Raw genomic sequence first — 62,014 nt, forward strand, 5'->3', positions numbered from 1 at the left:
ACACTTTTACATGTTGTTTGAACATTAATGTGTGTTGGCAGTGTATGTACAAATCTACCCTATAATAATAAAAATCCATGCAGTGTTTTTTAATTAATCCGTAAAAATAACATCCTCTTTTTTAAATCGAGCCATTCTCAGAGCCGCTCCCACGATAGTTGATTGACATGAGCGTCTTACCTCAGTCGGACCTCCATTGTTTCGATGCCGGAGCAGGGATGTAAGTTAGACAAGAATATCTCTGACTGAGCAATTGAGGTGTTTGGTTACTGGATGTAATAATGAACATAGTGGTCGTCATTTACTCCCAACATCTGAGCAGCTGAAGATGCAGTGGATTACATTAGTTTGCGATGTGAATGTGACTCCTGGTGTACATAAATGCGTCTATATTCACGCAAAACATTTGTGATCCAGCTTCACCTACAGCAGAAGTGAGTATAAGGGTTTTTTTATGAATCTCTGCAATCACCTTTCCTAATAACGTGCTAGTTAGCAAGTTTAGTGGCGAAATGCGCTAAATGCAGCTAAAAGTAAACAATCTGTCAGAGCAGCACGTCAATCCACAGAGAGTAGAGAGGGGCGTGACGAGCAGAGTTCATTTGCATTTAAAGGAACAATCCCTCAGAATGGGATGATTTTTGCAGAGCTCATTTTGACAAGATAAAAAGGGTGTTGTTTTACACAACCATTGAGAATATTTAACCAAAGTATATTATAGACTTTTCATTAAGACCTTAGAATCATATCAACTTGTGGAAAATGGGCATCCGATGACTCCTTTAAGACTGGTTTTGTGGTCCAGGGTCACATATTTCTGTCAATTTCTGTCAAAAACAAAAGAATAAAAAACACAAAGTGCTGCATTTTGTTTTGAAAACAGCTGCCGAAAAGCTAAAATTAAGGTATAATTTTATAACGTTTTAATGCTGACTTTCGTTTTGAAAATGATTTTTCTCTGGGTGAGCATTTTTGTTTAAAGATCACATTTGACTAGAAATCATAATTTTAAACCAATTTATATGCACTACATATTTAATATTGCAGGAATATTAAATTCGGTTGTATCCTGTTGACTCCTATTTTTAAAGATTAGAATTCGCATATATCTGTGCACATCTTAAGTTTAATTTTACCTCATATATGACATTCCTGCACAGAATTAAAAGTGTGTTTATATAGGACAGATGTGCTTTTCCTCATATGGGGACCCCAAGGGCTGTTTCCGTGCATACAAAATGTTCTTAGACTACCATAAGGAGAAAATAAACCAATCTTTAGTTTTAAAAATCTTATTTGTTTTGCTTTGAGAGCTGATTACATCCTAAGACTATAAACCCCATTCCCATTTAATTGCTTATTTTGCAAAACAGTTTTGTTTAATTTGATACTGCATCAGCTTGTAGACAATATAGTCTGAAGTTGCATGTAAAATGCTATCTGGACTGTTAAAAGACATTTGTCAGTTTTGCAAGTCTCAAATTTATTTTAAGTGAGCCCTATGGTCTCCTCATTGCTGTTTGTGTAAACAAGCATGCTGGCCTCGTGACCAAGCTAAGCCTGTTCTTATCACATTGCTTTGGAGATTTCCTGTTAGTAGTGCCCACCAAAAAAAGTTCAGCATGCCTGATGAATTCTAACTGCAAAGCACCTCAGCACTGCAGATTTCTAGAGCAAGAAATCTAAAGCCTTCACTGAAGAATACAAGCTCTGAAAATTTCCACACGATAAAAATGAGACAAAGACACGGACAAAATTCAACATTTCAAGCAAAAAATATTGTAAAACCAAAACTGAGACAAAAAGGTGAACAAAGAGATTTTCAAGAGTAATGTAGCCAGTAGGGGTGTAAGAAAATATCGATACACGTATTGATTCTCAAAAACGGAATATCGATATTTAAAAAAAAAAAATCATACAAGATTCATGACAGTTGCTTCGTTTTGAACTTATATACTGACCGCTAGATTGCAGTCTTCTTATCTCTGAACTTAAACAGTGACAGGAAATACTAGCATATGGGCACGCCGCTAATGTTAGCGTTAATGCAGGGTATTAAAACATATATGGTCTGTTTATAAAAGCTTACATTCTATACATTTAATAACTAAAGAATCTTGCAAGCACTTATTTTCCCCCTTTACTTGTACTGCACAAAAAGTGATTCAATAACATTGAATGGTTTGCATATGGTGGTGTGTTCTTAATTACAGCTTTCCTAAAATTATGTCCTATTCATAAAATAAGAAATATCCCAATATATCGCTTTGTTTACAATATCGCAATGGAACATATCATATCGCAACCCCTGTATCGTGATACGTATCGTATCGCCAGATTCTTGGCAATACACAGCCCTAGTAGCCAGACATGTATTTCCATGCATATTTATGTGGTTTGCATGATAGTCTAACAAAGGGAACAGCATCACTGGGTCATCACTCAATTGCAACCATGTTTTTGTTGAAAACATTTAAAGCAATTAAAGAATCAATTTCTAAGTTATAAGATGTAACCTAATGTTCATGTTATTGCACAGCATTATTTTTTTTTTAAAAAAAAGCTAGGTGGTTATATATATATATCTTCTGTCTCTTTCTATTAATGTTTAACACACACACACACAAACTATCCCCTGAGGATAGAGACATGAATGTTTATGATGTATATGTCAAAAAAAATGTATATGCTGCAGGGCATGCTGTATTCACACCGCATGTGCTGTTTTAATGACTACATCACTGATACAAATCAAGGGCTCAAAAGCCCTGCAAAAATGTCATCTTTTAAACCCTTCTACTTTTATCTTGAGGCCTTTGTAATTGTCATTGATCACACAGAATTGTGTGACACTAGGAATAATATTTGAAATTCATAAGTCCAGTTGTATGCCTTGGAATCCCTACTAATGCTTTAGGGGAAAGGTACATTGTAGCTTTGTTCAGAAGGCTTCTTTGTTCATGCCCATTGCTGAGTCCACTTTCATCTGCTGTCTACTATCCATTATTAAACTGAATATGAAAACATTAAGGTTGAAATACATTTAATAAATAGGTTTAGCTTAGTTCAACTGTATTAATAAACCACACTCTTAAAAATAAAGGTGGTTAAAAGGTTCTTTACAGCAAGAACCATTCTGGGTTCCACAAAGAACCATTCAGTCAGTGTTTCTTTAAAGAACCATCTCTACCTTTTTGTAATCTGAAGAACCTTCTTTCGCTACAAAGAACCTTTTGTGAAACAGAACAGTTCTTCAGATGTTAAAGGTTCATTATGGAACCACTTAGACAAAAATGGTTCTTCTATGGCATTGTGAAACACCTTTATTTGTGAACATGAACAACAAAACCAGTCATAAGTAGCATGGGTATATTTGTAGCAATAGCCAGAAAGACCCACTGTATGGGTCAGAATTATCGATTTTTCAAAAATCAGTAGGATATGTAGTAAAGGTAATGTTCCATGAAGATATTTCGTAAATTGTAGAATTTGTAAATTGTAAAAATATTTTTGATTAGTAATATGCATTGCTAAGAACTTAATTTGGACAACTTCTAGAGCGATTTTCTCACTATTTTAATTTTTTGGCATCCTAAGATTCCAGATTTTCAATTAGTTGTATCTCGGCCAAATATTGTTCAATCCTAACAAACCATACATAGATGGAAACTTTATTTATTCAGATTTATTCAAAAAATTTACCCTTATGACTGTTTTTTTGGTCCAGGGTCACATTTATTTTAAGCTGTGAGTTAAAAAAAAAAAAATACAGTTATCTTTGTAGCTGATATAGGGAATGTAGAATTTTAAAGAAACTGTTCACCCAAAATTAGCTGGAAATTTACTCACCCTCAGGCTATTGAAGATGTAAATGAGTTGGAACAGATTTAAAGAAATTTTAGTATTACTTGTTCACCAATGATGATGAACTGCTCATGTTCAAACACCTGGGCAAAACATCAATAATCCACAAGCAATCTACATGACTCAAGTCCATTAATTAACATCTTATGAAATGAAAAGGTGTTTGTAACAAAAAAATCCATTATTAAGGTTTAAATGCAAACCATTGCTTCTGGCTAAAAATGAGTCCTCTATCCATAATATTGCTTTCTCCAGTGCAAAAAAAAATGTTTTGCCTGAATCAGGAGAGAAGTATGCACAGATCAAGCACCAATTACAAGCATAAACAGTCTAAAACAGTTCTGAACAAACATGTTGGTGATTTTTACAAAACATGTTCTGTGTTTATTACAAAAACACAGCTTTTCACTTTCTAAGAAGGCAATGATGGACTGAAGTTGTGTGAATTGCTGTTTTTATCAGCTGTTTGGAATTTCAAGACTGACGGCACCCATTCATTGCAAAGGATCTACTGGTGAGCAAGCTAGTCTATATGTGTGCTAAACATCTTGGATGGCCTGCATTTCCAAATTTTCATTTTTGGGTGAACTTTACCTTTAAGACTCCAGGTCAAAATGGTTTACCTTCTCTGACTTTTCACTTCATGAGTGAGCTCAGTCGTTTATCTGCTAATCTTTTCTGCACTGCTACTTGGTTCCTTTCTCTACCTTGGGTGATAAGAAACCATGGGCAGGAGAAACTGAATTCAGATGTTTTCATTTGCCAGGCTGATGTTGAAAGGGTGCTTCCCAGCTTGAGGGAACCTAAAATCCTCAACTTTCATCTCAAAGATTCTGTGTTATTTCAGGTTTTTTATGATGCAGAAGATTTACAATGTTCCTCTGTGTTGAATTATAATAAATAGTGACTACTATGGAAAATTATTGCACGTTGTTTTATTAGTGTTCTACAACAATGACATGTTTTAAAAATAAATAAAAAATCATATGAATTGAAATATGACACCAAATCTAAATGACTCCAAGACACTGATAAATAAATATGTAAGTAAAACATTATTTGGCATGCCACAGACAAACATCAATATCAATATACAGTTTGGACACTGTAAGCAAACATCGAACATTATGGCATAATTACATTAATAACATTCACACAGTTCACGCAAACATACATGAAATCTTTTAAAAACATCTCATGACCATCTTTAGTCAGATTTAGAATTTGAGACACAGGAGCTCATAAATGTCCGTTTCAAAACAGCGGACCAATCAGAAGAGGCTGGGGGTGGGGCTAACGTCACAAGCTGGGTGATTATTTTATATCTTTACATTTTCAAAACAAATTTTAATTTTGCTATTCAGCTGTTTGTGTTGTTTTTGCCAGTACTTGTACTATAAAAGCGCTTCGAGACTGCAAATTAATAAAGCATATTTTTATGTGTCCAACTTTGAAATTGAAAGCTATTGCAATAATATAGTCTTTAATTTCAATAACACAAACAAACAAACAAAACCATATGCACTGATACATCTGAAAAACAAACAGCATTCATTCAGAGGACTGTATGGAAATGTATTGCCTGCCTCTTTCATGTAATAACACAATACTGACAAGTACAAAGATACGCCAAGACTGCAGATTGCCACAACATAAAGATATACGAACAGCAACAAAGAACGTGAAAACACAAACAATACATTCTAACATATGCATTCCGATAGAGGTAACGACTGTAGGATTTATGCTTTAGTTAGACAACAGGTTAGATTAAAGGTATACATTTATTCAGTCTACAAAGGGCACACTCGACTATCCTGGAGTTGCTTTGGACCTCCATTCCCGCTTTGCTCTGACTCTTCCTCTTCATCCTCACTCTTCTCCATGTTGCACATAGACATGGGCACACGAGCAGCAATGGTGGACATCTCTCCGATGTGGCTCTCTGCTGTGGCCCCTTTGTCTGATGTCTGGTTCAGATTGGTGGAGTCCAGATTGCCGACATTTCCTTTAAACATCTGGATCAGACATTTCCTGAACTGAGAGAAAGAATATTAGATTCAGTGTGAATGAGGATCACGGTTGTTCCACTGAGTTTCCATACAATACATACAAATAGAAAACACAATTGTAATTGTGCTCGTTATGAACTCAAAACACAAAAGAAAAGCTTAATTTCCAGTTTCTGTGCCACCATATAGAGATATGTTTTCAGTAGTTAGACCTTTGCACAACCTTTGCATTGAAACGAGGAAAAGGTCATTAAGCAAGATGTATTCTATGTAAAAACAAGGATATTTTAACCTTAATTAAAGCAGATAAGGTCACGAGAAGTAAATATATTCATTTCCTTAAGGTTTTGGTTGCACTGGATGAAAATGAGGTACCCTGGGTAATTATAATACTAGCTACTCTCTCTGTCAAATTTGTAATGCTGAGAAACACTATGGTCTGTATACATTTACAGAACAATACAAGCAGAATGTACAAAGACAAACTGCACTGATCTATGGAAGCCGGTTTTCGAAACTGAATAAAAAACTGAATAAAAAATAAAAAAAGCTAATTGCAACTTTTTATCTCACAATTCTGACTCTTTTTCTCCGAATTATGAGATATAAACTGGCAATTCTGAGAGATGAAGTCAGAATTATATCTCAAAATTCTGATTTTATAACTTGCAATTCTGAGAAAAAAGTCAGAACTGTGAGTCTGTATCTCGCAATTCTGATATAATTCGTAACTACGAGTTTATATCACAATTCTGAGAAAAAATGTCAGAATTGCGAGTTTGTATCACGCAATTCTGAGAAGAAAGTTAGAATTGTGAGTTTATATCTCGCAATTCTGACTTTATAACTCGCAATTGTGAGTTTATATCATGCAATTCTGAGAAAAAAGTCAGAACTGTGAGTCTATATCTCGCAATTCTGATATAACTCGTAACTGCGAGTTTATATCACAATTCTGAGAAAAAATGTCAGAATTGCGAGTTTGTATCACGCAATTCTGAGAAAAAAGTTAGAATTGTGAGTTTATATCTCGCAATTCTGACTTTATAACTCGCGATTGTGAGTTTATATCATGCAATTCTGAGAAAAAAAGTCAGAATTGTGAGTCTATATCTCGCAATTTTCACTTCATAACTCTCAATTGCAAGTTTATATTACAATTCTAAAAAAAAGTCAGAATTGCGAGTTTATATCATGCAGTTCTAAGAAAAAAAGTCAAAATTGTGAGTTTATATCACAATTCTGACTTCATAAATCGCAAGTGCGAGTTTATGTCAATTCTGAGAAAAAAAGTCTGAATTTGCGAGTTTGTATCACGCAATTCTGAGAAAAAAGTTAGAATTGTGAGTTTATATCTCGCAATTCTGACTTTATGACTCGCAATTGTGAGTTTATATCATGCAATTCTGAGAAAAAAGTCAGAATTGTGAGTCTATATCGCAATTCTTTATAATTGCAAATTTGTATCACAATTCTGAAAAAAAGTCTGAATTGTGAGTTTATATCTTGCAATTCTGACTTTAGGACTCGCAATTGTGAGTTTATATCATGCAATTCTGAGAATAAAGTCAGAATTGTGAGTCTATATCGCAATTCTTTATAACTGCAAGTTTGTATCACAATTCTGAGAAAAAGTCTGAATTGTGAGTTTATATCTTGCAATTCTGACTTTATAACTCACAATTCTGAGAAAGAAAAATCAGAATTGCATGATACAAGAGATAAAAAGTTGCAATAACTTTTTTTTTATCCAGTGGCAAAAACAGACAGAAATAGATCTAAAATGGAAAGTCACAAAAACGTTTAACTCCTTTTAAAATAACATGAGCTTTAAAATTTTTTTAAATTTAGTGCATGATAACACTTTACAATTAGACTTATTTTGTTAATATTAATTGATTGTTAGATTTTTTTTTTTTTTTTTTTTTTTTTTTGCATTGCAATGTTTATGTAAATTAACATTAATGCATTATAAACAAATACACACAATAGTATATTCAAAAAATTAACATTAACATGGATTAATAAATGCTGAAAAAATATTGTTTGTTGTTAGTTCATGTTACCCTAATGTAAGTAAACTGAGCAGTACATTATACATTCTACAAAGGCAACTGAAAAAAAAAACAGTAAAATCTAGCAGTATATGTTCTATTTCAGATTTATAAAATCTATATATGATCCATTTCAGAAAAGACTGACACTCAACTTTTGCATTTCTACTGAATACACCAAATAACCGCAAACTTAAATTGAAACATCTATATACACAGCTCATATATGACATATATGATTTTTTGTAGGATTCTCCATTTACTCAAGAGCTCTTTGAATATCCAAATACAACGCAGCATTACCGATGCCATATGGTTAAAGAAACCATCCCTACTCTCACTCTCGAGTGTTTGTTCTCGTGTCTCTGTAATGTAGTCTGTCTCTCTCTCTCACATCAGAGAAATTTGCGATCCTGTGACCCTTGACCTGAATTTATTCTGGGAACAGCTGGGAAGGAACTGGGTTAGTTCTGGAAGATGTGCACAGCTCAAGGGGTCCAGCAGCCTCCGCTCCAAACCACCTGGGACCCACATCCTAGGGGTGGTCACATGACTACAAAAGATCACTGCTTCGCCCTTTACATTAAGCGACACGCTACAGGGACACCGAGGAGAAATTGTGCAGACTGTATCACTCATAATTCGTAACTCCTCTGAGAATACAGAATATCTTTAAAATGGAAATAGTCAGAGGTTTGAACCATTGTTTGCGACGATACAGCAATTGAAGCAATTGAATTGGAGGACCTAAGACCTCCCCTTAGGAAAGCTAAAGGCACTCAAACATTTCTTGAGGTGGATTTATAAAGAAAATGTATAAATACATTTTTCATTGGGTATATATAGACCACACTATTTCAGTGAGTTTAAATATGAATATTTAATACATTATTGAACTAAGAAAAAATGAAATCTTCTCAACCAAAACTGTCAGAGTAAAGAGCATCAGATGTCTGTGATTTAGCCCTGACATATGATAGAAGAAAAAAAGTGTAGAAGTTCAGACCACCTGCTCATGCAATGGCTCTAGTACAGCATACTGAATTCTGACAAGAAGCTATAATAACCATTTTCCACAGTGCAATAATCAATCATTATTACTTATGTGTTTACAATGCTGCGCATTGGCCAGTTTGCTACGTTATATATGCCATGCAAGATTCACTCCTTGATGCTTTTCTGTCTTACACTGATTGATGGCATAAAAACACTACAAATCGATTCTTATTAAATAAAATATACAACCCTTTCATCAGATTTTTTTTCTCAGTACGGCACCCTAAACCAATAAGTATTTTCTTATATATATAAAATGTGTAAGTGATCTGAAAATGTCAGATAAGGATGACAAATGGCAAAGATGTACCTGCTTATTCATGAAGACATAGATGATGGGATTGTACACAGCCGCAGTCTTTGAGAAGAAGGCTGGTATTGAGCCCAGGCGAGGATCAATATAAATTGTGGGACAGGCTGTGACAATAATTGAGAACGCTGCATAAGGCGTCCATCCAACCATGAACGCAACTATCATTACAATGACCATCCTCGCCACCTCTCGGTCAGGCTTACGCGCATTCCCCAGCCTTCCGTGAGTGTTCGATACCTATCACACATATTAGAGTTCTAAGGTTAAATACAGGCCAAGAGTAAGTTAACATTCAATGTTGATGTACAACAGACAACCAAACAGAATCTCAAAAGCTCCATTTATATCTAAAGAGCTATTATAACTCAAGTGAAGGTAAGTGTAAAAGATAAGTATATATTACCAACCTTTCTGAGCTTCTGCATAAGTTTACTATAGGAGATAATGATCACACCAAGAGGAAGGATAAAACACGTAACGAAAAAAGGTGATGATGTAGGTGTGGTCGTAGTAATCAGTTGAGTACCTTTAAAAAAACAGAGACTTTAGACATCCTCAATCTTACCTTCATGTCATATTTATAGTTGAACGCACATGTATCACCACAAAATTTGAATTATGAGTGGGAAACTCTCAACTTTTGGTTGGTGTGAGAGGGAGAAAAATTAGTTGGGGGCATGTCAGTGAGAAAGCAAGATGGCCGCAATGCAAGATTAACCAAAACCAAAAAAAAAAATTGTCAACTGGTAGCAGTGTTGCCAAGTCTTACCAAGAATTGGGCTACTTTAACACTATTTATGCAGATTATTTATGTCCGCGGACTGAAGCTGCCCCGAAAACCTGGAATGCGAATTTTACCAGAGGAAGCCCACCAAAACACTTATATTTTACCCTCCAAAACATTTTTTACTGGGGGACACAATTATGCAATTAAGCTTGTTTTGAGTTGCAATTGGGGGGGGTTTTGTTGTGAAAACCTGGCAACCCTGAGCAATAGAGATTTTGGACTATGGTTTTGCATGGTCAAGAAAACATATCGTTTGCACACATTTTTAAGCACTGTGGTTTAAAAACAAGTGATTTTAAGCTGTTTAAATGCAATAAGCAGCAAAAGAGTACTCATTACGGTGTTCATAAAATGCGGGAATACTGAACAAGTTATTTTTGTCGCTTTATATCCCTTGAAGTATTCTCGTAAAAACAGTACTTTAGGTCTTAAAGGGGTCATCGGATTCCCATTTTCCACAAGTTGATACGATTCTTTAGGGTCTTAATGAAAAGTCTACAACATGCTTTGGTTAAAATTTCTCAATGGTAGCATAAATAACACCTTTTTTACCTTGCCAAAATCAGCTCTGCAAAAATCATCCTGTTCTGACTGAGGTAGCTTTAAATGTTAATGAGCTCTCTTCTCTTTGAGGAGTGACGAGCCTGTTTACTTTAGCTGCATTTAGCTGCTAAACTTGCTAACTAGCACATTATTAGGAAAGGCGATCGCAAAGATTAATAAAAAAAAAAAAACCCTTATACTGCTGTAAGTGAAACTGGATCACGAATGATTTGCGCAAACATAGACAGATATATGTAATTTGGATCTGGAGGCGCATTCCATTCACAAACAAATGTAAATTTATATTCTCTATTCATTTTAACCAATTTAAAAAATAGATGCAGCTTTCTGACACGACTTTCTTATTTTAATAGTCCGTTTGAGGCGGTTTCTATGGTGTTATTTTAATGACAAATGTCCAAAGCGTATTATTGTAATGTGAGGGTGCATCAAAATGTGGACTCTCTTCACTCTCACTCAAAATAGACATGCATGTACATGCTTAGAAACATAAATCATCGCATTTGACGACGGATGTAAATTAATGTTTACATAGCATAACAGAAGTAATGTATCGTTCTCATACGTGTCCCGCATTGTGCCACAAAATCTCATCTACGGTCCTGCAACAGATCTATTGCCAGGTGGTCACCCTAGTCTTAAGTGAAAGCAAACAGCTGAGAAAGAAAATACACCTCTAACAGGATATTGAATCTGGGTAGCGCTTAAAGTGACAGCAGTCTAACATTTCTGCTATCTGTCATTTATCTTAATCAAACAACAAAAGAAAGAAAATCTCTCACTGCTCTTGACTAAATCATTTTTGTAACTTTAAAATGAAGAAATGTATATTTAATTTACATGGTGAAGAACATGTAGTGTTTTTTAGACATTTGATTACCTTATACAATGAATGTAACATTTCCTATTTATTTTGTTCTTTAGTTTTTTTTCTGATTGCTTGTTATTAGCTGACTGTTTACTTGTCTTAAGTGAGATATTTTTTTAAACAGGCTAGTAGTTTTTTTGTGATATTGCCACTGGTGACAAGAATTATGAAATTACTATGGTATCAAACATTTTGATATCATGAAGACCTTATTTAAAGCAAAAAATAATATTATCATATATATATCACTGCTGTGGAATAAAATTACTTATATTGTGATATTGGATTTTGGTTATGTCACCCACCTTGATGCAGCGTCTGTATTGATGGAACATTTTTTTTAAATTATGTCTTTTTTCTTTTAAAATAAAACTATGTACAAAATATGATTTTAACAGAATATATAATGATTTAATTTACAGCACCTTCATAAATTAAATAAAAAGGTAAAAAAGAAAAATACACCTGATGCAAATTCCTTACTCATAATTTAAAGAAATAGAGTTAGAGTTTAAAGTGAATTTTTTTTGTGTAGAAAAGGTACATCGCCATCTTGCTGTGATTAGAAAGCACTTGACTTCACAATTACGACTTCCCAACTAATAAATACAAACTTCCCAGCATGACTTGAACCCACCATTTCAGTACTAAAACTAGTGTGCAAACAATGCTTAGGTAATCAATTGTGCACTAATCTTTAACAGTATGAGCACATGCACATGTTTTGCAGTTGCATAATATGCTTTGTGGAGTGCTTTGTTCGGTGCAAACAAACACTGCAACATAATTGAGTAATAAGTACCTGCAAGCTCAAGGCAGTGTCAAAATATCAGTCTAAATGGAAACCAAAAATCTCACCTGCAGGAACTACATTACTCTGAACACCAACATGGATGCAACTATGCCCCACATCTCTAAAAATATTCCCCCATCCTTGGTGTTCTCTGTGTCAGTGTGCGTTCCCTATTCAATTTTTCTTGCACTGTTTGTGTTCCAAGGCCAAGCCACAGCCACAACTGTTCTGTGCCAGTCTCTTAAAAGCAATTTTTCAAATGATGGCTGTATGGCATCAGCCTTGGGTTTATAAGTGGTTTCCGTTTTTTCTGTCACAATATAACACTCAGAAAGAAGCCTTGACTTGAACTCCTTGTCTGTCTACAAATTATGCCACTTTAAAGAACATGTGCAAGGCACATTAGTATTCATCAATAGGGTCATATGGTGTAACTGTGGATGTTGTTCTGTTAATACATGACCATGACAGAAAAACACAGATAGAGATCAAAAGACTGTGAGCTTGAGAGGACAAACAGAGTGAGTGAATAAAGGAAGAAACTCACCAGTTGGGTTCACAGGTGGTGCCAATTTTGCTGACTGTATAACTGTTCCAGCCAAGTACTGGAGGGATTGTCCAGATGAAGGAGAAGGTCCAAACAAAAACAAGCCCCATAGCTGCGTGCTTGCCTCCCAGCCGGACATTTTTCAGAGGACGACAGATCACAAAGTAACGCTCAAATGCCAAGATTGCTAAAGACCACAAAGCCACAATCCCTGAAAAACCAAAAAGGTACTCCCATTATTACTGTAACTGTGCCACTGATGTAATATGTACCTGTACTGACATTTAACAGGAAATGAAAACAAAAGTTCTGCATAACTTTAACTGAATTCATGTTCCACCTTGCTTTTCAGAAAATCAACCATTTTACATAAAAAGCAATGAGTATCATGGGAGACAAGAACAACTAATGGATGTTTACTTCAGGCTCAAAACCTTAATTACCTGACTGCAGGTAACTGGAAGCCATTAAGCCACTGCATAAAAAAAAATCATGCTTTGGTGAATCACAGTTATAAGGTAAAAAGTACAAATTATGACATCTTGAGAAATCTCAACAGGAAAAGTTGACTTCTGTCACAACTTTATATCTCCCAGGTGTAATTTTGCATCTCATAATTTCTACTTTTATGTCATAATTATGATTCACCAAATTAGCCCAGAAATGGGCTAATTAGTTAATTAAAACAAAGACAACATGCATGAAATCAGGACTTTGCATAAACTCTTCTATTTAGTTTTAACATTTACTCAGTATAACTAAAAAGTATCTTTTTTTTTTTTTTTTTTTTTAAAGATTTATAAATTTATGGATGGATGAAAATGGATCAAAATTTGTCATGGTTTACTACAATACATATAGTTGAACTATTTGCTGCAAAACAACAGTGAATCGTATCTATTAAGTTAGTCACTGTAACATACTAGTTTTTCCTTTGCTACTAGTAATCAGTATATCTCAGCATGTACTGGTGACAAATTGCACGTTACTAATAAATCTACTGGGAGAGAAATAATAGTAAGAACATAGTACTAGTATAACTAGAAAAAGCACCAGCAACAAGTGGAATACATACTACATCTTGTCACTGGGAGTGGCTAATAGAAAAGGAAGTACTAATAAATAAATAAAATACAATAAATTGTATTAGTAACATAAAATATGTACTAAGATTAAAATAATAAATAAATGTTACACGTCTTGGTACAGTTATATAATAACTCACCGAAAAAAGTGACAGCGAATCCCTCGAGCACACACGCCCAGACGCCCAGGAAGAAGTAGCCTCTTGCATTAGTTAGAAAACTTATAGTGCCTCCTGTCATAGAAACTAGAAAATCAGCAACAGATAAATTAACAATGATGTAATTCAGCGGTTTCCTTAACTGTTTGAATCTAAGCGTCACGAGCATAACGGTGAAGTTCTCTGTTATAGACAGTGAAGTCACTATGAACATCAGACAGGCGAGGAAAGTGTAATTCCAGGGCGCTACAGACTTGAGGGGACCCGAGAACGGATCGTCCGGTGTGGTGATGTCGGTAGACTCGGTGACCGAAGACCCAAACGATTCCATGACAGCGACTAGGGCGGGCATTGGGATGAAAGATCAGGAAAAATTCATAAAGTCATCACTTGGGAGCTTCTTGAAAGTCCAAGACAGGTGTTTTTATACTAAAAGACTTAGAATTTGCGCACTGTAAAAATAATGTCAGCTTAAAAATAATTGCATGAATTCAAACACACACATAGCATGGATAAATATAACATTAATTTAAACTGTAAACGTTTTTTCTTAATTATTTCTATTTTTTGCAATTTTGGAAATATTCCAATATTTTCTAGCAAAGCAATCCACTTGAGGAGGCAGAAGTCCATAAGAGTGCTTTTGCGTAAAGATTGAATTAAACGCCACAGGTCCGCTCGCTTTGCATCCACAGTTGAGCATAAGCATGTCCATGCTGTTCTCCTTTATATACAGTCCGTCAGCATGGCCATCTCAATCCCTCGAGGTAATGAGAAAAGTCCTTTTCCAAGTTTACCGAGACATTTCAGAGGGGCGTCACACGCGTTGCTCTCTTAAAGGTGCACGCAGTCGTATTTTTGCTCATTATAAAGTTATAAAGAAAATTAATTATAAAAAAACTGTCATTAAAATAATATACACTCACCTCAGATGAATCTCCAGGCATATAATTCTTCTGGAAAAAGATAAAAAGCTAAAAAAAAAAGACTATTATATTCTGCATGAATTGGGTTGCCCCCTTATGGGCACCTTCATATTTATATCACATGACCAGTTGTGTCATTACAACCAAAGGTGCAAAAAAGGAGTATGCAGCATATGCACCTCATAGGGGTGCAACTCTAAATCGAACCAAGAGGGGCGTCGGATGGCAGTCTCCTGTTTTATCTACAAAACAGTATAGGGTTTACTCTTGTCACTGATTATTTTTAAAAGAATAGTTCACTTAAAAAGTAAAATTTGCTAAAATGTACTCTCCCTCAAGCCATCCAAGAAGTAGACAAGCTTGTTTTTTCATCAGAATATTTTTTTTTCTGTAAAGCTGCTTTGCAATGATTTGTAAGTGCTTTACAAATAAACTTGAAGTGAATTGAACTGAATTGAATTTATTGAATTTGGAGAAATTTAGTATTACATCACAAGCTCACCAAATGAATGGGTGCCGTCAGAATGAGAGTCCAAACAGCTGATAAAAACATCACAATAATCCACAAGTAATCCACACGACTCCAGTCCATCAATTAACACTGTGTGAAGTCAAAAGCTACAAAATAAAAACATTTGTTGAGTCAACTTAAAATAATTTGTAACCTGGCTGCCTTCAAATTTTAAGTTTACTCAACTCAAAAAAAGTTTATTCAACTCGAAATGTTAAATTATACTAAGTGACATCTTAGATATTTGAGTTGAATCAACTTAAAATGTTAAGCCAGCTGGGTTACTTACCCATCTGTTAAGTTTAGCAAACACAAATTACTTAGTACAACTTAACATTTCAAGTTGACTAAACTTATTTTAGTTGACTGAACTTAAAATTTTAAGGCAGCAAGGTAACAATTTATTTTAAGCTGACTCAACAAATTGTGTTTTTATTTTTTACAGTGTACATGTTAAGGAACAAATCCATCAAAGCGATGTAACTTCAAACCATAGTTTCTGAACAAAATACCATTATCCAGAATAATACTTCATCCAGTGGAAAAGTCAATCTCATGTTGTCTGCTCACATCAAAAAACACAATTTTTAAAAAACATTTAAGCTGTTTTCACTTGTAAATTGTTTGATATGTGCATATTTTTCTCCTGATTAAGATTAAGACTTATTCACTAGAGATATACTTTTCACTGCAATATTACAGATTGAAGACTCAGCAGAAAACAAAGGTTTAAAATGTCTTAACAGTGGATTTGTTTCTTACAAACATGCAACTTTTCATGTGATTACTTGTGGATTATGGTGATGTTTTTATCAGATGTTTGGACTCTCATTCTGACGGCACCCATTTACTGCAAAGGATCCATTGGTGAGCAAGTGATGTAATGCTAAATTTCTCTAAATCTTGGATGAAGAAAGAAGCCTATCGACATCTTGGATGTCCTGAGAGTGAGTAAATGTTCAGCCAATTTAAATTTGTGTAAACGCCTTTAATGTAAAAAAGATCAGTTTGAAAAAATTCACTGCATATTTTTGATCTGCTAAATATTTTGACACAAGAGATTATTTAATGAAAGTATGTCCAAATGATCTTCTCCCTCTCCTTTTAATGCCTCAAACTGACAGGAGGGAAAATACCACGAGTGATTCATCTGCTACGAGATTAAACCATGTAGTTATCTGTGCAGATTTCCTAGAAAGAATAATTAAGCAAAGTTGGAAAATACAAGAAACTGACATAATGTCTATTTCAGAAGTGTCTTGTCTGTATCATTCCTTACTGTCATTCCTATTCAGATGCTTAGAAACAACATAATGCCACAGCCCTTGCATATGTAAACAATTTATGCATCCTTGGAGGATTGATCAACACTATAGCATGTGAAATTGATTTACTTGCAGGTCTTAAAATTAAATTTCCCAGGACCGCAGGCAAGACAGAAAAATACAAGTGTTCAATTGTTTAGACTAATTGCTGTTTTACTGTAAAGAAAGGGTCAATTGATCATGAGCAAATTTAATTAACTTGAGCCAGGTCTAAGTAGCGCAAGGTTGCTTTGAGGATGGATCCTTCTCTTTGAGGATAGATTATGTTTGTGTGTCTGCCACAGTCATCGACTTTTTTGATTTCCTGTGACACTAATTTCATTCTGTGCCTAGTCGCTTAGTGACGTCCCCAATTGAGTCACACGGATCTCTAGACCTTTTAACGCATAATGGGACACGTCTGATTTTTTTTTGCACAGCTGCAGATTCTTGGTAGCTGTGGCATTAAAATGACCCTAGTCCTGCTGAGCAGTTAAACATTCTCATTTACCTTGGACACTCTTATCTGTATTCTGGCTCAGTGTTGTAGATGACAGGCTGTCTGTCATGTAAGCACAACCTAATTAATACCAGCACTTTTAAATGGTGGCATTACCATGATGCTCTGGTTAATGGATTATTGTGATGTCTGGAATTGACCCTGAGTGATTTATTACTCACTTATTTCCTTTTATGTTTTTGCCTTTTTTGTGGTGGCATTTAGTGACAAGTGGTAGCTAATTTTATAGCTGTTATAGCAGTCGTCACATAAAACAAACAAAACATTTGTAGCTTAATGGTACTGCATAGGTCTAATGTAACCTTTACAAATCCAAGCGACATTTATTGAGCAGAAGCCGTATTGGACTCATAAGCGAGCTGAGTGTGAGAATTTCTGTAAACACAGTGATTGTCAGTCAACCTTTCCTAATACAGAATCATTACACATGCAATCCACAGTTGGTTGGCCTTTCTACCATGAAGATGAACCATGAAAAATGTCAGCCCATCTTCCAGGAAGACGAGCGATTGAAATCTTATTATCTTGTGAATTCCTGTTGACTTAATAAAGGATACAAGCCAATCACAAAAGCAATTATTTCCTCGACCAGAATGTGTGATACAAGATGTTATTTTAACTCCATTCATGATGAGCAGTTCAGCCTGAGGATAAACTCTTTAGCATTAGATTGATGGGATGGGGTATATTTAGCACGGATGTAACATTTGAAATAGTTCTTGGAAAAATGTTAAGACCTCAGATGTGATAATCATCATGTGGAAGTGGGTAGCCATCCTTCCAGGGACCCCATCTGCCCCCTAAGCCCTAAATTGCCCCTTCCCATCTGCCTCATTCTGCCCCCAGCTTTCTTCTGATTTCTCTCTGTATCTAGACGACCAAGTTACAACAACTTCAGAAATGTCTGAAGCTAATTTAATCATAATAATATACATTACAATCTGTGAAACACTTGGCGGTCTTGGTGTTTTACTTCGGTGTGACGTGCTGTTCTGCATCTAGATCTATTTTTTAACAGTTTAATTTTATAAGTATTTTGCATGCATTGTTTTATGACTTCATATTACTCATACTTTTAAAAAGTAATTTAAACCACAGTACAATTAAAAATAAAACTAAAGACAACGTGTGACCATACTTCTTCCAATAAATAATGCCAGTTATTTTGTTTTCTCATTTATTCGCTGACAACTCTCCTGTCTCCATGCTGAGAGAAATCCAGAGGCACTTCCTTCATCCTGAGGCTTATTTATTTCACTTTTGGTGCGAGAAGGCCTTTACAGTTGCCAGAAATATAACTTTTTGTTGTTGATGTTGTTGTTGTTGAAAATAAACAGGCAAGCCCAGTTCAGGGGACAAAAAGTAACAATAAAGTAATGTAACATTACTTTCCATTAAAGTAACTAAGTTATAAAATGAATTACTTTTTATGGAGTAACGTGATATTGTAACGCATTACTTTTAAAAGTAACTTCCCCGCACTGATTGTGATAGTTGAAAGCTTACAGACCTACAGTAAAATATACTTTCCCGTATTTATACCTATACATTTTAAACTTTTTTTTTTTAATCTGAAACTGGAAGACTTGAAATATTTGGTTTTACTTTACACATTTTTGATGGTGTGAAATCGAAGTAAACGTAAGTCTAAAATAACAGCATCCTTTTACAATGATGTCGTTTCCTTTGCCACTAGATGGCGCCATATGTTAAATCTTTGCTGGTCATTACATAATATTCTACATTTGACATCCAAGGATCCAAAACGCCTTGAAAGTTCTGGACGCATTAGTCATCACGAAATCCGGTCTGAAATGATTTTCAGTGTTGCTACACAACATTGATTCACTTCATACAGCCATAGGCTACACTCCCAACACTCAGCTTTTGAAAGGTTCGTTCATTTTGGTCACGTTTTTAAATGATTCAGTTATTGGGTTAGTCATACACAAATCGTTTTGGAATCAACGAGTTATTTTGCTGTTTAAAATGTGTATTTGTAAATGATAATGGTATATCACGAAGTTTTCACCTCTCACTCAACACTGCACCCCGATCAAATCAGTTTCCTTTTTATATGGAATAAACGTAACAGGCTTTTAAAAACATTTGTCATGAAGTGCTTTATTTGTATTCTGAAGCAGAAAATTATGCACCAACAATGGTTCAGTGTTAAAGTGGAGAGATTAGTCAAATCAGCATGATTCACGGGATATTCATCTACGCATTTTACCAATTTGAACCACTTGTTAATACATGTTAAATAAGGATTAAATCCAAAACAATATTAGAGGGCAACTGCTGAAGAACAGTGAAACAGAGATATTTTGTTATTGCTTCATATGGCTGCTTGTTAAAGAGCCACTGAAATCTTCAGTCATTCCCATTTCTGAAAGAGAAAAATAGTAAGAATCACATACATTTCAGTTACTAGAAATAAAAGGAAACAAATCAGCTATTATATAATTCACCCTTTAATCGCAGATATGCAAGATGACCCAGCAGTGAGAGAAGATAGGAATCATCTATAGAATAGTAAAAGAAAACAGACCACTTTAGGAAAAAATATTGCAAATATTAACAAAAATTAACCACCAGAAAAGAATAATAATAATCAAGATCACAACATAAGAATAGCATTATTTCAGATAATTCCTTAATATTGGATTTTAAGGAATAATCTAAAAATTCCCTAATAATAATAATTAGTCTTTATGAGGTCAATTAAGAACTGACTGTATGAAGATGTTGGTAAGCCTGAATTTTCATTCCACATGTCTCTTTTGCCCGTTGCTCTGTGTCTTACATTAAGACTTCTGTGAGCATCTTAAAGAGGAGAACCACAACATTATCACAATAAAACCTGTATTGAAAGTCCTTGAAATACACATTTGCACATTATTTTTAACTTCTAATTGTTTGAATGCAACAAACTTACAAGGTCCTAGTAGGTAGCCAGCACTGTTTAGAGTCCATCCTTTTTTTTCTGGATACTGTAGGATTAACAGAGAGACCCATAAAAGACATGACGAAAAATCAATCATCTTGTTGAGTTTCAGAAGAAGTAATATAAGATGTACCGCGACGGTCATGCCATGGATCCTTGACAGATGTGCAGTAAAGACACAGAGTGAGATACAGAGTAGAGCACAACTCATCTGCATCTGTTAAAAAGACAGTAGACTACATATAACATATACATTCATATGTATGCACTGTAACAGAAACAATATTCATTTTAAAACAATCATTATTATTTTTCTTTTTTCTTTTTAATTATTGCTGTCATATGTATAGGTTGTGATAGGTGTTTACTGGATCACATTAATCCTAGGGATGATATTAGAAATGAATCAGTATTTTAAAATAAATAAAACTCACCAATGTGAAACAATAAGCCTGACAATACTTTTTAAAATTTAAACATTACTAAATTATATTTAAATAAAAGATCACATTTTTCTTTCAACATTTTTAAAAGTCATTTAATCTGAAATAGCATTTTGTTAGCTTTTTCCTCCTTGGATTTCAATAAAACATTATATCAATAAATGATAGCAATATTCAATAAATATAATAAAGACATATGTACACTCCTAAAAATAAAGGTTCTTTTTTATATGATTCCATGAAGAACATTCAACATCCATGGAATCTGTCAACTACGTAAAAGATTCTTTAGTACAAAAAGGTTCTTCAGATAATAAAAATGTTCTTCACACTAAGAAAATTACTGATCTTTAGGAAGTCCAAAATGTTTTTTCTATGCCACTTTATTTTTTTAGAATGTATGCATATTTGTATTGTTATCATTTAATTAAATTAATTGTATTAATTGTTTTACCTGTAGCTGTAACTTTACAGACACAATGAAAAGCGTACAACACAACACAGATAATGCTTACCTTAAAAGAGAACAGTTGTTGTTTATAAATTATAAATATTTATAAAAAAAACCCAGATTCCAGAAAAAAGAGACCGTCGGTAACCTTCAAATAACAGGTTTGCTGCAGGTGTGTGTCTGAATAAGGGACAGTCTGTCTTTTATACACCCAGCGGCATACAGCATATTAACATAATGAAAGTCTATTAGTACGGCATTCATTTGTTCATTTCTCATAATTACTGGTGCTGTTTACAGAGACGGGAGAGAGAGAGGAAGGACAGAGAATGATGAGACAGAATTAATCAGACAGTAAGCAAGGTTACGTGGTACAGGAGAGGAGAAAGAATAGTGCCAATCATCCAAAAAAAAAGATATAGTATAGATCTATCTAGCTCTAGCGGTCCATTCTTCTGTCTGTCTGTTTATGTGTCTATCTATCTGTCCTTCTGTTGGACATCACTATCTATCTATCTATCTATCTATCTATCTATCTATCTATCTATCTATCTATCTATCAGATTGTGTCTCTGATCACATGAGGCAATACTGAAATCCATTTCAATCCATGATGCTTTTCTCCATTTAATAACAGCACTTTGCCCTAGGTATAATTACAGCACCTACTGCTCCTTTCTATCCATTAACAGGGAAGCCCTAAAACATTCCACCTAATTATCTACAACTAATTGAGCAAAAGCTGCATTTGGGGCGGGGGTGGGGGAACAGGCCGACCAGGAAGCGTGCTGAAACAAGGAATGAGAGCTGAAATTTCAGGCTCCTGTGGGAGGCATAATAGTGACCTCAGATGAATTAACCCTGATCTCTGCCCCGTGTTTCATTTTCATGCACTCATCTTCTGCTAAGAGCAGGTCGGCTCTTATATCTGAGGTAATTTCTTTTGTCCCCTCACTGAAATTGATATCCTAAAGTTTTGGGCAGCAGATGAAATCAAATGCATTGTGGAAATAGTTAAATGAAAACAGATTAAACTTTTTAGTGCTTTTTTAAAAATGTCAGATCTATTAATTGTTCACAAAATGTCATATCATGACAAATAATAATTTACATATGCATTTCAAATTAAATGCTGCTAATTCAGAGGAGCAAGGGGGGAGTACATGGATCTAAAAGGTGTAGGAGTCTCTTTTTGTGTGACTAGAGCTGATATTTTATTTATGGTGTGTGTGCTGTACACCAGCTTCCTGCTGAAGTATGGTCAAAGATGCTTTGCCTAGACACAGGAGACTTACAGCAATACAACGAATCAGAATTAAGAATTTTATTTATGCAAAATTGAACTTTACATGATCTCATGTGAGGCCACCACATTTCATTTACCCTCTGTGTAACTTCACTGACTTCGCCCAGTTTGTTTAAGGTAAGTTTTACATCTTTATCCTTTTGAGAAACAATTTATTCGAGAGATCATTATTATTAAGGAATCAATCAAATTGCTAAAATATTTTAGGGAATGCCAGTTATATATTTATTATACAGAAACACTGTTTATCTAACACCCTATTTCCTGAAAAGCCAGTTATAGAGATTTTATTGCATAAATGTTAAATGCTATCAAAACTTTTTCTGGCTACAATAACATTATAAAAGGGGGAAACAACAAAAAACTCCATCATACAGGATGTAGCCCTAAGAAATTTACATTTACGTAACCACCGAAGGATGTATTCTCAAATTTTCATAACACCAAACAAAGCACTTTTGTTCCATGTGCTAGTGCTTGAATAGTTAATGACATGCCTGTGTAAAACGATAGCTTTGGTTTCATTACCATAGGCAAGGAAATACGAGAGTACAAGACACTTCCTGTACCCTGTTCTGTTTTTGTGCTTGAGAAGAAGAGCGGGGGTTATTTTGAAGTTATCTTTCTGGGCAGTAAATTCATATAAACAAATATAAAAATGAATGTAGCACACATGCTGTTCTTAAAGAAAAACTGAAGAAACCAGCTTGTTTCTGTGAACAGTAAACGTTGAACAATATGGGATTTTCTGCTTCTCATGTTGCTATTGATAATAAGATGATTTTAATGTTTATTTATTTTGTGCTCACAGATATGGCATCTGAGTGCTGTCTCAGTCTCACCAAATACTTCCTCTTTCTCTTCAACTTGATATTCTTTGTAAGTTGCAAATGAGTCATAAGATACAGTTAACTAAAACAGAATAAAATATGGTATTTTATAATATACCGAAAATATAAAACATACATTACAAAACCATTTGGTACATTTAACAGCAATAAGATAACTTTCTTGCACTATTATAACTGTTGCCTTTTCGATCTCAACAAGGCCAAACTTTTATATTTTCTACAATATACATGTAGGATTGCTGTTGGACTGTAATTTTTCAACAAAAACTGTCTCATTCAGCTCTTAGGATCACTCCTCTTATCTATGGGACTATGGATACTACTTTCAGAGGACACAATTTTCAGTAAGTTTTGAGTGCAATGCTATTTTGATTCTTTTTCTATTAATTACCATTGTGAACAATTAAAGAATTAGCTCTTTGTCTTTTGCAGTGCCTTCCCCTTCCCTACATTTCCATCCATCTCTTTTCTTACATACTGATCGTCAGTGGCTCTGTAACCATGTCATTAGGCTTCCTAGGATGTCTGGGTTCTCTGAAGACTGTCAAATGCCTGCTGGGAACTGTGAGTTTTCAGAGAAATAAAACTTAGGATGCCATTTGATTGATTTGAGATTTGTGCCATCGGAGATACACTTTAACCTTACAAATATGGTTATCTGTTAGAAGAACTACTAAAATGAGCTTAGAAGTAATCACCATAGGGAATTGTGCATGTTCGTGGTAGAGGTGTTTGTCATACAACAGCATGTTTATCTGCTCCACTGAGCTGTAACTGTGTTAAAATAAGCTTCATTTATCTGCAGTATTTTATCCTGCTCACGGTTCTTCTCGCAGCGCAGATAGTGGGTGGGGTCCTTCTCTACACCCAGAAGACTGAGGTAACTCAAGCATGAAGATCAGCAGTCCCACCCAGTTTGGTGTTGGGCTTTTAGAACGATCCAGCACATGACTTAATTAATCCTCTTTGGTGTCAAGTTTTAAATCAGTTTGATTGATTTCTATTTTTGAAAGCTATGAAGGTTCAGATAAAATTATGACCAAAACATCTTCAACTTTTCAGTGGACTGGTTCACTAGAGAATCACCTAATGAAGTCATTTGGACACAATGATTCCAGTCTTCAGAATCTTAAAAAGACTCTAGACTACATTCAGGAAGAGGTGAGAGTCACAGCACAATAAACAAAAGCACACAGCAGTAAACAACAAAAAGAATGTAAAATATTAAAAAAAAAAAAAAAAAAAACAGTTTTTTTTTTGCAAATTTTTGCACTCACACTTTCCAAGTGAATTTCACACATAAAATTTAGTCAAATCCACAACTTAACAAAGTGTCAAAGTACATACTTTTTGAATTAAAAAGTACATTTTTTAAATTATTTTTTTTTAATTTAAGGCAAGTGTTTGCATGCAGTTTCAGTTAATGCTACTGAATTATTTATGTAGTGCTAACATAAATGCTTTTTACATATTTAGGTGGGCTGAACACAATGAAATTATGCAGTTGCATTGCATTAGCTCATTTTAAAAGGGGTGCTATTATGCTTTTTCACTTTCTGAATTTTAGTATTTATTTATTTTCATAATTTTTCATATTTTTTATTTTCATTTTTTTTTTTTTAATTTTTTTTTTTTTAAGTGTGTGGTGTGTATCTTTGGGCATAAAACATATCTACAAAGTTACAAATCTCAAAGTCCACTCCAAAGGGATATATTTCGTTTTGTTTCTCTTTCCAAGAACCACAACGAACGGCTCCTTTGGACTACAGCGTTTGTTTTCCAGCATGCAATGATGTCACAACGCGGCCCATTAGAATATCATTAAATTAAATCCCGCCTACGGAAATTCAAATTGTTGGGGGGGGTGTAGGGACAAGGTGGGGGATTAGCCGAACTTTAGCGATGCAGCACAGAGAGCCGCTTCAACGAGCCGCAGCGCGGAGGGTATAAACACAAGCACTGACTAGAGTGGCCACTTCAGAGCAGTAACGCGCCGCAGACGTCTGTAGTACAGGGGGTCGAAACACATTCCGAAGCCGCGATCTACTCCGGTTGCCGCGTTGGAGCCATAAAGTGTCACAGATGTATGCAGTGTATGCTAAGAGATTTATTCATCATACAGTGTAGACAGCTTCGCTTATAACGCGAGTGTTTTTTAAAATACATAATCTTGCACTAGAATTGGCTAGGCTAATCGGTGATGATGTTCTTTGATAATGTTAGGCTGCTTTTAGCCTTATGCTGGAGCTGGTTTCGGCAATGAAACTAAGTATGTAAAATAATTAAATAAATTAGCATGATAATATCATGTATCTGCAGTCTCACAGGCTTGAGGATGGGACTCAACACTACTGTAGCTACATGCATCCTCCATGCATCCTAGGTGTATATGACTTCTTTCTTTCAGACGAATGCAACTGGAGTCTAAAAGCACCTCACACGGCCCCCGGGGCGTCTCCTGTAGCGAATCGATGCATTTTTGTAAGAAAAATATCCATATTTAAAACGTAATATTTACTATTAATCTAGCTTATGCTAACTGCTTTGACAAGGGGCGTGGCAGTACTGAAACACCAACGCAACGCACTGGGATAGTTAACCAATCATAATACATTTCCTTTTTTCGGAAGGCTGGCCTTCATTGAACCCGGAACTAATCGAGCTATTTGTGCCAGGCTGGGAGAGATGTATTGTAATAATGTGAAATGTGAAAATGTGAAAAATAATGCGTTTTTCAAAACCACCAAGCATGAGAGCATGTTCTAGTACACCCCCAAAACAAAATCAAAACTTTGAAAAAGAACATAATAGGACCCCTTTAAATGTTCATTTAAAAACAAAAAAGTGTATTTAAGTTAAACAGCTTAAAGATAAAAAGTTAAGAAAAGGTGTTTGACTATGAAAGTACACTACCAGTCAAAAGATTTTTTTTTTTTTTTTTAAGATGTCTCTTCTACTCACCCAGCCTGTATTTATTTGATCCAAAGTAGAGAAAAACTGTAAAAATGTGAAATATCTTTTTACCATTTAAAAGAACTGTTTTTTATTTGAATATATTTTAAAATGTAATTTGATTTCAGAATTTTTGGTGTCATTACTCCAGTCACACGATCCTTCAGAAATCATTCTTACATTCTGATTTGCTGCTCAAAAAAACATTTATTAATATTATTATGTTGAAAACAGCTGAAGAGATTTTTTTCTGGTTTCTTTGATGAATAGAATGTTCAGAAGAACAGCATTTATCTGAAATATAAATCTTTCGTAACATTATAAATGTTGTAATCATCAGTTTTGATTCATTTAAAGCATCCTTGCTAAATAAAAGTATTAATTTCTATTCTATAGAATCGTGAAAAAAATCTAATCAACTGTTTCAAACATTTTTAATAATAATAATAATAATAAGGTTTCTTGAACAGCAAATCAGCATATTAGAATAATTTCTTTAGGATCATGTAACACTGAAGACTGGAGTAATGATGCTGAAAATTTTGCTTTGATCAAAGGAATAAGTTATTTTAAATACTAAAAATATTTCAAAATTATACTGTTTTCGCTGTACTTTGGATCAACTAAATGCAGGCTTTATAAGCAGAAGAGACTTCTTAAAAAAAACAAATTACAAAATTAAAAACTTTTGATTGGATAGTGTAGTTTTGAAGATGCAATCTTTTTAAAATAATGGTCTAGATAAAATTATCTGCTTAACATTTAAATTATGTTTTCTTCTGCCAGAGGCATCCCCTAGGATACACTATATATCATTACTACCTGAAAGCAAACTTTGACAGAATATCACCTCCATCATTATATCTCCACAGGCCAAATGCTGTGGTTGGGAAGGAAAAACAGACTGGAAAGACTCTATACCCTGTTCCTGCTATGACAAAGGCAATGCCACTGCCAATGAAATCCAAAAATCAAATTTCAGCTGTCCCGTATGTCCCTCTTCAAATCAAACCTGTGTGACTCATGAGCAGGTACGGTTTCAGCTCTGCCCTGTAATCATTTTGTAAATTGTCTTCCAACATAACTCATCGAGTTATGTCTCTGTTCTTTTTCTCTCAAAGGGTTGCAGTGAGATTATAAAGGCATGGCTGGAAAATAATATTTTCATAATTTTTGTGGTTATTTTGGCCATTTCTTTGACTGAGGTAAGCAAGCTGTCATCAAACACTTTAGGCCCGATTCACAAATCCAAATAACTATAACCCTTTACTGTCCAAACTCAAGGAGAATAAAGCACTCAAAATGGTGCTCTGTCTTATAGTGTCTTCAATGGATATCCCTCATATCTTACTGTTGCCTTAATCGCACACACCGCTGCTGCCCTAGTAGAGAGTCACATGGCAGCCATGTTCAGCTGTCCAGGTCTCAGTCTGTGATTAGTGCAGTGTGTCTGAGTGTTTCATTTTTGCATGCCGAAATAATGTCTTGTATCACCCTTAAAGGCTGGAAAACACTCAATTTTAAATCTGAACACACTGTAAAACACTAGCATCACTAGAATCGCCAACTCTGTACATTTACAGAGAAAAACTGGATATCACACACTAAACAAATGAGAATCACACACTACCAGACTACACTGTAAAAAATAAAAAACACAATTTGTTGAGTCAGCTTAAAATAATTTGGAATGCTGGTTAAAATTTTAAGTTCAGTTTGAAATGCTGGTTTCAACTGGTTAAGTTTGTACTGGTTCATGCTGGTCCTTGACCAGCAGATGGGTAAGAACCAGCAAAAACCAAATCAAAGGACCAGCTATAATTTAACCAGCATCAGAACCTTTTTTGAGTTGACTGAACCAGCATTCCAGCATCAAAACATACCTACCAGCATATGCTGGTTTTTTACAGTGTACAAGACACAAGACACTACAACTCGACAAACTGTATTCCAGCCTTAAGGAGTTTGTTTTGAAATACTGAGAGAACATTATCCCACTTATTACACAGCTCCTCACTAAAAAATAAATAGGCGGATATGAAATATTGATTCAAAATTATTACCTGTATATTATCTTAAATAAATCACAAATCAATCAGCCTAGCAGTAAGATGAACAATGCAACTATATCACAGTTATAAGATTTAAATAGCAAAGTTCACAGAGACACATCTTCATACTAGTTACCCAGTTGAATGGACTGAAATGCTGTAATAGATGATAGTAAACATTTAAAGTCAATTCAGGGAATTAAAGTGTAAAGTCAAATCAGTCTCTAAACACATTATAAATGTTAGAAATGTATTGTTACAAACACTGTGAGCTGTGGAGTTAAACATCGTTAACACTAAGCATAGCCACTCCCCTAAAACTATAACAACTAGAGCGTATTAGCATCATTGTTTTTTCCACTCAGTCACGAATTACTGTCATTACCGTTAGTTTTTACAGCAAACAGTTTGCTAGCTGGCTATTCCTTCGTCGTGCAAATGCATGTTACCTGGTTGCGATAGTTTACAAAACATTTCAGTCATCCATTCAGGTTGTAGCCGTTTTTGAGGTTGAGGCATAAGCGTTCCCGAGAGTGGGTGTGGTTTCCGAGCTGACAGCGGATGCGCCCCAACCGTTATTTTTTCAAGATTTTGCTAACTTATTTGATTAACTTGGCGTTTTTTAAATCATTCAAATTTAGCTGGGTGGTTAATAACACATTTGTCTGTGGTGTGACAAACTCATATATAATATTAATGTTTCTGATCACTGAATGCTGCGATTGGCCAGAGTCAAGTATTCTAGAGCGCTGTGTAAAAGTTAGTTGCATTAATGCATGATACTGGTAGGTACTGCTGGTTAGTAGAAAATGCTGGTTTAGCAACCATTTAAAGACCAGAAAAACCAGAAGTCCACTTCCAAAACAAAGATTCACATATAATATACTCACCCCCTTGTCATCCAAGATGTTCATGTCTTTCTTTCTTCAGTCGTAAAGAAATTATGTTTTTTGAGGAAACATTTTATAATGGACTGCTATGGTGCCCCGATTTTGAACTTACAAAATGCAGTTTAAAATGTGGCTTCAAACGATCCCAAATGCGGTTGTAAATGTTCCCAGCCGAGGAAGAAGAGTCTTATTTTCATTTAAAAAAAAATACAATTTAAATACTTTTTAAATCTCAAACGCTCATCTTGTTTGCTCTCCCTGAACTCTGTGTATTCTGGCTCAAGACAGTTAGGGTATGTCGAAAAACTCCAATCATATTTTCTCCCTCAACTTCAAAAATCATTTCAAAATCATCCTACATTGCTGCTGAAGTACCGACCCAGTCTTTGCAAAGTGAACATGCAAAGATCAGATCAATCAAAAACCACTGCATAATCAAAAAGGGTAGATTTGTAAACACTACCAACACACATTAATGTTCAAACAAAATGAAAAAGTGAACTTAGCATCCGATTTTTAAAGTTGAGGTAAAACATGATATAGGATGATTTTGAAGTTGAGAGAGACCATGAGATGGGAGTTTTTTGACATACCCTAACGGGGAAAAAAAAAACAGATCAGGCAGAGTAAGACAAGATGAGTGTTTGACATTAAAAAGTATATAAATTGTATTATTTTTGTGAAAATAACCAATCGCTACGCTAGATAAGACCTTTCTTTCTCGGCTGGAATTGTTTACAACCTCATTTAGGATTGTTTGGAGCTGCATTTAAACTGCATTTTGGAAGTTCAAAATCGGGGCACCATATCAGTCCATTATATGGAGAAAAATGCTGAAATGTTTTCCTCAAAAAACATAATTTCTTTACGAATGAAGAAAGAAAGACATGAACATCTTGGATGACAAGGGGCTGAGTAAATTATATGTGAATCTTTGTTTTGGAAGTGGACTTCTCCTTTAAGACTTTTACGTGTTTGTAATTGTGTGACTGTATTGTTTGTTTTGTGAGCTTGGAGTTACAAAATATGACTGTACAAAGGACTCAGTGGTTACTTTTAATTATATCTTCCCTCACAGAGATTTCACTGTGGAATACTGGCAAGGTAGCCTATATTGTTTGTGCTGTTATAATAGTAGCCTAGCGTGTGGTGTGAAGATTCGTCCATTGGCGTGGTTCCAACACTTGAATCTGTAATGTTTGACTAGAATAGTTAATTGAGTGCATTGCTAGATGTAGATATTATATAGTTAAAGGTTAACTGAATGGTTAAACCATGGATGATTAATTTATAGAAAGTATGTTTTATCCTCTTTGCAGATATGTGGTATGATCCTTTCGATGTGTTTGTATAGAGAGGGCTCTGTGAATTACAACACAGTTCTCTACTAAGATGATCATGATCAGTGAGGAGGAAAAAAAGTCAAGTATTTGTTTTCTGTCATTCATATATTTGATGTTTTGTTGATGTGTGTTTTTTATGAGATTATTATTTTTCTGTACATTGATTGTTTTATACAGATTTTTTGGCAGCCACTTGTTGATTTTCCTTGTTATCCAGGTGTTATGTTTATGTTATCTTTTCTAGTATTTGTTTATGCAAAAGTACAAATAATTTGACTTGTTCATATAATATTTAAAATAACTTTTATGTCTTGATTTTTCAAAATATGTGCATGTGACTAAGAATGTTCTCATTTTTTTTCAGTTTAGCCACTGGGTAAGAAAAACATTTGGGTGGGACTGTATAATATTTCACCATTGTTGTGCACACAAAGCAAATGACCTCAATATTGAGGCAATGTGTGCGATACTATTCTCATAACAGGTTTTTTACATGTAAAATTTAAAAACTCAAATTGTTCTTAGTTATATGTTGTTTTTTTATGTAAAGAGACAAAAAGTGTTACACATTGGCTTTTAAAAATGAATTTAAAGTATATAAATTTCAGTTAATTGTATAAATATACAAATATACTTGTATATATATAAATCTGCTATTGCTAAATGGAAATAAAACTGCAAATTGCATAATAAAATATAAGGTCTGCTTTTAATAATGACTGTGTTTTATTTAAAGTGTGTTTCTAAATTGCATATGGGACATGTAATACCCCATAGCAAGTTATTGTTAGGGCAGGGAGGAGGACAAGACACTTGTTATCAGGTATCATATATATACACGCTGTGTTCATCTCCCTCATTAATTCCAGAGCAACACTACAGACTAAGGAGGTAAGGAAGATACTGTCAAGACTATTTTCAGTCTTGATGCATAAATAAATATATTAATTTTACATTATATATCATCATATTTAATCATTTATTATCATTTACTACTGTCAGTTTGACAAAGACATGAAGATGGGATCCCGCACATTGGTTCTGATCATGTTTTTAGGTGCCCTCTGTGGTAAGTGGGAAACAATTTAGCCTTTTTCATTTTCATTGTTCTCAGAATTTCTGATTATGATTACACACACACACACACACACACATATATATGTATATATATATATATATACATATACACTACCGTTCAAAAGTTTGGGGTCAGTACATTTTTATTGTTTCTTTTTTTTTTTTTTTTTTTTTTTTAAGAAATTAATACTTTTATTTAAAAGTTTATTAAAATTAAAAGTTTATTAAAAGTTAATAATAAATAATTTACATTGTTATAAAATATTTATATTTTGAATAAACACTGTACTTTTTAAACTTGCTATTCATGAAAGAATCCTGAAAAAAAAAATCACAGGTTCCAAAAAATATTTGGCAGCACAACTGTTGATATTATCCAACACTGATCATTCTAATAATAAATCTGCATATTAGAATGATTTCTGAAGGATCATACTAAGACTGGAGTAACAGCTGATAAAAATTCAGCTTTTCATCACAGGAATAAATTCTATTTTAAAGTATGTTAACATAAAAAACATTATTTTATATTGTAAAAACATTTTGCAGTATTACTGTTTTTTTTCTATATTTTTAATCAAATAAATGCAGCCTTGATGAGCATAAGAGATATCTTTAAAGACTATTACAAGTCTTACTGACCCCAAACTTTTGAACGGTAGTGTGTATATATATATATATATACACTGCTGTTCAAAATGTTGTGATCTGTAAGACTTTTTTAAAGAAGTCTCTTGTGCTCATCAAGGCTGCATTTATTTAATCAAAAACACAGGAAAAAAACAGTAATATTGCAAAATGTTATTACATTATAAAATAATATTTTTATTTTAATATATTTTCAAATATAATTTTCATCAGCAGTTACTCCAGTCTTAAGTGTCACACAAAGGTTGCGTTAGACTTTAACTTTGTCTGTCATTTTGACGGACAGGGTTGTAAAAATTCCGTCATAATCTATTATTACCCGTCATATTAATTCATTCATATTTTAATTATAATAACACATTTAATTACTTTTATTTTTCTTTACATTTTCACTTTTAATCATGAACCTACAGGACGATATAGGCTTATACATGTATTTTGAAGAGAACAGATTAACAGAGATTGTGCATCACTTTTTATGTTCAAAACCACACAAGCAGGGACAACGAGGGACACTAAAATATCTTTTGGTCTATGCTGTTTTCAGTTGATGAATGAATAGTACGTAGTGCGGCAATCCACCTGTCACTCAAGTGGCCACGCCCTAAATTATGCCGAACTTTAAGGCTTAATATAAATTAAACGGATGAGTTATAAAAAAATTAACCCCCCCTCACAGTTGACATGAAGGGCAAAATTATATATATAGCTATATATATATATATAGCTATATAGACCAAAACCACTTTTTGTACCAGGCTGTAAACATATTTTTTCTGCTGTAAAGTTGTGCGTTTTAACATGGGGAGTCTATGGGATTGACTCCCTTTTGCAGCCAGTCTCTAGCGGCCAGTCGATGAATTGCAGTTTTAGACACTTCCGTTTTGGCTTCAAGAGGGAGACCGGGAGGATACCGCTTGGATCACCCTCAGTGTAATCCGTCAAAGTGACGGACGGCCTTCAGATTTTTCCGTCAACGCTATAAAAAAATTTCGGTTAACGCGACCTCTGGTGTCACAACATGATCCTTCAGAAATCATTCTAATATGCTGATTTATTATTGGAATTAACCATGTTGGAAACAGTTGTGCTGCCAAATATTTTTTTGGAACCTGTGATTCTTTTTTTCAGGATTCTTTAATGAATAACAAATTAAAATAGCATTAAAAAAAAAAAAAAAAAAAAAAAAAAAAATATATATATATATATATATGTATATATATGTATATATATATATATATATATATATAAATCTTTTCTAACAATGTGAATTTATGCTATCACTTTTTATTAATTTAACACATTCTTGCTGAATAAAAGTATTCATTTCTTTCAAAAAAAAAAAAAAAACAGAAAGAAAGAAAGAAAAAACATTACTGACCCCAAACTTAGTGTTTATTGTTAGAAAATATTTCTATATTTTAAATAAAAGTTGTTCTTTTTAACTTTATTTTTTTAATTCATCAAAGAATCTTGAAAAAAGTATTGCAGGTTGCAAAAAAAATATTAAGCTGTTTCCAACATTGATAATAAATCAGCATATTAGAATTATTTCTGAATGATCATGTGACACTGAAGACTGGAGTAATGATGCTGAAAATTCAGCTTTACATCACAAGAGTAAATAGAAATAGAAATAGAAAACAACTATTTTAAATTGCAATAATATTTCACAATATTACTGTTTTTTCTGTATTTTTAATCAAATAAGCACAGCTTTGATGGACAAAAAAAAAGTCTACATTAAAAAAAAACTGATCCCAAACTTTTGAATGGCGGTGTATATGTATAAGAGCATTATAATGTGCTTTTTTTATTATTAAAATTTTAACAAAGATTTTAAAATCTCATTAGTTGCACAGGCACTGAGGTGCAACTACTGCCAGAAGATTGACAAAAACGATCCCGTCTGTCATGCAAATGACATAGAGGATAAAGAATGCAGCAGTGGTTTAGATAACTGCATTACGATCACAATGCATCATCCAGCCTGTGAGTTCACATATTCTTTTCCTCAGATGTTAAAACAGATACAAATAGTTACAGATAGTTCCTTATTTAAGTTGTACTGCATGCATCAATTGATGGAGTGCAATGATTCATAGTGAGTATTATGTAATCTGTAAAAGCTATTGTGCATTTCCTCTTGCAGACGGTGAGGTGCGCAGATGTGCCACCTCTAATGAGTGTGCTGCCGACGTGCCTCCTCAGGTGGTGAAACGGTGCTGCAACACAGACCTCTGCAACTGATCCCTTCCATCAGCCAAATATATTTTACAGTATGGCCTGTGATTATCTTAAAACGCTCAAACAGCTGTCATAGTTATTAATTGACTTTAATTTAATATATGTAAATGTGAGTAGAGAATATAAAGAAATAAAATCTGGCCAGCAAAACAAAAAGCAATTATGGTGATTCTTTGTGAAAACTTTTTATCTACTTGAAAAGTACAACAGCTGAACTGTAAAACAAAATAGCTCAGTCAGCATTCACACAAAAAATGACTTCTCACCTAGACTAAACAACACAAAAATGCAGACACAGAAACACCACACGGTGCCAAAAAGCATTTCCTTGACTAATTTTTGTTCTTGGTTTATTGCAGTTACATCTAAGCTTAGAATTTAAATTACACCGATTAAAAATGCAGTTAATACAGATCACAATATTAATCTGTAAGCCATAAAGCATTTAAGATAAAAAGAAAGCTATAATTTATATACAGATGCATGCTTTTGTTCAATGGGAGCTTTTCTTAACCATCACAGAGATAGTGGCCTATCGAGTACAAACAGAACATACCGCTTGTTATAATCACCAGGGCAGATATAAACAGTAATGCATAGACAGACATTTTCTTTTCTGCTACTCCTCGAACCACACATTTCACTTCTGAACAATTACTAAAACTTGCATCACAAGAATATGGCCCTAGATCCAGTTTAGGCAAAACCCAGCAGACCAAGACGTACACGAACAAAACCTCCACTGCAATCCGCAGCATGACGCTGAGCAGGTACACCACCACACTGCTTTTGCTCTTGTGAAGGTCAATCATCATCCTTCCGCCAACAGTCATGGTGGGATCAGTGACGCCTCCCTGCTCGCCTTGAGATGCCATTTCTCTCTCCTTCTTCTTCTGGAATGCAGATCGAAGATGGGAAGAAAACAGCTCCATGAGAAGAACCGAGAGCACGAGAAGGATAAAGAGGAAATGCCACGCCATCACTATAGAATTGTCGAAGTGTGTATTAAAACATGCTTTAACGCAGAATTTGTTTGGGGTGTCACAATCGAAATCCTCATTTAGGCTTTTCCACGGAAACTGAGCCAGAAAGACGGTCACCAGGCGGATGCAGAGCAAGCCGAACCACATGGTACGACCTTTATAGGTGGCGGTGGAGTCCACAGCGGTGCGGAGGATTGGGATGAGCCCGGTAACTATCGCAGCCATCGCTTTTTAGGGGTGGATTTGTCTTCTTTATGGAAATAAAGAATGAATCTGCACAAAAAAAGGAAGAATTTTGTGTTACAGTTATATTATGAATATGTGGTACATTGTGAGACACATCGACATGATTTCAAAAAGCAGTGTGGATATTTTGTTTTAAGAACATGAATCAACATACCTTTATTGAAACGAAGGTTCTGTGTGTTTCTCCAGTGCTGAAGTTGTTGTAATTTTGAGCTTCACTCAATATATAGCTTGTAACTGTACATGTCATCAAAAATGGTTTCTCGCATTTATCCACAGTTCCTTTTTTTTTTAAACTTGGGGTTTCGTAGTTTTGTCCAAAACCGATCTGTATTGATCTATAATAATATCTATATTTAACACACTTAAAATATTTAAGGTTTACTGCTCATCCCTTCTTTAGATGATTTTGCAAACTTAATTTAAATTAAATGTTAGTTTAATGGCAAATTCTACCACTAGCTGCGCTAGTTTTTACCAATACTAATTTCTTTGGTATTTTCCACATAAATTATAAAAACAATAAAGTCATCAAAACTATAAAATTTGAACTGTCTGCTTCTTTCTTTGATTATCGAAGTCAAAAGTTTACATACACCTTGCAGAATCTGCAAAATGTTAATTATTTTACCAAAATTGTTCATTGTTCAAAAATGTTCAAGTCCCTTGTTTGTCCTGAACAGTTAATCTGCCTGTTTTTCTGAAAAGTCCTTCGGGTCTCACAGCATTTTTGTGTATTTGAACCGTTTCCAACAATGACTCTATGATTTTGGGATCCATCTTTTCACACTGAGGACAACTGAGGGACTCATATACAACTATTACAGAAGGCTCACTGATGCTCCAGAAGGAAACACAATGCATTAAAACCCAGGGGTGTAAACTGTTTGTTTTCTCCATTCAGTACTGCCCTTCAGAAACTGCAGAAGATAATTACATGTGTCCCAAAAAACAAAAATAAGTTAAATTTACCCTGATCTTCAAAGTCAAAACATTTTCTGTCCCCGGCTCTTAATGCATCGTGTTTCCTTCTGGAGTATCAGTATCAGGAGTGATTGAACCTTCTGTAATAGTTGCTTATGAGTCCCTCAGTTGTCCTCACTGTGAAAAGATGGATATCAAAATCATACAGTCATTGTTGGAAAGTGTTCAAATACACAAACAAGTGACTCATAAACAACTATCACTAAACAAACACAGCTGTGGATCATTCAGGTAAAAACACAGTCTTAAGAATCCAGTTTATGTAAACTTTTCAACAGGGTCATTATTTTCTCTTGTGGACTATATGTAAATGTCTTTAAAGTGAAATATCTTATTCAGGTCAGTACTAAATAAAAAATAACATGCATTTTGTATGATCCCTCTTATTTTGGTAAAATAATGAACATTATTTGTATGTAAACTTTTGACTTCAACTGTATTTAATGATTCATTAAAAAATAATGTGGTAACATTTTACAATAAGGTTCATTAGTTAAAACAACAGTTAAAATGATATTTATTACACTATTTATTAGTCTTTGTTAATGTTAGTTAATAAAAATAGTAGTTAATAATAGCAGTAGTTAATTGTTCGTTCGTGTTAGTTGATTATAGTGCATTAACTAATGTTAACAACTTGTGATTTTAATAATGCATTAGTAAATGCTGAAAATAACATTAACTAAGATTAATAAATGCTGTAGAAGTATCGCTCATACTTGGCTGATGTTAACTAATGTTAACTACTAAACCTTATTGTAAAATGTTCCCATAAAACCTTTTACAAATTATAAATATTACTCTACTGTGGTACTGTTTAACTCTACAGCACAAAAGCATTATATTATGTCCAAAAAGTAATTACTCTCATATTTACCAACACAAACACTGGCTTGTTGCCTTTAAAAACACTTAAACAATAACAGCTGTTTAAACTTAAGAAAAATAAAATAAAAGTAAACTTCTGTAGTCAGTTGATGGAGAAAAATTTATTATTTTAAATACGCCAGGTCTTGTGATTAAAATCAGAATTCAAATATTACACTGATTTCAAGTGTACAAACATGACATTAGATTAAATCTGTGATTATGACATTGAGGAGAACCATAAACTGACTCTTTGATTCAGACATACCTTAAAAATAAAAATGCTCTCAGAAATCTTGGCACATTTTTTAAAGAGAAATACATTTTTGTACAATATCAAAGCAAATTAAAGACATTATGCACTGAAGCATTTAAACCTATTTAAAAACGAAATTTTATTGATTCTCAGGCTTTTTGCGAGATTGTCTTTGTTGTGTAAATACAGAACACCAGTACCAAAAATGTGAACATTCTTCAAATGTTCAAAGCAGCTGACACAGTCAGCAAAAAGTTCAGAGCCCCTCGTCCTTGTCTATATACACATGGGCTGGCATTGTCTGAAATGCCGACACCGGCACAGTCACCGGAACAGTCAGAGAAATAGCGGCAGGCTCAGATCCCGACGGGGACGCAGCACTCGGTGGGGACGGCAGGGGTTGGCTATGCACCATGTCTGCCTGAGGCAGTGAGGATGAAGACTCAGTGTCACGGTGGGTGCGTAAATGTTTACGAAGGTAGGCGGCAAAAAGAAAAGCCTTCCCGCAAACGGCACAGCAATGTGGCCGACTAGTCGAGTGGATGCGCTGGTGTTTACGAAGCCCGGCTTTATTCAGAAAACCCTTTCCGCACTGGTCACAAACATGAGGTCGTGGCTTGAGGTGCAGTTTCTCGTGTGCCTGCATATCAGCCAGCTGAACAAACTCTGTCTGGCAGGTCACACAAACATATGGGCTAACAGGTAAAGCCGAAACTGTAGAATCAGATGGGGGAGAGATAGTGTGAAGGCTGGTGTGGGCCTGCACTTCCTCCCACGTCCCGAATATCATTTCACAGTGAGAGCAGGAGAACTGGGGTAGGGTGGTGGGAAACATCTGAGCCGTTTCAGGAGCTGCCTGTTCCTGTAACGGCCTCTCGGACAAGTGTGTCCTCTCGTGTTTGCGCAAACTGGACGACACAACAAACGACTTGAAGCACAGCTGGCATTTGTAAGGACGCTCCCCAGAATGCACCCTTCTGTGTTTGTTGAGACTAGAGCGCTCCGTGAAGGACTTGCCACATTCTGTGCAAGAAAAAGGCCGCAGGCCGGAGTGGACTAGCATGTGGCGTCGCAGATCCCAAGAAGCGACGAAAGCTTTATCGCAGCGCTGGCATTTGTAGGGCCGCTGGCCCGAATGCACACGCTGATGCACCGCAAGGTCCGCCGGCTGGCGAAACCTCTTAGTGCACTTGTCACAAGGGTACGGTTTGAATCCTTGATGTGCCCGTTGGTGTCTGCGGAAACTAGAAGGATCAGAAAACATCTTGCCACACTGTGGACACAAGAAAGGTTTTTCACCCGAGTGGGTGCGCAGATGGGACTGGTACGAGGACAGCTGAGTAAAACCTTTCCCACACTGTTCACACTGATACGGCTTGCTCTTTGAGTGGATCCGCAAGTGGCACGCCAAAGAGGATGACCGGGAGAAGGCTTTGCCACAGTCCGAGCACAAGTAAGGCTTCTCGCCCGTGTGCGAACGCTCATGGTTTTTTAAGTCCTTCAGCTCCGTGTATGTTTTACCACACTGGCCGCAAGAATACGGGCGGTGGCCTTGGTGATTTCGCCGATGTTTGCGGTATACCGAAGGGTCGGCGAAACTCTTCCCACACTCGGAACAAAAGTAAGGCTTCTCCCCGGTGTGTGATCGTTGGTGCACTTTGAGTTTGGATAGCGTGGGATAACTCTTAGAGCAATGAGAGCAAGAGTGAGGCCTTTCGCCACTGTGCTGCGTCATGTGGATACGCAGGCAAATGGCCTGCATGAATGCCTTGCCACAGTCACAACAAACAAATGGTTTCTCTCCTGTGTGCGAACGGCTGTGGTTGCGTAACTCCGTTGGAGTCTTGTAAGCCTTATGGCAGTGTGGGCACTGGAAAGGACGCTGAGCAGAGTGGGAGCGCTGGTGCTTGGAAAGCTGCGCCCGGCTGGAGAACGTCTTTGTGCACTTACCGCAGGTGTATTGCTGCTGTTTGTCTTTACCGTGCGCTGACAGCTTGTGGCTTTGTAGAGCTGAAGGGCTGGTGAAAACCTCCTGACAGGTTGAGCATTTAAAATTGTGCGATGTTTTTGGCGGTCTTCCTTTGCCTCTTCTTCTCGTAGGCTGTTCTGATGAGTTGTCCTGTTCTTTGTTGGGCTCAGCCTCAGAGGGCGGTGGTGTATACTGTTCTGTGGTTGGTGGGCTACCTGGCTGGGGGGAAGCCATCCTGATGATGCTGGAGAGAACAACCAAATATACAATGAGTGATTTGAATTTGTTTTAATTTAATTTAGAGATCATTTACTTTACTTACACTACCAGTTAAAAGTTTTTGAACGGTAAGATTTTTCACAGAAGTCTTTTCTGCTCACCTGCATTTATTGTTACTTATATTTATATTTTATTTATATTGTTTTTTATATTTTAAATGTAATTTATTCCTGTGATTTCAAAGCTGAATTTTTTTGCATCATTACTCCCGTCACATGATCATTATGAAATCATTCTAATATTCTGATTTGCTGCTCAAAAAAACATTATTATTTTTATTATTATTATGTTGAAAACAGCTGAGTAGAATTTTTTTCAGGTTTCTTTGATTAATAGAAAGTTCAGAAGAACAGCATTTACCTGAAACATTATAAATGTCTTTATCAGCATTTTTGATCATCCTTTTGATCAGTAAGGAGCATCCTTACTAAAGAAAAGTATTAAATTCTATAATTTCTTTCCTAAAAAAAAGATCTGACTCCAAGTTTTTAATGGTATAGTGTATAATGTTACAAAAGCTTTTTATTTCAGATAAATGCTGATCTTTCATCTTTTTATTTATCAAAGAAAAAAATGTAATCAACTGATTAAAATATTGATGATAATAATAATAATAAATGTTTCTTGAACAGCAAATTAGCATATTAGAATGATTTCTGAAGGATCATGTGATACTGAAGGCTGGAGTAATGATGCTGAAAATTCAGCTTTGATCACTGGAATAAAATAAATGTTAAAATATAATAAAATAGAAAACTGTTATTTTAAATACTAAAAAATGTTTCACAGTATAACTGCTTTTGCTGTATTTTGGATCAAATAAATACAGGCTTGGTGAGCAGAAGAGAATTCTTTTAAAAATATTAAAAATCTTACAATTCAAAAACTTTTGACTGGTAGTGTAGTTCATTTATTTCAACTACATTTTACCGATTCATTTATATATATATGCTTTTATTTATTGTCACTTACATTCTTTGCAGTTATATGTTATTCTTTTTAAAAATTCTTTTCTTTTTCTCTCAAAAACATATCACATAAACATTACTACTTATTATTTTTTACTTGACCACTGACCAAAAAAATAGTGATTTGAAAATGCAAGTACATAAATTTACCATTTTCTTTTTTTTTTCAGTTTCAGGCAAACTACCACAATCACAACACTTACTGTTAATTTTAAAAACACATTTCCTCTGTCATTTAGTAATTTTATGTCTTATGACAATAGTGGCAAATTAATTTAAAGGCATAGCTTACCCAAATATAGAAATTCTGTCATTAATTACTGACAGCATCACAACTGACATATTCAAAGCCAAGAAACGTTTCAACCTTACTTTTATGAAGCTACGAGTATACTTTATGAGCGCAAAGACATCAAAACAACGCATGTGGTGCTGCTAACGCAAGAGCCGGTATTCTGACGTAGAACCCAGATTGCGCACAGAAAGTATTCTCGTAGCTTCATAAAATTACGGTTGAACCACTGATGTCACACAAACTATTTTAACAATGTCCTTCCTACCTTTCTGGGTTTTGAATATGGCAGCTGCGTTGCGGTCTATGCAGGGTCAGAAAACTCGCGGATTTCATCTAAAATATCTTAATTTGTGTTCTGAAGTTCAACAAAGGTCTTACAGGTTTGGAACGGCATGAGAGTGAGTAGTTAATGAGAGAATTTTCATTTTTGGGTGAGCTATCCCTTTAACAGATTTATTGCAAGAGCAAAATTACTGTTGTAACTAGCATGTAGTATGTAGTATAGGATGTATATAAGGTACAAAGTATATAAATAAAACTACTATGCAGTATTTTGGCCAAAACCGTGGTGAATATTTTGTTAAATACGCTGTGATGGGGCAGGCAGCACAAAATGGCCGGCATTAGGACCTCAGGGACAATTAGGAAAGACGTTCTTGTTCTCAAAGGAAGTTGGCATCTGAGCAGCTTGTGTACAAAACTGAATTACATTTCGATGTTAACATGATTGAAACATAACCACCATGAAATCGAAGCAATGGAAATACAATGTCAATTCAAAAACCTAATGAACATGTCCATAACGCAGACAACTATTCTTTTAGCGTGCACTGTAACACAAAATGGCTGGCTTTAGGACCGCTGAACATGCGAAGCAATTTGCAGTCGGACGCTTGACACTTTATAATAATCGCTGCATTTTTTTACAATAGTAATCGTTTGTATCTCTTTAGTTTGCCTTTAAAATGTGGTTTACGTTACGTACCTTTTATGCTCTCAGGGAAGACGGGTGTATCTTTGACAATGAATTGCAAATCGCTCAATCTCAGGACGGAGAAGCACGGCGGCTTTAGGACCACGGCGAAATTATCCAGTGAACGCAGAGATGTGAGCCTTCATGACTTCCTCACTCAGCACCTGGGGAATGTCTACAAAATGATCTGAATTTTCTTAAATTAAAAAGCTTTCATGCATCTTCTATTTGGTGAGCTTGCTACGGTGTTTCTACGGACTACAGTGCATGGTGAGTGGGATAAAATGGGGTGGAGAGAGCGCCTGTGGGAGGGGAGAAATTATGTACGTGGATGTGCATTTGTTTTGTGCATATAAAGTTACATAACAAAATGTGAATTGGATATTCTAATTGGTTGTTCTAATAAATGTGCATTTGCAACAGAATTCGAATTTTTAATACAAGCTGTTATTTACATTAATGACAACATTAGAGAATGAACAAACAAAAAGAGGCTTCGAAAATAGAATGTTATGGGTGGAACAAATTCCTGGACGTTCTAATAGCGGTGAAATATTTAAATATACACATATAATGTAAAAGTGCCAGTTGCTGTGTTTGCATTTGTGACTATGTTAGAAAAATAAAACATTCTTGGTCACCAACAAACCTTTTTTTAAGAAAAGCGTGGATTAAACTTAATTTAATTCATGCTGTTAAACTACTCCAATAGGAATCGGCGGAGATGGTAAAAATGATATAATAAATATAAGTTTTCTAATAAAAAATATTGTTGAAACACCTAAACGTACGGAGTTTTTTCACTGATGCACATTTCCTGTTTCCTAGCAACAAGAGCAGGAAGTGAGTCGAGTGGGATGGGGAAAAGACAATTGGTAGAAAAGGGGGACGAACACGCCCGTCCTGAAACTAAAATAAAGTGAGCGGAGTGCCAACATTACATGCACCAACATCACACAGGGAGACTGCAACATTCAGTATGTATATTTCTAGTGTCATTTTATGCAGTATCAGTTGGTTAGTTTTAGCCGCAGTTTCTAGCCGCCAAATGCTAACTAGCTCGCAACGGGATGGGATGCTACAGCCTCTCCCAAATACATATTTCATTCCGTTCAACTCAAGGGCAGTTTGTATACTGTATTAATTTGGACTAGGGTTAGAGGACTATTCAAACTATAAAGACCGTGCTTGTATAGCTAGCTGTTAGGCTAATGTACTGGGGAAGTGTTTACTGTGTCAATAGATCTCCATTGTGTGAGGCAGTCTGTCATCTAACTGCTGGAGCCCGTGAGATGATCCTTCATGCTGTCCACTTTCTATAAGAATTGTATCTAAAATCTATTATAGATTAGTGATGCTGCCAGAGCTTGACAGATATGCTGTATCAGTGTAATTTTATTGAATAGTGATTTAAAACAAGATCTAAAGAAGAATAAAAACTGAAGCTGTCAGAGTAAAGGTTTGAATGGATATAAAACCTCCTGCATGTACTTTGCTTTTAATTACTTTTAATTATTGCATGTATAAAAATAGGTGTTTTGTGAACGCTTAATGAACACTCAAAATTCATTATGTATTCTATGAAATCCATCTTGTTCTTTTTCCATTTGAACTGATTTTTGTTACAATTAAATGAACAAATTATTAAATTAAAATGGTAATGATATTAGAGAACTTTGACCTCTTAGTCCATCCCTGTAGGACTTTCTTTCCACTAAGAGCATTAAAGGCAATGTCAGACAGAAGGACAGCTTTAAGGTCCTTACACACTGAGTATATTTTTATTTTTGTATTCATCGTCCTAAACGAGGGATAGGCAACGTCCCCGTGTCGATGACCTGCAGAATTTAGTTCCAGCTCTAATCAAACACACCTTAAGTTAATCAAGGTCTTCAGGATGAGAAGAGCTACAGGCAGGTGAGTTTTTTTTTTTTTTTTTTTTTTCAGGGTTGGAAATAAACACTGCAGGACATTGGCACTCCAGGACTGACGTTACCTATCCCTGTCCTAAACATTCGCTACGCACGGAAACCTTGCAAACTGAGTCTGATGAGTATTAGTTAATTTGTTGCGATAATTTTGCAAAACAATACGGTAGTCTTCAAGCACTGAGGATGATTTTGTTGTCCTCTCTTTTCTTAAAAAGAGAAAAAGAAAGAGGGAATATTGGGTTCATCCAATTCTGGGGTTGCGTAGAGAGGAAGGAGAGTTCCACGTTGTTCAAAGTTTACTTCAAGGTGTCAGTGGCTCAGTTTCATGCTTTGCTAGCAATACTGTAGTCACACATTATAAAAGACCACCAATTTATTCTGAACAGAGAAAGGTGTGGTCCAGGCATTAAAACCAGCATACAGTTGCCATTCTGAACTTTGCCGTTTGCTTGTATGGTGGCTCTGAATTGTCAAAATGTTTGTTACGGATGCAAAAAAATGCAGAAAATCAAACCTGAAACAAAGGTCGTATTTATTTTTTAACATGCAAACATTTTGGACTAAGTATGCACTGACCTTTAGTCCGAATTTGCTTTTATATAATTTTTAATCCATGCAATAAAAGTGAATATTGACTTAGACTGTCATCCGACATAAAGAAAGTCATGTGGTTTCTAGAACAACATGAAGGTAATGATAGAATCTTCAGTTTCGCATGAATTTTCATTGTAAATCAATGCAGTGTTTTGTTGTAAAGCAATATACTTCCTTTTATTTAGTTACTCATTGGTTATGTAAACTCAGGGCTTTTTGTCAAGACTTAGTCACATTAGAAAAAAAAAAAAAAAATGTTAGCTTTTCATCTTTATTGACTTTCTTGTTATGCAACTGCCCTGTGTGAACTTCATTGTAAATAATGTATGGGTTTTCCTGTTGCAGATTTCATCCAGTGCCTGCGCTTGCATCATCATCCCAATGACATTTTTTCCAATGGAATGGAACAGATTGTATTGTCATCTAATTTTTTGAATGTTGCCTTTGCATTCACACCTCTCCGAACAAGCCAAGTTGATAAAAGTGAGGACAGGTGTCCTCACACTCCTTCAAACTGGCTCTTATTGACATTTCTTATACTATACCATTATGGCTATGCAAGAGCCAGGCCGGACCAAAGGCTTTTCGTGTAGACATTGTGGTGTAGTATGTGCAAGCATGCCCAGTCTTTTGGAGCATACAGACACTTTTCATCAGTCGGAGGAGGAACGGAAGTTCAAATGCGATGAATGTGGACGAGGCTACAGGCATGCTGGCAGCTTGGCTAACCACAGGAAGACACACGAGGTTGGCTCTTTTCAGTGTCATATATGCTCAAGGAAGCTCTCCAATGCATTGGCTCTCAAAAGCCACCTGCGCATTCACACATCTAGAAAGAAATATTCTTGCACAGAATGCGGAAAGGCTTTTCGCCTTGCAACTCAGCTGGTCACTCATCAAAAGGTCCACCGCAATAAAGAGTCTCAAATCAGGACAAAGCATTCTGCAAACAGTCTCATTGAAAGCGATTATAATGATGATGAGTTGCTGCATCTAGATGAGATGGATTTTGACATTATACCTGATTTGCAGCCAGACATGAAGCTAAATATTGCTCCAGTGAGCAGCCTTAGTAATGGTGCAGTATCAGAACACGTTTCAAACGCCACAGCAGAAAGTGACACGGCAGCTGACGATGATGCTGGAGACAGGCCGTTTAAATGTGACTTGTGTGACAAGACATACAGACATCATGGCAGCCTCATAAATCATAAGAAAACTCATCAAATGGGAGTATTTGAGTGTCCGGTCTGCTTTAAACAGTTCAATAATCTTGCAGCACTTAATAGTCACCAGCGAATCCACAGTAAAACCCGAGGTCGTCTCAGTGTGCCGACCTCTAAAGCTGCCCTCGCAGACTGCAAGCAAGAACTTGCCCCCCACATTATGCCACAGAATGGTGATGCTAACATACATTTTTGTCACCTTTGTCAGGTTGCTTTTGCTAATGATGATGAGTTTCAAAATCATATTCTGTTGCATAACTCCTCCTCAGTGTCATTTGAGCTCCCTACTAACTTGTCAGAGGAGCACAGTTTCTCTTACAATGATAGTGTTACTCATTCCCCAGAGTCTAACCCTTATCCCCCCTCTAGTGACACTCCACCATTGCCTCCGTTACTTGATAAAGCTATTGATTATGCCCAATCTGATGGGCCATTGGAAAATGGTCATATTTATCTACCCAACTCTTTAGATGAAAACCCATTGACTATACATACTCAGGGACAGCCAATGGCCCTACCGTCAGAAAACCTCAACCCTGATCGTTTAGCACAGGGTACTGATAACATCAAAGTAGAAGATGCTGACAGTCCTGATCGCAAATTCAAGTGCCATATCTGTGGCAAAAGCTACAGGCATGCAGGCAGTCTTATAAATCACAAACGATCCCATCAAACTGGGATCTTTCAGTGTTCCATCTGTCGCAAGAACTACCCACATTTGGCAGCTCTGCGAAGCCACCTTCGGATCCATAAGGGGAGGCCCACATCTCTGCCTACTAGTTCTGAGGGTGACTGGCTCTCCTCAGAGCCCTTGACGCATGAGAACCAACAGAACTGTTTTCCATCACACGAGGGAGATGTAAGTGGAATATTAGGCCTTCCTCAGGACCTGGTAGACTCTGTGCAGCATAAATCTGACGAGGAGCATGTGAATGAGACAAATGCTACTGAATTTCATGAGCAGTTTGACAATTCCTTCTCAGATGAGCACCTACCTCAGGATGAACACCTCATGGAGAGGCACATGTGTGCTGACTGTGGTAAGACATTCACTGATATTGCAGGAATCAAGTCACACATTTGTCCCCTCCTGAATCAGCAGTATCAGACCATGATGAACGGCTCACCCGGTCACATGGACTTTCACAACACAAAGCATCAACATTTCTTAGGAGAGTCAGGGGAAGATATTGGTTTTGAGGGACACAACGGCAGTGCAGCAGAGGCCTATTTTAGACAGCAGACCTTTCATGACAACATTCATGGTCAGATAAGTGACGGCGAAGCTAAAACTGAATGTGAGGATGACGAAGAAGAGGACGATGGAGAGATGTATCAGTGCTCAGTGTGTGGGAATCACTATACTAGCATGCGTGCACTGCGAAGCCATCTCCGAGGTCATACTCAAACTCACGGTGCACCTTCAGCATGTGGCCCATCGTCGTTGTCTCTAGAGGTCAAGAAAGATGAACCGAGTGAAAATCAGCAGGGTGACTGCAGTCTGATTATCTGCAGCACTTGTGGAGAGAGCTTTGCAAAGAAACAGGACCTACAAGCCCACCAGCTCTTGCATAGCAATATAGAAGGTAATCCACAAGAACAATTTGCAACCAACCACCAGAATGAGCTCAAACCAAAAGTGGAAATGGAAAGTATTATTTGTGGGAAGTGTGGCATAAGCTGCAGCGATCTTTATCACCTCAATAACCACAACTGCACAGGACAACGAGATGGACAAGTAGAGGAGAAAAGGGGGGAGAAACCGCTTGTTAAAAGTACATTTCATCGAGGACTTTTTCAGGAGAGTCTACATGATGGAGAACGCCAGTACAAGTGCGACCAGTGTGGTCGTTCGTACAGACATGCTGGATCATTACTCAATCATAAGAAGTCTCACAAAACTGGAGTGTTTCGCTGCTTTGTTTGCCAAAAGCGTTTTTATAATTTGCTAGCTCTCAAGAATCACCAGAGGACACACTTTGATGTTAAAAAGTAAGTATTTAAAATGTATGTTCAGTTTAAACCTCAGAATTTGATTGCTTTGGGAAAAAAAAGTACTTCATCTATATTGTTTTACAGCCAAGTTCTATTTTTATCTGAGTTTTTTTCTTTCTCTACCAGGCATAGGTGCACAGAATGTGGGAAAGCATTCAAAATCTATAAACAACTGTTGAATCACCAGAGGGTACATCAGGAAAACAAGGCTAAGATTGAAGAGCTCAACAAACAAATTCAGACACTCATGCAGATGAGTGGGAATGCCTCAGGGAGTGGAATGCAGGCACTTAATTCCAGCAGAAAGAGAATGAGCAGACGCCACAAGCAACGGCAGACCTCTAACAGTGATCAGTCTAGCCAAGAAAAAGAGGGCCAGGTGGGAGATCCCCGAGACCCTCGCCCTTTTGTGTGTGATCAGTGTGGGCGAAGCTATCGGCATGCTGGAAGCTTGGTCAACCACAAAAACTCACATAAGACAGGTGAATATTACTGTGCTTTGTGCAACAACACTTACTCCAACCAGCTAGCAATGAAGAACCATTTGCGAATACACTTTTCAATCAAAAGACACCGCTGCCAAGACTGTGGAAAGGCCTTCAGGGGAAACAAACAGTTGCTCAACCACACTTGTTCGAACAATAAAAGAAATGCAGCAGCAAGAGAAAAGGTCAGGGGCCACAAACAAGAAAAGGATTTGACTTGCAAACAGTGCCGTCTTGTATTTCCAGACACTGAACTACTTGAAGGACACACCTGTAGCACAGAGACTGTCCCCCCAGGAACTGTAGATGGAGACAACGATGGTGCAGATCTAGAAAAAGAGGAACGACCATTCAAGTGCAACATCTGTAGTCGAAGTTATCGTCACGCCGGTAGCTTGTTGAACCATAAGAACACTCACAAAACAGGCCATTTCACCTGCACCTTTTGTGCCAAGCCCTTTTCCAATCCCATGGCTTTACGGAACCACACACGCATTCACACGCAGAAGAAAAAGTATGTCTGTCCTACTTGCGGTAAAGCATTCCGTCTCTCCAGTATCCTGTACAATCATCAGAAAATCCATGCACGGGGAGTAACTCATTACAGCTGCCAGACGTGTGGAAAAAGCTTCCAGGGAAAGTCTGGGCTAAAGAGACATCGCTGTTACCGGAATGGCAATCCAAACTCTTCTGTAAATCAGGACGGCGTGGATAAATGTTACACGTGAGTCATTGCTTTGCTTAAATGTTAATTGAGCACCTATCCTTTCCTATCCTTCATCTTTTCCTTTGTTACAGGTGCGATCAGTGCGGACGCTCTTATAGACACGCCGGTTCCCTTCTCAACCACAAAAAGACTCATTCTGCCGACCTCCTCCACTGCACTCTCTGCCTCAAAACGTTCACGGACCCTCTGGATTTAGAAAGCCATTCTCAAATGGCTCGCCACTGCTGCCCAGATTGCGGGAAAACCTTTTGTGAGTTTGCACACCTGCAGAGCCACATGGAGGTGCATAGTAAGGGACTCCCCTATTATTGCAACATGTGTCAACAGAACTTCCCAAACCTGACTAGTTTTCAACAACACCAAGAGCTCCATGGGAGCTTGCAGGGGCAGTCTCACCATGAGCAAGGTGTGCAGATGCAGCAGGACTTAGGCTGGGACTCAGCACTAGACCAGCAGATAGAAATTCAGAGCCTTCCCAAGATCGATTCGGCTTTCAGCCGAGTGCACGGCGGATTCCCTGAGCCGCAAGACCAGCAGGAAAGTAGCGAGGGATACGGTAGGGAAGAAAAAAGTCATGTGTGTGAGCACTGTGGGCGCACTTACCGCCATGCTGGTTCGCTGCTCAACCACAAGAACAGCCACAAGACGGGTTCATTCTTCTGCTCGGTCTGCCAAAAGGAGTTCACCAATCTCATGGCGCTGAAGAATCACCGGCGCATCCACACAGAACCCAAACGCTATCAGTGCCTGGAGTGTGGCAAGGCCTTCCGGGTCTCCACCCAGCTTATCTGCCACAGGCGCATCCACACCAAAGAGAAGCCTTTCTCCTGCCTCCTTTGCGACAAGCGTTTCTCTAGCAAGTCCAACCTCCGGCACCATCAAAAGATGCATCAGAACACCCAACAGAGTTACGAGTCGTCCTTCAACATGGATGATGATGCATTCATGGGACTGGGTGTGGACCCTTTCCTCTAAGGCCACGCTCCAGTCTTGCCGCTCAAAGGGAAGATTTCAAAACAATATTCTATTACAAGACTCTTTCCCCACCCAAGGCCCAATGCCAATAATCGTACAACATCAGGTTTTCTGCTGTACTTGTCCAGATGGTGTTGCGCACCAATGCTAATCTCGACAAGACTTGCCTCCTTTACTGTTGTGTTTTCAAATATTGGACACTTAAGACTGGCATTGATAAGATACTACCTCTGGTAGGGACAGTAATACTGTAGACATTTTAGAATAAGTGACAGTGCCTGTCAGAGACCATTTTAGATTATTATTTCATTTGTTTTGTGTCCCCACACAGTGCACAAATTGTTTGGTACTACGATAGGTCTCAGACTGAGAGCTTGGATGAGTATTTCCGTCCAGGCTCTTACCTAGTGCTGCCTTCAAGAGCCTGACCGATTATTTCGGAGTGGGAACAAAACAAGCTGTTATGTTTAATGGGGATAAAAGGATACATGCTATGTTTGTATTAAGTGCTTCCATATTTTCAGGTTATTGTACTGCTCATGGTAGATGTGCTGTAATCTCATCATCTCATTAAGACCAACATACTCTTGATGTTCCTGCAGTTTCATAAATGGATGACACTGGTAAGGCTGTTAAACAGCAACCTTCTTTAAGGCCTGTCTAGAAAATCTCAAAGATATTTATTTATTTAAGTAGAACTATTTATACCTTACATTAATATTTGAAATGTAAGCATATTTCTTGTCTTTAATACTGTTAAATGTGGTACACATTATGCATGGTATTAAATGTGTGGTAAATGCTAGATTGGTCAACTATGTAGGTATCTAGATAATGGTTGTAAACACTTAAGAAATACCTCTTTAAAAGCATTCACGGCAGAAAGAATAACAGAAATATTTCCGTTTTCTTAGCGCATACTTTTCTAGTAAATGTTTTATGAAGTATGTTTAAGATTTTGGAGCACAAAAAAAATTAATGGACTCAAAAAAATCCATGATCGGTCGGGCTCTACCAGGGCAGGAATTTACAGACTAAACTCATTCAGCAGTTTTTTAAAATGCTCAGGTCTCGCAACTTACTAGACGCAATGTAAGCATACATTTAGCTTGATGCTTTTAGCATCAAGGCTTCTGTGTCTGTCTTTGATGCCAGATTGAATTTCAATGTGCCATTTCATATCACCACCTTACTTGGATTAAATTATTTGTAAGGTGGTTTCCTTTTAAGCCTATAGATCAGTGCTCACTGATTATTTAAGAGTAGAATTTGCAAACCTTCATGTATTAATGGCTTCATTGCATTTGACAGAAGTGACAACTGAGACTCCCTGTAATCAGTTGCATATATCTTAAATACGAAATATTTATTTTTGTTCACATGATCAATGTTTCTCTTTCTCAAGTAGGGACCTTAATAAGCAGATGATGTTTATTTGTAGGTGTTGATGCCCTCACTTTCTTGAACTGAATAAAACATTATAACGTTGTGCGTTTCAGCTTCCTTTTTGAGTCTTCCTGCAAATTTCAACACTTGAATTCCTTGCAGTTGCAGTGCATTTCATGATTATTTTAGAAAATGCAAATGTACAGTTGCGGTCAAAAGTTTGCATTCCCTTGCAGATTAAAAATGTTATTTAACCAAAATAAAAGGGAACATGCAAAATCATGTTATTGTTTATTTAGTACTGACCTGAATAAGATATTTCATGTAAAAGAAGTTTACATATAGTCCACAAGAGAAAAAAATAGTTGAATTTCTAAAAATGACCCTGTTCAAAAGTTTACATCCCCTTGATTCTTAATACTTGTTTGTTTAGTGATAGTTGTTCATGAGTCCCTAGTTTGACAGTTAAACTGCCTGCTGTTCTTCAGAAAAATTAGATTTAAGATTTATTTTAAGATGCGTCTTTTCACGCTGAGGACAACTGAAGGATTCATATGCAACTATTACAGAAGGTTCAAACGGTCACTGATGCTCCAGAAGGAAAAACCGTGCATTAAGGCCAGAACAGAATGGAGAGGAGTACATTTTTTTTATATATATTTTGCCTGAATATCATTTTTTTTCATTTAGTACTGCCCTTCAGAGGCTATAGGAGATAATTACATGTTTCCCAGAAGACAAAATAAGTTAAATTTACCCTGATCTTTAAATTCAAGAAGTTGTAAGTGTTCAAAAAACACAAAAATGCTGGAAAACCAAAGAATTTGTGGGAGCTGAAGGATTTTTTCTGAAGAACAGCGAGCAGTTTAACTGTTCAGGACAAACAAGGGACTCGTAAACAACTATCACTAAACAAAACAACAGCTGTGGATCATTCACAGCATCAACACAGTAGAACGTATCAAGGGGATGTAATGTTTTGAACCGGGCCATTTTTATAAATTCAGCTATTATTTTCTCTTGCAGACTATATGTAAACATTTTTATGTGAAATATCTTATTCAGGTCAGCACTAAATAAAAAATAACATGCATTTTGTATGATCCCTCTTATTTTGGTAAAATAAACATTTTTAAAGATTCTGAAAGGGGGGTGAAAACTTTTGACCTCAACTGTAAAATAAGTCACTTAGAGTGGGGTGACTGCAAATCATCAACAGACAAATACAGTACGTTAGTTATCTCTTTATTGTATTAAAATGCATAGTTTCCTCTGCAGTCTGTGGAGTAATTGTGAACAAGTAAAGGCACATATACACAACCAACTTCGCTCAAGACTGTGACAGCGCCGTGCATGCTTCACAAGTTTATGTTTATCAAGATTCTGGACTAGCTTCTTAATGTTCCTAGATTTCTGACAAACATGGCAGTGATTCGGAATGAGGTACATTAAGTATTCTTGGGAGTTGGGGTAGAGAGTGTGCTTTATGTAACAACGCAACAAATAAAATGCCTTGTTTCTTTTTCTGGGTTGAAATGTGAACTCAGACACGTTTTTCACAAGTTTAATGAGTTTAACCCTTGCTAAACACTCTTGAAGTCATTCAAACAAGTGAATTATTTCATCTACTGTATATAAATATATATACATTCCCTAATGCCCATAACTGGCTACACACATCTAAAACTGGTCCTTTCGCAATATTTTACTGAGCTGAAGTGATAAAACACGAGAGATTAAATGTATTGCGATACATGTATGTTAATATCACTCGAAACTATCTAATCTCTTATGCGCATAAAGGCTGGAAAACTAAGATTGAATCTGACACCTGCGGCTCTTAGAGAATCTGTTCATGTCAGCTGGTGATTCTTCTCTTTCAGGTCGTCGGCTGCTGTGTCTTCGCTGGTCTTCAGTGTCTCCACGTCTCCAGAATGTTCATCAATGCCATAGACGGGCTGCTGAGCCGGTCAGTGTCAGAACATTGTTGTACAAAGGGCTACATCTATACAGTGCGTAGTATTCCAACACTATAAAAATAGATAATTAAACTGTACAAAGATTACAAATACATTCAAATGGCTATGTGCCATACTAAATCTGTTTAGGAGGCATATTTGTGTATCTCTAAGTCTACTATATTATGGTTATTTGTGTTTATCATCTAAGGAGGAATATTCAAGGGGTAATGCATCTGCAGTGCACTCAAGTGCAACATGAATGGCCTCAAACAAATTTCTGCAAAAACAGTGTAACGTGACCTGTCGCTGAAGCATTTTAGGGGTTCCAAAAAAGGAATGTATAAAATATCCTATCATGCTGTCCATAGGATGTCATTAGCACCTAAGGCTTGCAAACCTATTCTGCACAGTGAGTGACAAGGAAGGTCTCAGTGCAGCTTTTGTGCATAACCATTTGCTATGCATGACATAGCCTACTAATGTAATAAATTAAACAAATCCGATGCTACTCATAGAACACTCTGCGGTTGAGGTACCAGCCAGTGTTTCACCGACTGGAGCGTTAATTCACTGGAGTAACAGTCCGTTTTCCTATGCTGTCAGCTTGAGTTCCATGAGCTGCAAACAAAGAATCAAAGAATGCGAATGAACAAAACTAACTTAACCTTAATGCATTTTGAAGCATCCTAAGTGTTTAAAGTCCCCCTGTAGTCAAAATGTTTATCCCTTAAAACTGATCTTTGATCATCAAAATGACATATTTAAATGTTTTTTCTTGTGAAAATAATTTTCTCATGCCTTAAAACTGCTTGAATGTAACTCTGCCCCCCTTGCCTCATTTACTATGCGCGGAACCATTAATATGCAGATTAGCCCCGCCCCCACGCAGTCACACCAGCCAGAGCCCCATGATTAATGGACTGGGACATGATTTGTCTAAAAGCATGTTAAAAACACCACATAGACAAAAACACAACATAAAAATCTTGATTTTCACTACAGGGGGACTTTAAGCATTTTTCAACTCTTACCTTATGAAGAACCTATACTGGATAAAGGGGTCCTGTTGTCTCTTCAATCGGTTCTGAATTGTGGACAGAAAGAGTTAAGTTAGTTTTGAGTCCCGTTTGTTTGTTGTTAAAAAGATGTTGTAATGTTAACATCTCACCACGTAAGGCCCTCTTGGTCCTGCATTGATGTACCAGGACGCCTATGAGCAAGGCTCCGCAAACAATTACGCCTGCCAGGACAGATAAACTGGTAATTGCTGCCACCCTCCAGGAATCTGAAGGCTCTGTGGGTGGGCCTTAAAAACACAGGACAATGTTACTGGAAGACCTCCAGCACTTCGGATCATACAGAAAGAATCTGACAACTCCTTCTCTGTACGTAAGCTCTGACCTATTGCAAAGGCATCTACTTACAATGCATTCTCATGAGTGTTTAACCTTATTCAGTAGTGATGGGAATATCGGACCAGTTTAAAGGAAAAGTTCACTTCCAGAACAAAAATTTACAGGTGATGTACTCACCTCGTTGTCATCCAAGATGTTCATGCATTTCTTGTCATAAAGAAATTATGTTTTTTGAGGAAAACATTTAAGGAATTATCTCCATATAGTGGACTTCAATGGTGCCCACGAGTTTGAACATCCAAAATGCAGTTTAAACGCAGCTTCAAAGGGCTCTAAACGAGGAATAAGGGTCTTATCTAGCGAAACAATGGGTCATTTTCTAAAAAAAAAAAAATGTATATACTTTTTAACTTGTGTATGCGTACTCTGTGTAATCCGGGTCAATACAGTAAGGGTATGTTGAAAAACGTCCTTCTCATTTTCTCCTTCAACTTTAAAATCATCCTACATCGCTGCAGAAGTACCAATCCAGTGTTTACAAAGTAAACATGCAAAGAAGGTCAAATGGCCTTTGCCAAAAAAGGTAAAACAGTGATGTAGGACAAGATGGGAGATGGGAGTTTTTTTAATCAACATTCCCTAACTATATTGACTCGGATTACACAGAGTACGCATGTGCATCGCAGAGCTAGACAAGATGAGCACTTAAGGTTAAAAAGTATATCCTTTTTTACCATTCGTTTCGCTAGATAAGAACCTTATTCCTCATCTGGGATCGTTTAGAGCCATTTGAAGCTGCATTGAAACTGCATTTTGCACCATAGAAGTCCACTATATGGAGAACATTCCTGAAATGTTTTCCTCAAAAAACATAATTTCTTCATGACTGAAGAAAGAAAGACATGAACATCCTGGATGACAACGGGGTACATTATCTGTGAATTTTTGTTCTGGAAGTAAACTACTCCTTTAATGACTTGAATCTTTGAATCTTGTTCAACGAAATTTTTTGAGTGGATCTAAATTCAAATAATTTAATAATTTTCTAATTTCCTAAATAAACAAACAAACAAACATGGGTTGCAACTTTTTATTTCACTGTTCTGACTTTTTCTAGCAATTCTGAGTTTACAACTCACAATTTAAAGATAAAAACTGGTAATTCTGACATTTTTTCTCACAAGTGCGAGTTTGTATCTCACAGTTCTCACTGTCATACAAACTCGTGATACACGTGATACATAAAAAACATGCTATAAACTCACAATTTTGACTTTTTTTCTCAGAATTGTGAGATATAAACTCACAATTGCGAGTTATAAAGTCAGAATTGCAAGATAAAACCTGTTATTCTGACTTTTTCTCACAAATGCAAGTTTGTATCTTGCAATTCTGACTGTCATACAAACTCGTGATACTCGTGATACATAAAAAACGTGCTACAAACTCGCAGTTGCGAGTTATAAAATCAGAATTGCAAGATAAAAACGTGTTATTCTGATTTTCTTATACAAACTCGCAATTCTGACTTTTTTCTCACAAATGCGACATTGTATCTCACAATTCTGACTTTACAACTCGCAATTGCGAGTTTATAGCCAGATAGCATGTACATCTGCAAGATGTCTGTTAAAGATCACTTGATCTAGAAAGCATCTGCTGTGTACGAACACATGACAGAAGTGTCATGTCAGTTTTACATCCATTCTAAATCATAAACATCTTAAAGACATCTAATAGACGTCTATTTGACATCTGAATATGTCCTATAGACGTATTGGAGATGGGCAAACACTCTAAAAAAATATGTCTTCCAGATGTAAATGCACATGTCAAATGGATGTCTCTGTGATGTATATGTGCTATCAGGGTATCTCACAGAACTTGGAAATAAAGTCTGAATTGCAAGTTTGTATCACTAAATTCTGATAAACAGTCACAGTTACCTTTTTTAAAAATCTTTATTCAGTTTTATTTGAATTGTACCCCCTTGTTAAAAAGTACTATGTACTTTTAAAGTATGCCTACTAATATATACCAAACAAGTCACAAAGATGTACCTTTAATTTTTGTACCTTTAGGGTACGGTCTTAGTGACAGCCTTTTGTACCTTTTTCTGAGAGTGTTTATGAATGAACCATCACTACTGTTCAGCCCAATTGTAATCTCACGTTTGATCGAATATACTCACATGTGTCACATGATGGAGTTTTCGGGTACTGATTGCATATCTGACAAGGTACACATTGTGCGACATCATTGTTCCAGAATTCGGATTTCGAACAACGGCCTAAACCTGACAAATTGAACAAAGAAGCACACACACAAAAGGTGTCAAATAGCGGTGGCACATTCCAGCGAAAACTGACAAAAACAACTCAGCATACGTTTCTTGATAACTTGGGGTGGGTTTGAGGTTTTGCACATGGGTAAAACTTGATGCTTTATGACTGCACAAGAATCCAAGAGCTCTTTTCGCTCTGCCTCTTTTTCATATGAAATGAGATGGGAAATTCCGTTGAAGTGATGTGGTGGTGCACTCGCGGGGAAACGGTATTACTCATGCTCTGTGTGCGTAAGCAAGTCTAAGCTCACGGCCAGACTATGATGCGGCCCCGGAGTGCATGCAAAGTGTCCCACTGTGAGAACTGAGGACATGGAAAAGTGACTTTAAGAGAACTAATGGGTTTGGCGAAGGAGTCGTCGATGATAGATGCGGGGTTTGTCTTATGGTTTGTCTTGCGCACATGCTTGCAATCAGGGGACGCACATAAGGGAAAAAGCGGTAAGGCAGGTAACACTGAAACGCTTTCACATAAACAGCTGCGGTCTACATACGATAAACATCTGTAAACTAATATCAGCCGCAGTACTATGTGACGTGACTTCGAGAACACCGGCAGATTCTCACGAACCTTGGCTTTCTTACAAAGGACTTCCTCTTGATGTCTAATCCTCACATTTATCATTATCAAAGGTTAGTCAGAGCAACGTAATCAAAATTAGTCGAAGTGCATATTTAAAGTCAAATCACTTCTTGACAACTTGTGTGACGTAACAGAACAATACGTGCACTGCTCACATTGATTTTTAACCTGATATTGACCCTGAATTGAGACTTTCAAGGATGCATTATATACTGCATTAAAAAGCACACTGTAACGTAAAGATCTGCATATCTGCATATCACGTTAAACCACATTTAAAAACAGGTAACTCTACAGGAAGTAATAAATCAGATCTCAGTGCATTCTTATCTGATGGCTGAGGTTGCGAATGTGGGCTGCTCATCTAAAGGTTGATTCTGTAAAAGATACATACTGAAATCACAGTCCTGCTCTATCTGTGCCTTGCATGTTTTATCATGCACACTCAAGCAAGCTTAATGATCAGCAAACATCAGCTTGAATTTCAGCCCCCCCAGTGTCTGTAGTTCTCAACCTTTGTAATCCAACGACCCCCATTGTCAAAGTTAATATTTGAAGGCCCCCCTACACAGCCTAAGATTCTTCCTCCCGTACTTCATCTGAAATTATGAGGTGCTTGTTTTCCTTTCTTTTAAATGAACAGTAAAATAATTAATTGTCAAGGTTTTTTCTTCTTCATAGTTCACAGTTGTTCAGTTAATGCTGGAAAAATAATTTGTCACCAAAACATTTTTTAAAAATAATGAAATCATTTTAAAATATTATGTATGGATATGAATTAATGTCAGTTTTGTTTCCAAAATGTGTATGCTGCACTGAAATAAAGAAAAAAATGCTTTTTCTAAATTCTACATGGTTATGAAGATGTCTTGCAGCCACCTTAGAAGTTTTTCTAAGGCCCCCTAGTGGACCTGAGACCCCCAATAGAGAACCACCAGTATATTGATGATCTAAGCATGTTTTGATGTGCATGATTAAATCCATAAGACTTGAAATCTAGTCTCTTCGCTATAATGTAACGTTTTGACATAACACCAACCAATTTTCAGTCTGTATTAAATCACTGCTTAGCTAAAGCCACTGAATATTACACGGGCATATGGGCACTTTCCAAGACATTGCCTAAGACTTTTCCAGTGCGCTTTTTTTCATTCCTGCGAGTGTTTTTACAATTAAAACTGTTCCAGAAGTAACATGCACATGCCAAAGTAACAAAGGCACTACAAGCGTCATGTTCCTCACGGAAAGCTGAAGCGTCTTGTGCTGCACTGTTCTCAGCTGGGCACAATACATCCCATGGAGCGGGCGGGAGTGAAATAAGAGCATTGGAATGCGGAACCGGTGGGAACTGTAACTGGTAAAGGAAGCTATTACGAATGAGGCAGTTCATCGTCATTAACTCCACTGACTCCACGTCTCTCCATGTTCATAGCAAGAGGACAAATGAGACATAAAGGTTGGAACTTTCCTCACCGACATAAAACACACAGGCTAACATATGTCACACATACGCTCCGCGTTATGAAATGGGGATTTTAAGCAAGTAAAATGTGAATATCCTTACTTTTATCCGCGTTTATTCCATGAATAAGCGTGGCGATCAATAGAGTAATCCAATAGAGGCAACGCAACATAGCCCCGGAATCCATTGAGCTTTATATATATTGAAATCCCACAGCGATTTCAAAAGATTAAAAGCCACAAATGGGTTTCAAGCATAGCAAAAGCAGCGCGTGTGAATGACCCACCCCAAACTTTCAGTCTTGTTTTAATAGCGCCCACACCCACGCGTTGGGTTCAACTCCTCTATGAGTCATTTCCTATGTACTGTACTGAGATTCTGTGGCCGTATCTCAAAAGCTTGTGGGCTGTCTATGTAGACAACGTTTAGGGCATCCACGGGATTTAAAATTAGAGTTAAGAACCAACATTTTTCATCAAGAGTTTCCCAACAACACAAAACGCTTTACCAACGTTCCCATTGTGTCTGGATGTACTCTGGACATTCAAAACGTCCAGTTTTTAACGTTTAAAAAGTTTTCCTTGGTTATGTAAACTTTAAGGGGAACGTTTAATTTTTCGATTTTGTAAACATTATGCGAATGCTCGCTTTAAATGCTCTCTAAATAAACAGTCAAACGAAGAACGTTTTTATAAACGATGTATAAATAATGTGATTCGAGAACGTTATTAAAGATCTTTGAACAAACATTCTATTAACGTTAATTAACCTTCTGTGAACGATCCCTTCTAAGTAGGCTTTTTATTTTGAGAACGTAATCCTTTAAAAATTCGATTTGATCATGGCGTTTGGTTTGGTTGTGATAATTCTTAGAACTGTTCACATGCAACTCGAAATATTTTAAGGAAGAGTTGCCAGTTCCTAAACCAAAGATACTCTTGTACCTGTTCTTTTTTGTAAATCAAAAGCATACCGCTTGACTATGGTAATCCTCAGTGTTGGGGGTAACACATTACAAGTAACGCGAGTTATGTAATCAGATTACTTTTTCCAAGTAACTAGTAGAGTAACATTACTTTTTCATTTACAAATACATCTAAGTTACTTTTTCCAAATAAGAAACACCATTTACTTTGTTTTCCCATTGACTGTCCCCATGTTGAGAGAAATCAGTAGAACTCCAAATATGATGCAAACCTGCATTAAATATGTTAAATAACACAAATATCCTTTATGTATTGAATCCCATTTTATTAACCAGTTTTTGCTTCTGACCTTCGATGGTCAAACTCAACCATAATAAAAAAGCAAAAATGACTTCAGACTATTAAACTAACATTTGCGCTTATTTTTTTACTGCTAAAGTTTCAAACCTTTTCCTGCGTTCTACTGTACAGACCTGACTTTACTCTTCAATCAGCCTGAGGCTTATTAATTTCGCTTTTGAGGTAAAATGACTTTACGTTTGCCACAAATATAACTTTTTATATTAAAAATCAGACTGCTAAATGATTAATCGCGATTAATCGCATTTATAATAAAAGTTTGTTTACATACTATATGTATGTGTACTTTATATATTAATACACGAACATGTATACATTTGTAACAATATTTATATGTATATATATATTAGTTTGTCATTTATATTATATATAAATATTTTATATATTTACTTCATATGTGTATTTATATATACATAATAAATATACACACTACACACACATTTAGTACGTAATCAAACTTTTATTTTGAATGAGATTAATCGCCACTGATCGTTTTGCATCCATAAACAAACAAGCAAGCGCAGATTTTTAAAAAGTAACCTAACAAATTACTTTCCATACAAAGTAACGTAATCCGTTACTTTTAAGGGAGTAACGCGATATTGTAACGCATCACCTTAAAAAGTAACTTTCCCCAACACTGGCAATCCCTGCTGGTACTCCGATTTTTTACCAGCTGCTTCTTTTAAGTGAGTCATACAGTGTGTCTGGCTGCACTACTTGAACTAATGACACAGAGTCGATATTATTTCTGCATGACTGACCAGGGATTTTCATGCAAATAAATCGGTTCTCTTCCTGAGTCAAACATTTATGAATCAATCGGTGTTTTTACTGAATTAATCTGAGTGAATAAATGTTACATTTGGCCAACAGACTGCTGATGGCATCTACTAAGAATTTTAAAACATTTTCCCTCAAAAGTACTGTTATTGTAACTGTCAAGGATCCGAACTCGCAGAGAGGAAGTGGAATCGTTAATTATTTATGATGCCCACACAACAGCCTCTAAGTAGGCAGCTCGCTAGGTTTTGAAACACGGCCACCGAATCTCTGTATTCACAGCACACACAGCACTACGAGTGGGAAACCGCCGACGATTGTGGAGACGCACAAACACAGCCTGTTCGCTGACAAGTTTCGTTTTTACTTTCAAAAGCCATATTTACGTGAAAAACCAACCAGTTCTGCATTAATAGGAAGTAGACGCCATTATAATATTAGTGGTCTTGTTGACGTGAATATTTGATGTCAGAGCTAACAAGAAAACAACGTAAATGAACAAACGTGTAAATGAATTTGCGAAAACGTGTGCT

At 36.2% G+C, this 62,014-nt stretch overlaps 6 protein-coding genes across 8 annotated transcripts; 2 read left to right on the forward strand and 4 right to left on the reverse strand.

The window, feature by feature from the left end:
• Positions 1–4,874: 4,874 nt before the first annotated feature.
• valopb (vertebrate ancient long opsin b) lies at positions 4,875–14,844 on the reverse strand. The gene is given in 6 exon segments (XM_051124505.1): positions 4,875–5,903; positions 9,297–9,536; positions 9,707–9,784; positions 9,786–9,825; positions 12,859–13,069; positions 14,084–14,844. Coding segments are annotated over 6 exon segments (1,185 nt in total). The 5' UTR covers positions 14,454–14,844; the 3' UTR covers positions 4,875–5,657.
• Positions 14,845–19,479: 4,635 nt separating this feature from the next.
• On the reverse strand, positions 19,480–28,871 carry gall (galanin-like). 2 transcript variants are annotated; one of them, XM_051125087.1, is made up of 6 exons: positions 28,813–28,871; positions 20,443–20,526; positions 20,301–20,355; positions 20,099–20,188; positions 19,834–19,887; positions 19,480–19,751 (listed from the first exon to the last, which is right to left on the reverse strand). In XM_051125087.1, the coding sequence occupies exons 2-6, from the start codon at positions 20,524–20,526 to the stop codon at positions 19,693–19,695; spliced, it is 342 nt and encodes a 113-aa protein (XP_050981044.1). In that variant the 5' UTR covers positions 28,813–28,871; the 3' UTR covers positions 19,480–19,692. The 2 variants fall into 2 exon arrangements, with proteins under 2 accessions (XP_050981044.1, XP_050981043.1); XM_051125086.1 differs by lacking the exon at positions 28,813–28,871 and adding an exon at positions 21,268–21,364.
• Positions 22,558–31,066, forward strand: cd37 (CD37 molecule). Its single transcript, XM_051125084.1, is given in 10 exon segments — positions 22,558–22,626; positions 23,321–23,388; positions 23,641–23,704; positions 23,793–23,803; positions 23,805–23,924; positions 24,166–24,240; positions 24,423–24,521; positions 27,185–27,343; positions 27,434–27,517; positions 30,573–31,066. Coding segments are annotated over 9 exon segments (750 nt in total). The 5' UTR covers positions 22,558–22,626; positions 23,321–23,322; the 3' UTR covers positions 30,645–31,066.
• Positions 31,067–34,476: 3,410 nt separating this feature from the next.
• Positions 34,477–36,578, reverse strand: gjz1 (gap junction protein zeta 1). Its single transcript, XM_051125085.1, has 2 exons — positions 35,952–36,578; positions 34,477–35,824 (listed from the first exon to the last, which is right to left on the reverse strand). The coding sequence occupies exon 2, from the start codon at positions 35,774–35,776 to the stop codon at positions 35,078–35,080; it is 699 nt and encodes a 232-aa protein (XP_050981042.1). The 5' UTR covers positions 35,777–35,824; positions 35,952–36,578; the 3' UTR covers positions 34,477–35,077.
• An 809-nt stretch (positions 36,579–37,387) lies between these two features.
• On the reverse strand, positions 37,388–42,541 carry znf668 (zinc finger protein 668). The gene is made up of 2 exons (XM_051124372.1): positions 42,401–42,541; positions 37,388–40,117 (listed from the first exon to the last, which is right to left on the reverse strand). The coding sequence occupies exon 2, from the start codon at positions 40,105–40,107 to the stop codon at positions 38,161–38,163; it is 1,947 nt and encodes a 648-aa protein (XP_050980329.1). The 5' UTR covers positions 40,108–40,117; positions 42,401–42,541; the 3' UTR covers positions 37,388–38,160.
• Positions 42,378–51,810, forward strand: znf646 (zinc finger protein 646). 2 transcript variants are annotated; one of them, XM_051124370.1, is made up of 5 exons: positions 42,378–42,658; positions 43,217–43,365; positions 45,259–48,131; positions 48,261–49,343; positions 49,418–51,810. In XM_051124370.1, exons 3-5 carry the CDS (start codon positions 45,463–45,465, stop codon positions 50,319–50,321), a joined length of 4,656 nt encoding a protein of 1,551 aa, XP_050980327.1. In that variant the 5' UTR covers positions 42,378–42,658; positions 43,217–43,365; positions 45,259–45,462; the 3' UTR covers positions 50,322–51,810. The 2 variants fall into 2 exon arrangements, with proteins under 2 accessions (XP_050980327.1, XP_050980328.1); XM_051124371.1 differs by lacking the exon at positions 43,217–43,365.
• The last annotated feature ends 10,204 nt before the right edge of the window (positions 51,811–62,014 follow it).

The sequence above is a fragment of the Labeo rohita genome, chromosome 12 (genome assembly GCF_022985175.1).
Source record: "Labeo rohita strain BAU-BD-2019 chromosome 12, IGBB_LRoh.1.0, whole genome shotgun sequence".
NCBI classification, from domain to species: domain Eukaryota; kingdom Metazoa; phylum Chordata; class Actinopteri; order Cypriniformes; family Cyprinidae; genus Labeo; species Labeo rohita.

Excerpts from the sequence above, each read along its gene's own strand:
- gjz1 (XM_051125085.1), bottom strand. The coding sequence starts at position 35,776 with ATGGCTGCGATAGTTACCGGGCTCATCCCAATCCTCCGCACCGCTGTG.
- znf668 (XM_051124372.1), bottom strand. The coding sequence starts at position 40,107 with ATGGCTTCCCCCCAGCCAGGTAGCCCACCAACCACAGAACAGTATACA.
- gall (XM_051125087.1), bottom strand. The coding sequence starts at position 20,526 with ATGCAGATGAGTTGTGCTCTACTCTGTATCTCACTCTGTGTCTTTACT. Across the intron at positions 19,888-20,098 it reads CTTACCAACATCTTCATACA|ATGATTCCTATCTTCTCTCA; the intron begins GTCAGTTCTTAA and ends ACTATTCTATAG. Across the intron at positions 19,752-19,833 it reads TGCATATCTGCGATTAAAGG|AAATGGGAATGACTGAAGAT; the intron begins GTGAATTATATA and ends TTTCTCTTTCAG.
- znf646 (XM_051124370.1), top strand. The coding sequence starts at position 45,463 with ATGGCTATGCAAGAGCCAGGCCGGACCAAAGGCTTTTCGTGTAGACAT. Across the intron at positions 48,132-48,260 it reads ACACACTTTGATGTTAAAAA|GCATAGGTGCACAGAATGTG; the intron begins GTAAGTATTTAA and ends TTTCTCTACCAG. Across the intron at positions 49,344-49,417 it reads GGCGTGGATAAATGTTACAC|GTGCGATCAGTGCGGACGCT; the intron begins GTGAGTCATTGC and ends CCTTTGTTACAG.